Source organism: Centroberyx affinis, unplaced genomic scaffold (assembly GCF_046629955.1).
Source record: "Centroberyx affinis isolate AG114_WGS23_722 - 3 ecotype Tasmania unplaced genomic scaffold, CSIRO-AGI_Caff_v1 ptg000999l_1, whole genome shotgun sequence".
Classification (NCBI taxonomy): domain Eukaryota; kingdom Metazoa; phylum Chordata; class Actinopteri; order Beryciformes; family Berycidae; genus Centroberyx; species Centroberyx affinis.
In genome coordinates, this window is record NW_027279564.1 from 61665 (window position 1) to 124137 (window position 62473).

Consider the following 62473-nt stretch of genomic DNA (forward strand, 5'->3'; position numbering starts at 1 on the left):
AATCAAGCCATTAAAGAGATAGTAACTAAAAGGCCTTTGTTATTAGCTGAGCAGTATAGAAAACCGTATCAGATTGTGTAATCGTGTGAATGGGGCATTATAAATCATTGAGATAAATGTGGTATTAACTGAGTACAGCACTCCGCTGAGAAAATACACCATGTACTGTACCAGCGTGTATTCTGTTATCAGCTACGGTGGATACAAGAGTCAAAGGGGCGAGAGGGTGTGTGGAATTCTGCCCAATCAGCTGTCTCTCTTGTTGGGATTGTGTGTGTGTCTGTGTGTGTGTGTGTCTGTGTGTGTTAGAGCAGGCACACATGCATGTACACGCTCACTCACCCGACATCAGGTTGTGTCTAAGGATGGCCTCTTTGATAAGGTCATAGGTCACCAGCTCTGTGCAGTTGACCAGCGCGTTTCTTGTGATGTTGGGTAGTGTGCCTGAAGAGTTTAAACAGGAAACATAACAATAATTGATATGATACTAATGCCTCTAAATACACCTTTAACGTTGCCACCAATTAGCATGTGAGGGTGTAAAGCTTTGAAAGTTATCACTGAATAGCATCTGCCATATATCAGTTAAAATATACAGTGGCAAAGAACATCATGGGTCTTGTGTTAACTTGAGAGAACATTTTGTTTTTAATGTCTTGCACATGGCTATTAATACCCAGAGAATAGCTTCTTTGGAAACATGCTTCTGATCCAAAACCCATGAGATGCTGCACCTTTCCAGAGTCCGCGTAAGCCCTCGTTCTGGAAGATGTGTTTGTAGGCCTGCATGGTGCCATTATAGCGGCGAGCCACCCCATCCAGGTTCACCTGGGCCTGGAATCGAACCTTGACCACATCAGTGGGTTGAGCGAAGGACACAGCCATGGCCCCCGTGGTGCAGCCAGCCAGGATACGTATAAGTACACCCGCGTCTGAAGGGAGGTGCAGGGGGGGGGAGACAAAGATTAATGAGAATTATGTCCTGTCTGGGTCTCAACACAGGAAACCCTTTCTAAAACTTGAAAAAGACTCTTGCACTCTGTCTTCTTCATTTCCAATTAAATCTCTTAATCATACATCATCTATCTTCATACATGCATCTTAAATCTTAGGGCATATGTTTATGACAGTGGGAACACCAGTACATAATAGTCTATAAAGCTGTCAGTTTTTTCATATGCACCCGTCACCAACAATATTCCAGTGTGCGAAATGCTCCAATTGTTAAGATCTTGTCATGTGCATGTACTGTAAATGCAACCACTTACTCTCTTTGTCACCGGTGTAGAAATTTTTGACGTTGTCGTAGAGGCCGATTCTGATGGAGGCGAAGCACAACTGTCTCTGTAGCCCGGCTATCAGCCCGTTATACAGAGACCTGGGCCCTTCTGTTCGGATCATGGTGCTGATTGTCCCAAACACCCCCCTGTAGCGGATGTTTTTGGTCGCCTCCACCGCCTTCTCTCCCTGAATCTGGGGGTCACAGATTGTAATCAAGGCTAAGAACAACTTTACTAAGTACAGGACAAACATGGAAAACTTTAGGACTAAATGGCACACCATTATCCACCATCAGACAGTGTTCCTAAGTAGTATATATCCAAAGAGTTATAGAGATATATAGAGTATCTACAGAACATCATGACAAAATATTATCAAATGCATTACTGTGAACATGGAGAAAACATGTAGTAAGCAGCCATCAGCCAATAGGTCCTGTGATATCGGAGATTAATGAACAAAGGTTTTCTTCTTCTTTTGTCAGCAGAACTGAACAGATACCTGCAGTCTGACTTTAGCTGTGTCCAGAGGGAATGTGATAAGGTCAGCTATGCAGGCAGCTGCTCCAGCGCTCATCATCTTCACCCCCAGTGGAGGGGGAACGTCCGAGGGTTTAAGTCCCACCATGTTTCCTACTAATTGGGGGGAAAACTATAGACAGACATGCACACACATACACAATCAATATGTGTCACTGTTGTGCTACCTGTTAAAAAAAACTCCATATAAACATTAAACTCATATGTGAAGCTTTCATAAATCTGTATAAATTGAGAGCTGAGTGAATAATAATATCTCTTATCAGCTATATTTGCCTAACAATCAAAGTGTAGATTGATTTATGATTAAAAACATAAAACAGACATGCACTTACATTGTCTAAAATTTAAGATTCCTTTTGATCCAAGCCAGATTGTAATCCATAAAGGGCCCAACTCCAGCGAGAGGAAAGATGCTTCTTCTGCTCTGTATTTATATGATTTCTAGCTGACTTTTTTATGACATCCTCAGAGAGGCGTTACTGTGTACAGGAGCTTGGGTCAAATCAAAGTCCACTGTCTCCCAGAAAGTCAATGTTCAATTTAGCTCACAGTGGACTGCACAACAAACACTTTTGAGAAAAACAACTATTTAACTTCATCATTCTTGAAATGAACATAAGGGCACAAAACCTTTTTTTTGTTTTTCCCCAAATGCAACTTCAATATCTTTTAATCAAAAGTTTGGTACCACCTGTAAAATATCATTGTTTGGAATGTGTTTTTTTCATCCCTTCAAATATAAATCAACATAAGTCCCATATTCACATTCAATTTATTAAGTATGGTTTTGGAAATACCTGTGGGTTTCCCCTGTGCTTTGTGTCTGGCACGGACTTAATAAAGTAATTATTTACTTCATTACACCAACTGTCTGCGCTCAGCAACAGTCATAATACGGTGCCATCAGATAGGTTAGTGGGAGGTTAGTCTTTGCTCTCAGCCAATGACAGTAAGCGTGCGTTAGAGCTGATTGGCTAAGTGACAGGCTCCTGAGTCGTCCTTATAGCCAAACCTCACATCAGGTTGCCCTTTCACCTCTAAACTAGAGCTGTGTTGTATTATCATGTGTGCCCATTTCTTCTTTAGCTACCATCTGTCACTACAGGACACATGGTGGCTAAAATAAGTAGCTGTGATTACTTCACTGCCCCACTGTGCTACATAGTAGATTCCAGCCAATTACAATGTGACTGCTGTTCAGTTATGATTTCTAATTGGCAGCCATCACTTTTCACATACTGTATTTGTGAAAGCGGACACTGGTAAAAGAAAATAGTGGGGGGATAAAGCAGGTGGGAGAGTTGTGACGTGAACTAGTGGCTGAAGTTCATTTCGGAGCAGATAAGAAGAGCCTTGCGTCACAGCGCGCAACAGCTCGGCTGTTTTGGTCCCCCATTGCGTAATACCATTCCCCAATACCCACCCACAGAGCTGAGATACTCAAACAATATGAAAGCCATTACAGTGAGATCTTGTGGTTGAGACAATTAATATTTAATCTACTCAGCACGTGTACATATAGCCTGAGACATGACTTTGAAATCTTCTTAACCTCATCCTGTTTTCCTCTCTACTATTCCAGTCAGTTATAATTAAAAGGACAAAGGGCCGTGTTATAGCCACTTGTGTGAGATATAGTGAAACTTGGCAAGAGAATCAATCATGAAGAATAGGAGGATGCTTTCATCTGCGTGTTATATAATCTGTGGAAAGGTTAAAACACAGTGAGGCTGACGACCTAGTGGACTTGTTAAAATGAGATATCAATACCACTTGATTCATCCTGGTCTATTTAGCACACATTGTTTCTGATAAATTAATCATTGCTAGCTTTGCCATCTGTCTGGAAGGGGATGCTTGCACAGAATCCCTATGTTGAACTGGCAGCAGGGCCAATTCTGAGAGAGAGCTGTGATTGGTCAACCTTGGCCACACCCCCCGGGTGTTTGGCCCACACACACACATAGAGCGAGAGAGAGAGAGAGAAGGAGAGGCACTGTGAGTAACTGTGATTTAACACAGTCATCTGTTAAGTCACACGTTGCTGTGTTAACACTGCCAGCTTCACTAGATTCACACTACACTCTCACTTTGTGAGCTTGGAATTAAGTTTCTATCTGGGTGGAGAGCAGTTCTGAGATACTGAGCATTTAAGACTTGACATACCAGCAGGCAAAACTGTTATGTACTTTCTATCTTTTTAAATATTTAACCCCAAAAGGTTCTTCTCAAAACAAATTTACAAAGTGCTTTACAGAAACAAGGAAGTAAAACAGAGATAATCAGACAAGGAAAAACTAAAAGATAAGACAAAAATAGAACAGAATAAAGCAGAGACAATACAACAGAAAATAAATGAGAGCAATAAAACCACAATATGCCAGTAAAATAAAACAATTATAAAAATGATTTTCTATTAAAGAAGGTTTTAACACCACACAAGCATAAAGCAACATTCAAAGATCATGAAGTCAGATAGAAACCGTATAATTCCAAGCTCACAACTTATTTATGACTCTAGTTGCTGCAGGATAGACCAGGATAGAAACCTCAGTTCCACCTTCTGACACTGTGAATCAAGTCATGACTGCTTCACTCTCAGGCAAGGCTGGGAAAATAATTTTCACACATCATATCTTAACTATAAAACAACTGTAAACAGTGATTTAGCTTTTGGCTCCTAATAGATAACTGCCTTTAAAAAAAAAGGCAATTAATATAACAATGCCATTTCTGCACCCATTTCATCATGGCTGACAGCTAAAATCCTGTAGCTTGGGCATGAATGATTGGTGGCCTAAATGTCTTCCTCCTTTTGCGCTTTGGATAAAAGCGCTATATAAATGCAGTCCATTTTCTCCACCAGGTGGGAGTAAAACTCTACTATAACTGTACTTGGTCAAAGTGGAACTCAGTCTGATCAAAACAATGAAAAAGGCTGGAGGCATTGTACTGTGCAGCATAGAATCAATCATACAGTAATTTTAATTAGATGAGTTGGTACACAATGTGTCTGAATCCAGAGCATGTACATCTGGACACTTAAAATCAAAACCATTCACATAAGAACAACTTAAAAACAGCAATGTAAAAATGTAATGAGCAAAAAATGTAAAAACATGTTTTGTTTAAAACAACAAAAAAAAAAAAAAAAATAGCCAACTTCTGAGTTGGGAGTGCGGATAACACCATTATCGTGGTAGAAGGCAAGCAGAATACATATTAGTGGAACACATATGTTGTAAACGTTTTCCGGATAGTAAAGAAAGTGCAGGTGCTCCATAAAACAGTATTTCTTTTTAGTGTGACATTTTCATTTCTCAGCACACACACCTCCCTTTGACTTCTCGAACATTTATTGGGACTACAGATCTCCGGGGAACCTTATCAGTCCAGGAACTCATATTATGGTATGTGTGTGGAAAAAGAGAATATGTTCTACCAAAGTGAAATATTGCTTTACAGAGATGTTGAGCTGAATAGTCAATTCACACGCTACCACATGAAAACTCAGCGTGGTCTTCCACTGAATTTTCACAGCATCGTTTTGTCTTGTTTTTTCCCCATATTGTCATTCAGTGAGAGAAACAACAAAAATATTTCTTGATTAGCAGCAAATCGAACTGTAAAGTAAGGAAGCAATAGTTAACCAGACATCATGTTAGGTGATCTTAAGTAGACTATCAATATCCCAGTCTGGAACTGTACTGAATCAGTGGACATTTACATCTACATAGCCTAAGTGTACTAGAGATTACAATATTAACACCTATGCATAATGTCTTATAAAGTACAGCTACTACATGTACACATTGATTTCACTTGAGCAAAACCTTTATATTAATTTCCCGTTCCCTCTTGGATGGACAGAATCTAGTGATTCTAATAATAAAAGTCTTTCACATCTGGTAAAATACATTGCTAAGAGCAGTTTTTGTGCACATTCATTCAACTATCATACACATAAGATTTAAATTTTCCAAAGAAGGTCATTCTCTTGTAGAACTCATTGAGACGTTTTTACACCAATGACTGATTGATAATCCTGTTTCCAGTTTGAAACAGCACACTAAGAGAACAGAAGTCTTTGTATGCACAGAATCCCTATGTTGAAGTCTTTGTATGAAGTTTTGTTTGAGGCCTCAGCCAGACAGCGAGATCTCATAGTCACTAGATGACAGTAGAGCGCGCCCTACTTTACGCACATTCTTGGCATTAATGATGCGAGCGGCCACCTCCACCGGCTTCTCAAAGTACTGCACCAGGGCCTGCTCAGTGAGCACGGAGGCCAGGAACTGCTCAAACGTAATGGCCCAGTCCTTATCAATACTGGTGCTGTGAGGGAGCCCGCCTCTGTCATGGGGCCCTCCGCCGTGAGGCCGGGTACTTCTCTCGCCGTTGGACCCGTTGCCGTCGCTGCGCACCAGCACCGTGTCGTCTGCGATGTCCTCGCACTGCAGCTTCTCATCCAGCTCATGGGAGCCTGCGCTGAGCACCGAGTAGGACGACATGGACGTGTCATCTTTGGTTTCGTCGTCCGAAATGAGCATGGCGGACGACGTGCCTGTGTCTTTGGGAGACGAGTCCTCCAGCTTGATGTCTTGCATAGGTGGCAGCTGCTCGCACTCCTCCTCGTCTTTGTCCGTGCCACACGGCCTCGGCTCGCTCTCCTCCAGACCGGCGGGGGCGTAGGCGTCTCCCTGCTCCCTCTGCTGGAACGCCCCTTCAGGCCCGGCCTCCTGGGGGTTTTTGGAATCTGTTGCATCTCTCATACGCATGTGTTGGTTGGGCTCTAATTTACCCTCGTGGTCCTGGTCCTTGCTGCCGGGGCATGAGAACAGCTTGCCCACCTCTCCCATTTCCAGCAGCAAACTGGTGACTGTGGCTGTGGCGTGGTAGAGCTCCTGTTCTGCAACATCTTCGCTGAACATGCTGTAGAGTGTCTTACACAGCTCAATGAACTGGCTCTGAGGGAGAGAGACGTATACAAGGTCACTGGTGCCCATACTCTGTACCCAGTGAGTTTCTTAGAACAGCTATATATAGGCTGGTACAGCAGGCAGAGGCTTACCTGATTCAGTTTGGGAAGGTCTTTTGTGTTTTCTAGCTTAGGCTTGCTCTCCTGGTTCCACAGTTTCAGGTAATGGCGGTAATCAGGCGTGTGCAGTTTCTTCACTGTAATACGTTTACAGTTTTAGTGTTAGTCACAAAGGAGCACTTCAGTCACAAACTCAAATTAATTTAGCTTATGCTTTTTATGCAGCACGAAGACAATCAATTTCTGCTTGTTTTGTATTGTGATTAAAGGAAAGAAATGAGATGATGAAACAGCACTTTATTCTAATATGCAATACTCAGAGCTGAAAATAATTTTTTCCCATTTCAATAGAAAATACAAATCCATAATACTGTACAGTGCAACACATGGATGGTTGAATTTGACGAGATAAATGTCAGTGTTTTGGAAAGTAATTGATAAGGTATATTATATTACACAACAGTATCCTGATAGCATCATGGAGATGAACAAACATGTGGGTTTTCACAGAAATCATTGAGGCAACAAGGTTTCCCTTTATTTATAAGAAGGATCTTTGGTTGAATGGATGACTGAGTTTATAACCAAGAGTGTAAAGTCCATGAAAATCACACCCACGTTTTTACCAACTTAGCATGGTGTGAAGACAAAGAGGATGTTTATTGGCAATTTCACACAAGAAATGTTTTCCAATTAGATGAGCTCAAACATTTTAGGCAGATAAGATACATACTACATATATTGTATAAGAAATCTACATGCAGTTTTATCATAAATGTCACTATTTGTTTCTTACCTTTTTCAGTCTTAAATGTAACTCTGACAAAGCCATCGTCCTTCTCACTTCTGCATTTTGAGTCATGACCTGAGGGGGAAGGAGGAGACCGACAGCCTGTGGTTTCAGTGAGGTTCAGACATGTATGACTACTGCATTCAAATCTGATCCATTTGTCATGCAAATGTAAATTTAAACAGCTGAGTGTTTGATTATCCCCGGTCCTTACCGATAGAGGTTTCTGGGGTGATGTCCTCAAAGAAGTACTGCGTGGCCTCAAAGGCAGAGTCAGGCTCTTCCGCCTCATGAGTGATTTCTGGTAGAAAGGAAAATGGGAGATTGTCATGATTGAACTTGATTCCTAAAGGCTAAGATAATATAAGCCTTTCCTTGCCATCAGCATATTTTATCCAAATATCTCAAATTTAAATGACTTCACCAACTTAGTTTTGGAAAATTTATATTTTGACTTTTGACTTTCTCCGTATCAATTAGATTACCATCACCTTGTACCAAACAAGTACGTTTCTACTCAAGTTGACAATGCCATGAAGTTATGCCAATAGGGTCTCCAGACTATCAAAAAGATAATAAACACTGAACCAAAAAGTTAATTTGATTGAGAATTAAAATAGAGTTTAAATACTAGGTGTATTTTCCATCACCTATCGCTTATAGAAACATGCTGACAAAGGGAATCCTCAGAAGTTAGTGGTAGTGCCGCTGCTCCATTTACCCACCGAAGTGAGACAAAGAGCACAAAGGGAACTCATTCCTCTCTTATTAACACTTTTCGCTGAGCCATCTCTTTTCTTTACAGCTAATAAATCCCTGCTCCACCAAAACCTCTCCCATCTCTCTGTCCATCTCTTTCTCTATCTCTAACACACACGCACACACACTGCAGACTGCTCCTGTCTCTACTTCACTCAAGTGTGGAATACAGGAATGGAATACATTGTTCGCTCTAGTTGACTTTCCATTTCTCTTGCCGACACGGACACCAGCGCCGGTGAACTGCATCCACACACACACACACTCACCAGGTAAAACATGCATCTTGTACAGGAGTTTCAGTTTCTCGGTGAGGTCTCCGTGGCACAGAACACCTACAACACACCAACAGCAGTGATACATCATCGTAGCTGCAATATACTTTAAATTAGGATCATCACAGCATGACAACATTCATTTGTCAACTGAACAGACCATGTTGGCTAAGTTACAAACCACTGCTGCCAAAAAACATATTTACAAGAACGCACAACCCTTTCCTACTTACTCAGGCCACTGATGAATTCGCGGAAGTTGATGAGGGCGTCTCCGTTTTGGTCGAGAAGACGGAAGAAGCGCATGGCCAGCGGGTCCGAGTGTGCTCCGTTGGCCCAGGGGAACAGCAGCACGAACAGGCCCTTGAACTGCTCCACATCGATGCGGTACTGCTCCAAGTAGGGCAGGCTGGGGTCGTGGCGCTCCGTAGGGTTGCTGCTCCCGCCCCAGTAGCAGCTGGTCAGGTGCTCCGCCTGAGGAGGGAAGGGACCAGTGAGAACTGTAGAGGAACCCAAGGATAGAGTTACAGCACTGCCTCTTGCCTAGTTTGACCTCCGGGACAATTTAAAAAGATGGATGTTCATAAGCCCTAACAAGTAAACAATATCCTTTTGCATAGCTGCATTGTGTCATCTATGTAAAGTACATCAACCTCACGATATGCTGTTTGGAAAGCAATTTCACGCTTGAATAATCTGAATCATTATGAACATTGTGCCATCAGTAAAGTGGCAAATTCATCTTTCCCATGTGATAATACAGAGCGCCACAAGAATAGCGTGTGGTAAAGGAGAATAGCTGCAGCACTAATCACAAGGCTTTGGTTTTGTCTCTCTGTAGAGGTCGAATGCCGCTTTGAGTTCCTGTCTTTACTTCAGTTTCACTGTGGCAGCAGGACAGTATGTGGGAGCTGGAAGGATAGAGATCTGCTGCCAGAAGGGAGAGAAGATGCTGATGCAAAGGCCGACAACAACAATGGCTTGGCTGTCACTCACCTTGAAGAGTACATAGAGCTCCTCCAATTCATCAATGCTGAAGGCGGTCTCTGTTACAATAGTTCTGACCTGAGCCACAATAAGATTAAAAACATAAAGTGGTTAACAGAGCGTGAAGGGAAAACAGAATATTGAGCTGAGAGACTTTTAGAGTCTATGCACTGACTGTAAAGTGTTCTGCACAAATTGTTCAGCCCTTTTAAAAAAGCACAAAGAGTAAGTCTGTGATTATAAGACTTGAGAGTAAGACAGCAGTAGGTATTTACCACGTTACGTTTGGTGGTATCCTCGATGGTCTGGATGACCCTCAGTCTCTGTTTGAAACGCATCTGTTCAATCACATCTGCACGGATGGAGCCAAATTTCTGATACAAAGGGAGAGGGAGAAAAATGGGTCAGCAAAACTGTGCTATAAATCATAAAGTTATCACCAGAAACAGCCTACAGACAGCGACGAGGACTCACAGACAAATTACAAAAACATTTACAGTACACAGTGATGTGAGGGTGAGGCTGTGGGGACATTCATCTCAACAGGATAAATTCAAATCTAACAATTCAAATTAACTAAATTAATATTTCATAAATAGTTATTACAATCCCAGTATGACAGTATTCTTCAGAAAATGTAAAAAAAATGGATGACAAATGGACAGATGAATGGGAAGACACACAGACTTATAGGACCACTCATAACTCTTATAAAGTATAAATCTTTCTTAATACCAAACATTCAACGAACACCGCTTTGTCATGCACACTATATATTTTCACATCTTGTCTACAAAATGCCATTAGTAGACACTTCCTGAAATCAGGTTTGCATGTTCTCTAGTCTGTCTCAAGACACAAAACAAGACCAAAACATGGAAGTAGACATGATGTAGTTGTATGAGCACATATACACCTACTGTACCTCATAGGAACTGCGGACTAGCTTGAAGATGTCGACCTCTGGATGGGGTTCCCCATTGTCTGTCAGCAGGGAGTGGAGGTGGGGGATGGGAGGTAGGGTGCTGTCCTTATTGGTCACACTGTCCAAGTACCTACAATACACACAACCAGGAAGCAAAGGGTCACTGAAGATACGGCACCAAAATTAGGCCAAAACTGCAAGAAGATTTTCAGACTGAGAAATATGGTGGGATCGTTTTGGGGTGATGTGTAACATTTGTGATGAAAAAAGGAGGAGAAAGGGACAGACCAAAGAGACTACTTGCCACAGTGAAAGCAAGTTAAACAGCAAAGACAAAAGACGTTGAGTGCCTTTCCCCGCTCCTCACCTGCCCAGGACGGTCATGGCCTCGCCGTCGTCCTTGCAGCCCAGCAGCTGGTGGATGTTGGCGTGCAGCACGGAGAGCGCCAGCTGAAAGATGACCTTGATGCCCTCGTAGAAGAAGCAGTCCACCACCACCACGGCGCTCTCGAAGGGCATGACGGACAGGAATAGGGTGAGGAACCAGGAGAGCGAAATGGTGGAGATGACCCCGAGGTCCTGCATGCAGTCGTACAGCTGGGGGACATATTCCCGCGCCAGCTCCTCGAACACGCCCTGGTCCACCAGCGCTCCTGGGGAGGGGGGAGGAGGATGATGGGGCATAAATATATGAGGAAATATATGAAGATTTGCACGTAGATGGTGTGCGGAAGCCTCATATATTCATCTGGCTCTTTTTTTTCTCCCAGCACCCATGACTGAAATTGTCAGGTGTGCAAACTTTATTTAGAATAAAAATGGCATGAAACCAATGAAATTGCAACCAAACACACGCATATGTACTGACCTACGACCCTGGTGTTGTAGTAATCAGGCAGCATCCTCTCACACAGCGCCACCAGCAACCAAAACGCCTCCTCTTCTTTGGCGTAGAGCAGCAACACCGATGTCACGATATTCATGGCCTGCGGTGGGGCCAGTAGAGCAGACAGCACAAAAAATATGAGCATTGTTTAAAGTTCATCCAAAGGTCAAGACAAGAGTGTGTGTATGCGTGCGTACCTGACAGTATCCGATGTTGGGGTTTCTGAATGCGTAGGCCGTGAGGACCCTGCGGAGGGCGGCGATGCCCATCTCGTTCTGGAAGGCGGGGTGCTCAGGCAGAGAGCGGTGCAGGTCCCTCTCGATTTCCTCTGTGGCCAGGTTGTACTTGCCCATGGACTTCTCCACCAGGTCTTCGTAGTAGCCGGGGTGGGTGGCCATCTCATTGATCGCCCCTGAGGACATCAGCATGTTTAAAGCCACATCTCTATAAGAGCCGCCCAAATCACTACAAGATCTCTGCCGACAGTCTTGGTGATGGTGTGGGTTAAATGCACTAAGACACTTACTATAATACATAGCATGAAACAGCTGACATGAACCACATTAATTTACATAAGATGAAGCGTTCTATTCCAAAAGGCTGTTATGGGATATACAGCCTTTTGCATCTCTAAAATACAGAGGAACAAATGTCTATCAGAGGAACAAACAATTTTATCAGCCAAGGAATTAAGTTACTTCTACTATCCTTTAAAAAGCAATTAAACAGTATTTGTTAGAATTTTGTGCCATCAATCACTTTGTAAGACCATGTGTTAGTTTTTTCAGTTGGTGGTTATTTATTTTGGAAAAAAAAACACTTAATATGGTCTCATCTCATCAAGAACCCATCTACAGCAAGAGTGTGCTTCTCTCCCCACATATGTAATGTGAAACTGGACAAATCACGTTTTAAGAATAATACCAGTGCTTTTTATGTTTGTTTTGTCTAGGTTGCCCCTCTCCTTTAAATTATTCTTGGTGGTGTGTGTGCACACTCAGCATAGCTGGAGATGTCAGGGCTTGTTTTCCCTCCCTTCAGAAGAAGACATGTGCTGCCATTCTTTCTTGTACAGTATGAAAAACAACTTACACAGGCTTGGAAATTTCCCTGAGCTAGATAATCCATCACGGAAAACATGAAGCCTTAATTTGGTTTTGTCAGAGTTTCCATTTTATTGTTATTACATTGTGTATTTCATTCCAAGCTGAGCTCTGCTTCCTGTCACTGACCTGACACCCACAGGACGAAATGGAAGTCTCTGCCTCTCTCTGTCTCTGGAAATAATCCCTTAAAAACATGTCGCCTACAAACTTTATTGACACATCTATGTCTTTTTATTAAGGCCATCTTTGTTAGCCTGGACAGCAGTAAATTTCAAAATAGGTTTGTATTTTAAAAACAAAGAAAAATTTGTTACATACAACATGCATTTCAAAATGATTGTGGGTAATGTAAACTAGATGTAGACAGTAATAAATGGGCTGTAACTGTGACAGATATTCTGACACAGATATTCTGACACCTCCATGCCCCAGGACAGGCGCCTGCTGAACCGGTTTCTACACCCTTTGTTCTAACAGTAGACATGCCTCTTGGACAAAAACAGAATATTTCAAATTAACCTGGTGAATGTGTTTCTTGTTGGAGGTATGAGTGTAAACAAACTCTCACTTCAGAAAGCGCAGGCGAGTGTGGTTCAGGTAAACACCCTGTGACCATGACAACTGGCCGAGGATGACATAAGTGGGTCACTAGGGAGAGTGGGAGGAGCTGTTTATAACCCCGCTCTGCTCAGGTGTACATGAGCATGAGTTGCTGCTGGTGTGCGACACATGGCTGCACAAGTAAACAGGAAGGAGTGGGGTTTGTGTATAACCAGACTATTCAGCATAATGTTACAGAATGAGAGCCTATGGGTCCTCTACATAGTCTCGTAGTACACACATCGTCTTCAACCAAAGTCCTACACCTGTGTGTAGTCTCATACTTCTTGATACAAGTGAAAGCTCAAGGCAAATTTATAGCTATAGTATTAGTGCAGACAGGCACAGTCCAGCTTACCAAGGTCAAACTACTGCACTTATATGGAGATTTTCCATTCAGTTTATACTGCAAAACCATACTAATATTTAGACTCAATATTCATAATTCAATGTTCCAGCACTTATGGAAAACATAGAGTATACAGTATATAATCATGTATTTACTAGTGTTGGAAAATCCATACTAAATGTAACATCAATATTTCATCAATATTTCTGAGTATCAGTGTCCTACCATTTGTTAACCATTAAAAACTCACTGTACTTTTCAACTTTGGTAAAATTACACTACCAGTCAAAAGTTTGGACAAACCACATTTTTTTGTATTCATTCTTTTTCCACATTTTATAATAATACTAAATACATCAAAACTATGAAATAACACAAATGGAATTTTGCAGTGACCAAAAAAGACAAATCAAAACTATCTTATATTTTAGATTCTTTAAAGTAACCTTCCTTTGCCTTGATAGAAAGGCAAAGGTTTTGGAAAGTAATCCATACATAGGCATCAACTTCACCATTTATATTTGTCTAAGAAACAAATTAAATTTCAAGCATTTAAGCATGAGCCTTTAGATCAAAATGGCTTTAAGACAATGAAAAACATAGTACATTCAGTCAGGTGACTCCAGACGTTTGCTTGGTAGTGTACATCTGCATTTACAGTATGAATCGTGTAGTGTTGGGTTTACAGTTTGTGATTGAGTGTGAGCAGGCCCTATATACAGCAGGCTGCATTCTCAATAGGTACACTGTATGGCTGAAACACATGCAGCAGTGTATGTGATGTGAATAAGTGTGCCTATGTTCACTCACCGGAGAAGAGAAGCCACAGCTCTCCTCTCATGTTCTCAGGAATGCCCTTGAGGACCAGCTCCTTGGTCTTCTCGGTGCGGTACATACACACTCCCTGCCCGTACTCGGTGAAGTGGTTCTTCCACGCCTGCTCCTTCAGGAACTCTTTAGCCTGAGTGAGGAGAGAAACATATTCATGAGATAGCTCTGTGTACAAGTAACTCTTTTTTTTTTTGCACACAGATTCCTCCTGCAACTATACCACATTAGCAGCTTGGACCAAGCCACTGAACTCCATTTTCTATGTTCTATTTTTATGCCCTGATTTCTCACACTCCACAGAGCACAGCAGTGTTTTATATGCAGGGTCAGACTCCCACTGAATTGAGGCTGATGACTAATCTGCTGTTAGTTACAGGTTGTCTTGGATGAAATCTCAACAAGTTTTGGCAGCGATAATTCTCTCCATGTAGATTAATTTACATGCGGTGCAATAGGGCCACTTCAAATCATCATCAAAGCACTTGCACATGGATACACCCACACACACACAATATGAAGAATGCTAGAAATGCCAGTAAGCCACTTTGGGGAAACTGAGCAAAAAAATACGCAAGCTTGCCCCACAATGCGACAAGTGCGTGGTGAAGAAAAATAACAAACCAAGACTCAAAATGTCAGGGTTTAACCTTTACGCAGAATAGATCATAACATTATGAGACAAGGCCTCACTTCATGTGCCGTGCCGTGCTTGATGAGGTTAAATGTTAGCGACCACACCGGACAAAGTGCATTTAACTCACCAGTTTGGGGTTGAACTCCTCGGGCGAGCGGCGGCGGTACATGGTCATGAGGGCCTGCGTGGCAGTGGGCACGCTGTTGTCGTTGAGGTTGAACTGACGCTCGCTCTCTGAGCCCAGGCTGCGCTGGGGGCTGCTGGAGAGCAGGGACCCCGGCTGAGAATACACCTGGAGGGGACACAACACCATCTTCATAGGTACCATCACCATACAATTAATTTCTAGACCTTGTACACTGACTCACAATGAATTATGCAATAGAGAAAACCATGCCTTTCCTGAAAACTACGCCTTTTCTACACTAATCTTAGACACGCACTGAACCGGTCTCACCTCATCGTCCGAGCTGTTGAGGCTGCCGGTCAGCTCTCTCTCCAGGTAGATCTTGGAAGTGGTCTGCTGCAGGAAGTCAGAGATCCTCTGGACCAGGAAGTCTCGGTCTTTGAGGTTCGCGAACAGGAAGGTCATGCGGTTCTTGGTGCTTATGGAAAGCGGGCTGGGCAGCACATTGGAGCTGTCGGCCTTCTCCACGATGGTCACCTGGAAGACATTCACAATGTCAGTCACCATAAAGGGATACATAACAAGCAATATCCATCTTCAAATTTTCTTTGTGAATTACACTATAAGTATGTCTATAGTGACTACTCATTTGAAATTCTCATTTATAATGAAGACCATACTAACAGGCTATAATTTCAAACCACCTCTCAGCAGTATGTTTTTGCTAAGCAGCTAAATATAAAAGGAAGACAGAACTATTCCTATTCCAATGACTGAATTTAAGATGGACAAAAGTGTCATAGTGTGTGTGTGTGTGTGTGTGTGTGTGTGTGTGTGTGTGTGTGTGTTTCTAGAGCAGATGGTCAGTGACAATCCCCTACCTGACAACGCAGTTACGCTGCTTCCTAGCTCCTTCAAGTAAAAGCTCACTCTCTCACAAATCCATTTTATTATTATTATTATTATTATTACAGTCTTTCGTCAATGTTAAAGACAGAGGCAAGCCTGCATCTATTTTCTAATCAATACTGAATTATGTTTCAAAACCACTTTCTTGCAAGATGTTAATAGACGGACAGACAGACAGACAGACAGACAGACAGGACAGCCCACCTCACGTAGGGGAATGATGAGGCTACACAGGGTCTCTTCCTTGCTGGTGAAGCAGATGTAGTTGGTGGAAACAAACATCTGTCCCAGGATGTGCATCTTGTTGAAGGGGGTCCACAGGGTGCAGTCCGTGTGCCCGTCCAGTTTCTCATCTTTGGGCAGACGGAACAGCGCCCGGTAGCGCTCACTCTTAGCTCGTGCATCCAGATCCCTGAAACACGTAAAGCACAGAGCGATTTCAGATGCAGACCGTTGGTTAATAAGCAGCAGCAAAAACATGCAAATATACTGCAACAGCTGGGTATGAGACACAAATAGTCACTGTATATTATCATAGATATAACTCTTATAAGGCAAGCATGCTGTTATCCAGAAGAAAACTACAAAATAATACACTGTATAGTAAAGTGGTATGCAGGGGTATGAGTAAATATTATATAACCCTGCAAGGAATGATATAATATTGCAGTGAAGCTAAAACATTTACATAAAATGTGTTGAAGAAACAAAACTGGGATCTCAAGGCCATTTTTATTGGCTTGGCTGACAGCTACTCTGCAGAGTTCAAACAACAGCACCTTTGTATTTAAAAATGTTATTAGGTACAACTGACATGCAATTAAATTGTAAAACCCAAACTTGCGTCACCGTTTTAGACTTTCAACCGAATGTCCTTAAGGTGCAGATTACCAACTACTCAGCCTGCTATTCCATATTAATGTTCAATCTACCGCAGGCCATAAAAAATGCATAAACAGCATTTGTTACTGATGAGTGTTCCCACTTGGTGAAGCATCAATCTTTACCTCTTGAGCGCCGACACCTTCTTGGGCGACTTCCTCTTGAGCTTGGGCAGCGAGCGGTCCTGTTCAAAGCCTTTGTTGTCCAAGAGCTGCCGCATAGCAATGTTGGCCAGCTGCTCTGCCAGCTTGAAGGTCTCGTTGATGTTGAGGAAGACGGAGAAGACGTGCTCGTTGGTGCGCGTGCTCACCTTGATCGCGTCAGGCAGCAGCAGCGTGGCGCTCTTCTCCAGTTGGGTGATATCCGCCCAGCGCACCACCAGTTTGGCTGAGAGACAGACACAGAGAGATTAAGAAAGATTTATCAATAAAAAAGATATATAGATAAATACAGATATCAGGAGGCAGACACACATAGATTTGTATGTGTGTGCAGTGGGATGGGATGATATATCGAAAATGCATTCATTCATCCTCGATGATTTTAATAAACGCATGACTGATGGCTGTGCATTATTTTTGCTTATCAAATAAACAAACAATACGTATCGTGGGGCAGAAAAATGAATTGCAATAATAACTACATTTTATTCTGCTGTAGTAATCACAAATGAGATGGTTTGCCTGTCACAATTTCTACATCGAAATTATATTATTTGCACTTTTTCAACTGTTGTTTACATTCTAGCAAGCCAATGCCATCACTAGAAAGATTTGTGGCTCAGAAATAAACACAACTCTGCACAGTCATACTTCCTTGTCATTGAACTTTTATTTATTACATCTCATTGTGGTTGTATCGAATCGTGAACCACGTATCGTGTATCGAATCGTATCGTGAAAGAAGCACATCGTCCCATCCCTAGTGTGCAGTACATTGAGCGAGTGTGTGTCCTACCCTCTTTCCCCAGCAGGTAGGAGTAGAAGCAGAGGTGGTTGATGCTGAGGTAGAGCCAGCCCTGCCGGGGCACCTTGCCCTTCCAGTAGCTGCAGGAGTAATAGTTGACCAGCTTCTCCTCCTCCGGCATGCCGAACAGCTTGCGGAACTTAGCGATGGCCTCCTTGAACTTGTCCGTGTCGTCGTCCTCTTTGACGTCATGGTTCTTGTTGTATTCTGCGATGATGCCCTGCGGAGGCCAGAGACAGAGACAGAATGAGGGGGTGCATGTACATTTTGACTGACATTTTAAACTAATAGCCACAGTTTGAAACTCCACACTGTAAAATATTCATCTTTAGTATTCTGCTACAATATAAATATTATCTAAATATTTCTTAAAGAAATCAAGGAAACCATTTCAATGTCTGTCTTCCAAGAAATACAAAATCACTACACTAGTCATTTCCATCTGTATATCAAATTAACTGCAATGACCTGACTCGAGCTAGAACTTGGCACAGGAAATTTTCAAAATTTCAAATCCAAACATAAAACTACACTTTTGACTGCAGAGAATGAGCAGTTACCTGGACCTTTCCCTTGACAAAAGTAGTAATGTCATTCTCATTCTCAAAGATGGAGAGAGTCTGCAGCAGGTTATGTTCCAGCCACTCCCAATGCTCTGTGATCTCTTTACGGGACGTTCCTGCAGGAGGAGGAGGAGGCAGAGAGATGGAGAGAGTCAAGAGAGGGCAATCAGGGGATGAAGAAGAACCCTCACACTGGGTTCACAAGGTAATGTTGAAGGAGCATGAAATGTTTTAGGTATAGGCCACATTACAATCATCATCTAGATATTTTATAGAACTATGTGGATAAAAGTGACGATATGTTCGGACAACATATTTTTTCTTAATGAGATATTGAGATATCTCATTTTTCTCATTTTGTTGAATTGTGGGTAGCAGGCTAGCAACATGAGTAGGGAGGACCCAGGATCAAGCTAATGTGATGGCAAAAGCATCTGTTCACTTGAGAAGAAAAAAAGAAAAGAGAAAAAAGGAATCACATCTTTTGCATTGCATGTTCAAATGGTAACACTAAACTGATCATTTTGTTAGTTGTTAGCAGTGAGTGTAGGTGAACACTGGGCAGAACGATTCTGCCACAGGAGAAACCCATTGCAGTAATGGCTTCTGCTGTGAGCCATCATCCTCCAACAATTTCTCCTGCAAACAGCCCTATAGTGCACATCTACTGCATTAGCCATGCCTGCCAGACGACTCCATCTCTCCTGCTATCTCTGGGCTGAGGATGGAAGAACTGGGAGGGGTGGAGAGGGAGGGAGGGAGGGAGGGAGAGAGGGAGTGAGGGAGGGAGGGAAGAAAGGAGCCGTTGCCATTTCAAGGCCAGGCTAGTCTTTTGTGGGCCTCCATTTCAGACAGTGAAAGGCACACAACAAACAATCTTTTTTGTTCATTCGGTAGTCACATTTAGTAGAGAAGCACTGAATTAAATACACAAAACAACACAAATCATCTTTGCCAGTGTCTCAACAATGTCAGGTGTCTCAACAATGTCTCCATTAAAAGAGAAACCGCAGTTGATTACAGCAGTGTGTTTGTTCCCACCATTACTCATTCCATAATCTTATGAAACATCATCCTGAATAAATTATATGCCTTACCAAAACGTGCATGTTGTGTGTGATTGCTCCAGACATCCCACATGCGAGTATCCATATCCATGCAAAATATAGCATGCAAATAACACAGTATATCCTACAAGATAGTGTACATGTCCATTTAAAAACACGTTCAAAAAAACCTACATTTATTGTGATGGAGGTGAGGCACAGTATAGATGAATGTGCAAATAAATTAGCTGCTTCCAATCAGTCTTGAGTTATCTGGCTGTTAATTTGCATAAATTACTGCCACAGACTGTCTACCAACATGTAAGCACTGGAGATAACACAAATGGAGGTTTGCATACGGTCTATAGATAGAATCTGCAGATCACCTTACGGCAGAAAACCAGCAGATGACATGAAATCATAATGGAACCTCTTCACCTAATTAGCTGAAAGACATGACGGCCACTCATATTTGAGCATCGATTCCTGCAACCATTTCTGTAATCTTGCCCTTTAAAAGCATTGGGGCATGATGTAATGCTTGGCATTTGGCAGCTAACATGGGAAAAGGCAGGATGTGAGGTGTTACGTGGTGGGTGGGGGTGGGGGTGGGATTCGCAGGGTGTAAAAAAAAAACAGGGGGGTCCTTTCCTAAAACAAGCCTTATCCCCTATCTCTGAAGACAGCTGTACAGATTTTAAAAGCACTTGAATTGAATCCAGAAAGATTCACAAAGCAGACTACAGTGTATTAGCTAGGTTCTGAGCAGAAGAGAGCCAGATTTTTGAGACAGAACTTGAGTTTAAGTTTACGTACCATGAGCAATGATCCAGTAAACTAAGGAGTCAGGCGTCTGGTACAGGATCCTATATGGGGCCACTCGAGCACTGGAGTCCAGCACCACATCCAGGGTTCCCACCAGCAAACCTGTGGAAAGAACCAATGGTTAAAGAGGTAGACTGGGAACTGGGTAGGAAAAATACTTCATGGAATAAAGAACCAATTGTGCTTGTTCATAAAGAATAAAAAGAGATGCAGCCCAGTCAGCTTGTTGAGGATTATATAAAGCATCTATATCATATATAAAGGATCCTTCTTCCCCCTATTAATTTGTTCAACTGGGAAAACTGACAATAGGAGCTTCTGTCAAAGCCCTTACAACAAACCATCAGTGGCCATGTGAGATGCCATATTAATTTAGTGCATTAATCCTTTTGAGGCCATTTTGTTATGCTTCAGGAAGGGGGAAAACCAATAAGGTCTTACGGTTTAAGATCTGAGTCTGCTATATGAAAAACATCCTGGTGCTTTGCTTTGAGCGCATTTGCTTACTCCTTCAAAGGCTTCTGTGAAAATGATGAGAAATTGGAATGTGCGGCATGTTAGATCGGCGGTCTGGGTGAGATTAATTGAGATTAGATAGGAAATGCGCAGATACTACCTAACTCAGTGCTGTATTGTAGTTTGAAGCCAGTCAATAAGTGGAGACAGACATCCACCGCCGCAGCACTGACTGATGGACTGGGAAGGTGACAGAGGATAAAGTCACCTGAGCAGAGGGTGACTGGGCTAATCTAATGAAATAATGGAGAGACATGATGCATAAAAGGTTTAACAGACGCCAATATTTCTCCCCATCACAGCTGCTTGCCTCACAGCAAAACACATCTTTGCTGTAAACAACAAACGAGGCAGATATTTAATACAGTGGAAAAACAAGCCAGTCAGACCTTTGCTCCTTTAGACTGACATCAGAGTAAAGCTATACTAGGGCTGTGTGATACTGACCAAAAATCATTGGGATTATTTTGTTGAATATTGCAATATTCCTTGAAATAAACGTGGACCCAGCTTTTTCTCCATGACTTCTTTTTAGCACTTTAAATGTGTTCACAAGAAGTCAGTCCAATAACATCCTTGTCTCCGTCTGAAACAGCTTTCCCTCTCAGAATAATTGCAGCCTCTTGCGACTTGGAAATTGCCGCAATCAGTGTGGCAATTGTGATATTTTTTTCCGATCAATCGCGCAGCCCTAAGGTGCACTATAAATAAACCAATTGGTGACAACTACCCTCCACAGCTGTGAATATTCTTCCTGGTTCAGAGAAGGTATACTGAAGGTTAAATTGCCATGGGAGATGGGATATTTTCGTGGGCAGCTCATCAGGGCAAGTCGAGTGTGAGTCACACACAGAGAGAGAGGGAGAGGATGAGGAGGAGGAGGATAGAGAGGTAGAGAGGGAGACCAAGTTAGCAAGTGAAGCCAACAGGGAGACTGTGACAGGGAACATCTTTTTGTCTTAGGAAAGAAAAAGAGATTGAGAGATGTAAATCTGTGGGATCCAGACTGACTGATCTTCCCTCACCTGCTTGTACAACGTTATCTCTGGGACATCTGGGAAGACATCTGAATACAAAGACATATCCTTCGCTTTATTCGTCTGCCTTCTGCCTTCTCGTCATCTCCGTTCCTCCTGTGTGTCCCGCTCTCCCTTCCTCAACATATCTTCTATTTTCCTTCTCTCATTCTTCCTAATCTCTCCCTCTCACCATTTTGTCCTGATGAACGATCAAGACAACACGCACTTACGCTGTCAAGAAAGCAACATTAATAACTGCAATATTGGCCTCACTCTGCTTAGGCGCTAAACCAAGTAGCCAATAAAATGAACATGTACAATTGCATTGTGATTGTTATGTCAAAGGCACTGATTGCCTTTTTGGTGAGCAACTACTGCCCAAATGACAGATCCATGCCATCAGAAACATTATGCAAACAAATACAAGATTCACTTTTTTTGCAAACCTTTTCAAAGGGCTGAAGAAAAAGAAAGAGAACAACTGGAGTTAACTGTCTGTAACGAGATGCATTAGCCCCATTACCATTTACAAGTGTCCCAACACACCGAAGCTAATGAGATAATGCGATCCGGCACTTTCTTATGGTCCCTTTGTGAGAAACAAACAATTGCTTGTGTGAGTGTGAAAACAGCTTCCTCTTTAATGTCAGAAAATCACAAGGTTGAAACAGTCATCCCCGCAGCACAAACACCCCGGGTGGATAACAGTTGCTCACAGCTTGACCACAGTGACTGCAACAATGTGTCAGCCAATTAGTCCTCTTCTCAAAATGTTTAGGAATTACTTATTGGCATACCATTTCTAATGTAACATGGCAAACTGGATGACCTGTTGCAGAAGTTTTGTGGTAAAAATGTATGAAAAAGTGTAAAATTGGATGGGAATGGTACCATCTGTAATAGATGTGTGAGCTGAGGTTTAACACAGGAAACTAGGGGTGAAGAAAGGAGACCACTGGTGGGTGTGATACCACTTAACATCCACTGTTTTTTTTCTTCTTCGCAGACTGATACTATATTGACAACCCAAAACAGAGAGAACGAAAGAAAAACTTGCATTTTGTAGATGTTTTGAATAGAGCTTTGCCATTTGTTTATATGTGAGATTTCTTTTGTTGTCTTTTGAACACGTTATCCCTAACAAAACATAATACTGGGGCCGGTCTCATGAATCAAGTTCAACATAGGCAGGGTATATTTTTGCGATAGTTGGCTTCCCAAAACCAAAATGTCAATCCTGGCTAACTGGTCTCATGAAGCTGGTTATCAACTGGCTCTATCAACCCAGAATTTTACAATCCAGTTATGAGTGTGTTCTCATAAAAAGGGGCGAACACATGCAACATGGACAGATCCAGAGCAGCAGATTTAAGATAAGATTAGACTATTGATCAGTGCGGGGGAATTACGTCGCTGCAGTAGGAAAAAGTAATATGATTCAGCTGGGAAAAGGAAATAGAATATAAGCACACCACTAGAATATAAAAAGAAGCAATAAAAATGGTTGTAAACATACAGTATATGTATATACTGTATATGGGAAAAATATGGGAAATGGATTACTAACATTTGTGCTCTTCTCTCAAGAGCAAACTATTATAATGAATACATATGAGTAATACAAAACCATTATAACAGTGAAAAATAGGCCTAACACTTTCTTTCTGCCGCCAAGGCCGGAGAGGATGACTGGAAGTAAATGGCAGATAGTTTGAATGCGTGAGTAAAATGGCTTATCGCTGCCCCGTCACAGTGTTCATACTTTTCTTTGATGCAGTATTGTGACACATTGAGGCTGTGAAAAGATTTCCTATTCATAGAGTCGGCCTCAGGTTCCCCGGGGCAGCGGTGAATGGGGGTAAAGGTGCAATATATATATATTGCATCAATCAGTCTCGGGAATCATAGGTAAGAATTTCAGTGTACTTAAAGGACCGCTTCACTGATTTTCAACCTTATCTCCATTACACTTGTCAATACGTTCTGTACCTTGTAGAACGGCTCTATTCACCACCCCACATCCTACACCTGATGATGCAGCCACCGGCCAAACAGAAACAGCAAGCAACTCTATAGCTTTAGTTTTCCTGGTTTCAAAGTCTCATAGTTTTAAACAGGAAAAAAGGGAGAATTGTGCACTCTTACTTGTATATTAAAAATGCCTTTATTATCTTGGCATGCCCAATAAGGAGAGTAAAAACATACAAAAGGAGATGCGGCTTCATCCTTCATCAGGGTTTCTCACAGTTTCATCTGGTAAAGAGAATGATTTGAGGTCTTGGGGCCAAAATGAATTTTTCTTGCTACTGCTCTGCCTCTGCTGCATCGGGGATGGGGGGATGAATAGAGCCTTCCTACAAGATACAGAGTATAGACAAGTCTAATGGTGTATAAAAGGCATGTCATAGTATGACAATTACATAGAGATAAGGTTGAAAATCAGCCAAGTGGTCCTTTAATATGCAACAGTTAATCTCATTCATTATTCATACTGATACAGTCAACTAATGTAAGCTACCTCCTATTTGATAGAAGCCCTCTTTTATAACCGGAGTGGGAAAAGGAAACGCTACAAACATTTATTATATCTCTGATCTAATCAGGAAAATAAAAAAGCTTCCTTCATAGTCCAACGATCGTCTAGGAGTGGTGATGCCATTTTTCCAGAGAGCTGTTTGGTGAGGAGGCAGGGTTTTATTTATATGTTTGGATCCGATAGCCTGAACATAACCTGCTGCAGCCTAAGTTACCATGGTGATCTACCCCACTGAGAAGGGAACCACCATGGTGAGACCAAAAAACCAGGGATAAACCCAAAATTAGCTCGCTAACACACTAATCTGGCTTGGAGAGACAGACTCCTGGGTTGAACATGAGCTTTGTTGTTTATGTGCAAATGCTCCAGAGGGGGCAGCCCCAGACTCGACACGACACGCATGACCTCCATAAGCCATAGTGTTAACTCATCACACTTCATTCCATGTGACTGCGTGTTCCTATACACTCATTTGAACTTACTTTGACCAATTCCTTCAACAGACTGTAAGAGTGAGGTGCACAACCTCCAAAACAAACCAAGAAAACACACGGGCCCAGAAACCAAGTTGCTGTAATGAGAAATGGTTTCATTTATTGTGGGTGGGTGGGTAGCAGAGAGGAGAAAACCTCAGCAGCAAACAATCTCTATCCAAAAAGAACAAGCTATAATATCATGTGATGCTTTGTGCTTCCTTAAAATCTGAGAAACTAGGCCAGAGTCAGAGCTCCCTGTTGTTATTGTAAAGCAACAAACTGCCTGCTCCGAAGCGTTAGTGTTTTTCATTGTGAAGACAGGAAAGAAACCCAACAGCATATGAGAACGATGTAACTAATTTTCTCTTGTTTATATCCTCTTTACTGCTTGTGGGACGGTCACTGGTGTGAGATGTTTCCACTGAGCACACAAAGGACCATAATCTTCCCCAGACTTAAAAATCAATAACGTTTCAGATAACAGAAACCTGATCCAAGCTCGGATCATCATCATGTGTTGTTTGGTTCATGTTTCACTGCATCCATAAATGGAGCATTTTGCTGCTTTCCCATCAATGCTCAAATTGTCTAGGTCAACTAACATCAAACGCAAGTCATAAAAGTAGAAAATAACTGTGCAGCCTACAATGAGGACGCTGCACAGTTATTTTCTACTTTATGACTTGTGCTTCATATCAATTGACCTAGAAACGGGGTCAAGTCAGTATGTATGTGCCTGCATCCATTATGAAAAAAAATGTAGTCCAGTTGTGAAATGTCATATTACACAATGACTCCAACAAAGGTGTAATGTTGTGGGCACAATTGTTTTAAGAGGTGTCATAAAAAATTCCACGATGGGCCTGATGGAAAGAGCTTTTGTTGAGTACTGTCATTTATTTTGCTTCCTCTCTAAAATCCAAGACCTTGATGCCTATTCAGGTCCGCTTTAAGACAACAATGGACACCAGGACCAACAGCTGTATTTTTATCTGTGCAAATAGCGAAAGATAAGACTATAACTGCCATTGTCCTCTACAGATGCAGGTAGCTTATCAGGTTCAGTACTTCAGGTAATGCAAATGACAGCACAGTGCATACAACTGAACAGGAACAGCATCCTAGGCTGCAGGTCTATTTGCAGCTTGCTTAAGTCTAAACAGTATTGTTATAGATCTGTTTTAAATTAATCAGACTGTCAGTTACACAACTGCTCTTTGAAAGCGTAACAGTTTTACACCGATATAGAGCTGCAACGATTAATCGATTAGTTGTCAACTATTAAATTAATTGCCAACTATTTTGATGATCGATTAATCGGTCTGAGTAGTTTTTTAAGAAAAATAAGTCAAAATTCTCTGATTCCAGCTTCTTAAATGTGAATATTTTCTAGTTTCTTTACTCTATGACAGTAAACTGAATATCTTTGGGTTGTGGACAAAACAAGACATTTGAGGACGTCATCTTGGGCTTTGGGAAACACTGATCGACATTTTTCACCATTTTTTGACATTTTATAGACCAAACAACTAATCGATTAATTGAGAAAATAATCAACAGATTAATTGACAATGAAAATAATCGTTAGTTGCAGCCCTACACCGATATGCTCTGCCATTCATGAGCACCTACAGCAACATTTATAATGTCAGCCTGAAAGCTGTTAAGTCTCAAAGGAAAACTAGATTCTTCTTTGAGATGACCAGGCCCTTCTCACAGGTGAATCTGCTATAGGTTTCGTTCAGATGAATGAGGCTACAAAATCAGAGGTAGCAGAAGAGTGATGTGGAAGAGGCGGTTTCTGTATGAGTTTGTTATGGGCGGACACACTGCCTCCATTTATGAAAACTGTGTGGGTGGCACATCACATCCTTCAGCCTTTCCAAACGTGATCATTTCTCAGCTTCTCTCTAGCAGCATAACAAAAATTTTTGCAGCTGTCCATCTGTGTTCAAGCAGCCTCTGATGGTAGTAAGTAACCACTCGAGAAATACAAATAGAGAAAAGTTGCGCTCTGGTGGAGCTGTGTGCCAGCAATGCAAACATACATTTACCATTTTTTTCACCCCACCTCATGGACTCTCTACTAGCTTAATTGTACAGCTTGAGCCCCAGTGAGTGAAATATGCTAATTTGAGCTTGGCCCCATTAAATGCCCTCCTATAAACCCCCGTGCTGGTACTGCTGCTCCGCTGGAAGAACTGCTTCTGGACAGTGCCAGTGTCCCCAGGTTCCCGGTGCCAACTGGCACACGGCACAAGACCGCTCAGCATTTACATAACAATGACATCATCCCCTAGCACCACTCAGCACACTTTGTGTCGCTACAGTCACATCCTCAGAGACGCTGACTGAGAAACAAAGGCTGTGGAGCTAATGTTCAGTTGTTGGTATCAAGAAGGACCAAATAATCAATAAACTACAGTATAGATACAGTATATTTGCAACCAGTATAGAAACATTATAAGCTTGCTAATCCCTCCAGTCTAAAATCTCCTGTTTTAACACCAAAACCATAATGCAACCTTAATTCCTTTATTAGTCAATCAGACGGGTCCTAAATGACAGGGACTGAAAACTCGTGTCATAGTTATTGGTGGCTAAAGCCAATGATCAGTGAAGTTGATTGACACTCAGTGAGGAATACTCAGCAGGGAACAGAGACATTGCTGAACTCCCACTCATAACTCACTGATAGATGGATCATGCTCAGTGAACATCAAACAGTGGAAATTACTGTGAATCAAAAAACAAAAAAGATTAAGGATTATGATGTTTGTCTGCATGTAGTGCATGCTAAACATGAGCGGCCGTGCCAGGTATAAGTGTCATAATCAAGACCCAAACAATCACAACTGTTGAGGTTTTCATGGATATGTTTGCCGTCTACAAGCATGAATCCTTTATTTCCTCAAAGCTTTTCAACACAGCATCTTATCTGTTAAACTTGAGGAAGTGTCACATTGCAGTTGTCCAGACCTGTTTTTCGATATTTTAAAACACTGGCAGACTGAATCCAGGTCAAGACTTATGAAACAAACCTCACTGACAATTCCGAGCGAAAATATAACAGTAGGCTCCAACTGTAATCCTGAGCCATTGATTTCCCTAACCTGCACCTCCTGCTGCTTGACCCATTTTGGATGCAATAAGCAAGAAGAGGGAGGAGAGGAGGAGAGTAAGACAGGAAGAGGAATGATTCAGCATGAGCAAGCAACAGACCGCGGGTCCCTCCTAGATGGATATGCATCGTTGTTGAGACTCAATTCCACAACCATTAGCAGCTGCACATGTACTACAGCTGCTGTTGTTTTGTTTTAATGTTTTAGTGCCCCTCGGTTACCTTGCAGGCAGGAGTTAGCCTCGTCTTTCTGCAGAATGCAAGCCAGCTTATCATGTTTTATGTGGGAATCCAATAGTATGGCCTAATCTCTGGAGGAATTCTGCAAACAGGCTGTAGATATGTAATGCTGATTTGATTATGTGAAGTTTGGATCAATTGGGATATCCATCAATCATTTCCACTGTAAGTACTTTTGTGGCTGGGTCAGCAATCCTGGTCAAAGGTTTACCCTGCCTTAAACCAGGCTCACAAGACTGTGAATGAATCAATACAAGCAGCAAACAAAATAACTTTAAGAGGACTTCACCTAAAGGCACATTCAGACAAAAGGCCACCTGAATCAGCCAAAGTGATCGCTGATTCATCATGTAGCCCTCGCACTATTCTCCCATGTGTTTTCTGATGGTCACTATCCCATGTGCCATCATCTTGACATAATGTCACTCAACCCCCTGTCAGTATCCATCTCCCTCCGCCGCCTCATCATCATCACTCATCTTTGAATCTAAATCACCTCGACTGTGGAGGGAGACGACCTGAGCTGCGTATGGCAGCATTATACTGTATATCCATCCATGCCGCCATGCAGTAGACGGTGGGACTCACCCGCTAGTCCTCCGCCTCCATCCCCGTGGCCCTTCCGTTTCTGGAGGATGAAATAGGGATTCGCTCTCTCTGTTATCCATAACGCACCGGCCAGCAACACATCTTCGGGATTGACCCACATATTCTCGTCAATTTGTTTAAGGGCGCATTGAATACGCACGACAGTTGACGGCGACCATCAAACGAGTCCAGCTGGAATGTGTGACTGTGTTCAGCAGGGAGCGCGAGTTAAAACACACGCTGTGCGCTACGGGCCTATTATTGTAGCGCCGATGGAGGCCTGATATGTTCCTGGACGATTCTCGTCCCTTAATTACTGTACACTATGATGTCCAAGCGAAAAAGACGACGCGCAAGTGGATGTTGCTAAAATTAAACGGTCCAACCTGCCAAGCGCGGATCGGCCTGCGAAGGTTGTCAAACACCAAACATGCGCACATAAACCTGCTACGCACCAGCCTCTTATTTGTAGCGAAGGCTTTCAAATGAATCAGTTTATTTGGGTTCGCAGGTAGGCAGCCCGGGTCGGTGTCCTGCTGCACAGCGCAACGGGATCAGTCTTTGTTGTCCATGATCCGTGGCAGGTGCGATTCAATACCGAGACGTTTGTTTGTGTAACGAAAAAGCCACGCTACAGCCGATATAAGTCAACCGTACCGATCTATATGCTCTCCCGGTTACGTCGTCCGTATGTTCAGTTGAGCATACAACACTACTTTAACCCGAAACAAACCCCGATCACACAATAGTAACCAAACAAGCTGTGTGTCCTCCGCCGTAGCTCCGCTGCCGCACAGTCGCGCAAATTAAGCGAGCGCGTCACGGACTGGCCACATGTCTACGTCAGCTGGCAGGAGGTGGAGGCATCATGATGAAGCTTTAAAGAAAGCATGAATGAAACGTTTTAAAGCGTGTGGTGGGGGGCAAACCCACCTAAACTCACCCCCACCTTTTATTTGAGTTTATCCGCTTTAGTAGACTGCATTATAGTGTATCAAACTGATGTTAATTTATCTTATCTGAAGATAAGGGGGGAAGCGTAAATAAAGGATTTTTTGATAGGCAGGTAGCCTACAATTTATTTTTGTACATGCTTATGTAACCCTGTGCAAGATGGAAACGTTGTGAGTTGGTGCGACTGATGATGCAAAATAGCCTACATATTTATTTTCCATCGAGTCTTTCAAATGAGCACGATCAAGTTTGATCAAAATGATCAAACCCATTTCTTTATCCTGCCTGTTTCCATGATGAAAGGAACTATAGTCATTCTGCAATATTTTTATTGGATTATACAAATATCACAGCAAAACTATAGACTATATATAGATCTAATATCCTGTAGAAGTAGGCTATTACAAGAATATTATAGTGATACCATAGGAGATAGCAAATACCACAAAGGTCTAATGAGTACGGACACCAAAAGTCCCTATTGGAATATTATAGAAATATTAAAAGTATAAAGTGTAACATTTTGAAGCAGTGCAGGCTGGAGGAAGGGGAGGGGGAGTTGTTTGTTCATTTTGGTTACCGCAGCTACAATGACAACGCTCGAGCTTTCGTGTGGTTGTTTACAAACTTTCCCCTCCAGTGAACCACACGGAGTGAAGAGGTTTCACACCTGCAGGGCTGACACCTACACGTCTCCCTCCACAGCGGCTGTCGGTGTGTTGTTGTCGTACAGACGGTGCTGCTGCTGGTGGAGGGTCGCATGTGAGTAGTGAAGTCTTACAGTGCGCTCCACCTTCTCATACAGTCCGAATATGGATTCCACAAATTAATCGTGTGTGTGTGTGTGTGTGTCTGTCCCTAATGTCAAAATGTCAACCTGTACAAACAAGTACTCATCACACAGAGGCTAGGGGGGGGGGGGGGTTACACAACATAAAAATCTCATCTCTCTCTCTCTCTCTCTCTCTCTCTCTCTCTCTCTCCAGGCCTATTTCAAACTTTCCCCTTACAAAAGAGAACTACAGTAAAGCTGCAATAACTTTTAGAAGGATACAAACAAAAACCACAAGTCCCTACCTACAGGGATATTATAGTTATAGTGATTTGTTAGGGTTTTTGGGATTTTCATCCCCCTTTGTATAAAACAAGATCTTGCTCTACTTGTAAACTGTATTTTATTATATCTTCTTCCTTGGTATCCGGGATGGAAGATTTCATGCTTTTCCATCTACTCTGTGTTGGAAGCTCTGAGCATGCTGCCATCTGATATGGTGATAACTAATAATAATACTACAACAGTCTTATTTAACTAGGCAAGGGTGCTACCGTTCCCTCTCCTCCCTCCCTGGCTGAGACCAGCAGCCTCCCATGTCTAGAACAGTCTGTTCCATTACTTAGTTCCTGAATCACATCCCCATTTTACACGCAGTTCTGCCTTTAAAAAAGGGAAGAAGAACTGTGGGTTGTTGTTTTTCATTTTATGGAATTGTGTTTTTCTCCTCCTGAAGGCAAAACACACACAGCTTGTTCTAAGACTAAGATGATGTGAGTTTCTTTTCTCAGAAATGTTTTGCTCTGAAAAAGATATTTGATTTGCTTTTTTTTTTTTTTTTTTGAGAAAGATAAGCGGCCTCATTAGCAACCATGAATGAAAGCTGAGACAGAAATATGTTCCATGACTGTGGCCTTTAAAGCTGAGTTAGATGTTTGTTCCATAAAGGCGACCTTTAAAAATCTACACAGCATAGAATGCACACAGCGCTATTTTCTTGGACCAACAGATTGCTAATAACATGAACAAGCAATCATTTGTAAACACAGATCCTTTATTCAGAACTGTCGAACATGAAAAGCTTCTCATACAGCACATAGCTCTTGAAATAGGCTGTTTGCTAGGTTCACACCAAATTAAAAAGCATAGGCCTACCTACAGGTATTCAGCAGCAGGATTGTTGATGAGAACATTGGTGGGTTAAATCAATTCAAATCCAACTCTCTGGAGGTTACATGTTTGCTGAGATGTATCACACTGACTCATTTCCATTTGCCAACATCTCAGTAACCTTTAGTTGACACTTAGACTGCAGCAGCTCAGAGTGCCACCATGCTACAACAAGTAATTGACCTAGTTGGGGGCTTGGGCTTATGCTATTGCTCAGTTACAAGGTCAATTAGGTTTAAAAAAAAAAAAAGATAATGTTTTTAAATGTCCTATACTGCCAAAAGAAAGTAAAACATTCAGTGTACCTGTGTTTTCAAAGGAACTGTAGAAGTACTTCTGTATTGTTGAGTTTCATAGACTTTTGGCTAGAAATGAGTAAGAGCTGTGACATGACATCATATGCACAGCACTGGTATTTACAAAATTTTCCCAAATGGTATTGTTTCTAAGTGTTTCCCTTTTATTTTACCATGCTGTCTATGACTGTGTGTTGTGTGTTCACATTTCTTGTTTTTTTTTAAAATTATAATTATTATTATTATTAGTTTTACCAAATAATCCTTTCTCCCCAGCCAACATTTCTGATCGTCACACAAAGAGTGTCTAATTATTCACACTTGTGTTTAGTATTCCAACTTGTGTTTAGAACACATTTTGCACAGTGCTATCAGGTCATGTCATGGAAAAGGTATTAATTAAGTCCATACTGGCCTACTGACTATTTATAGTTGAACATTAGGGTTTAGTATTATGGTACAAGTGGGTGATATCCGTTTGTCAGAAACACAGGATCTATTCATAGCTTGCCTGCTTTGCTCTGCTGCTTAGACACTTCTGCATCACTGCCACACCACAAAATGACATGAACTTAGACAGACAGACAGACAGACAGACAGAGGAGATAGTCCCCACAAAATCGGCCAAGTATTTTCTAACAATAAGCCCTGGATCACAAAAGCTCTGAAAGTCACACTCAACGAAAAGAAAATAGCATTTATCTCAGGAAACAGAACTGAGTCCAAACTCATTCAGAACAAGTTGAAAAAAACAAATAAAAGAGGCCAAGAGAGTGTACAAGGAGAAAGTTGAGAAGCTCTACCGGGAAGGCAAAGCCAGGGATGCCTGGCGAGGCGTTAAAACACTGGCTGGCCTCCCTAATAATCTAACCATACCCAGATCTGAGGCAAAGGACTGTGTCAACATGGCAAAGGACTTGAACAACTTCTACTGCAGGTTTGACCAGCACAACTTCACACTGGAGGGAGGAGCTAATATCTGACCTGGCTACCATGTCATTCACCACTGCAAACCTGGAACTGCAGCCTGGGGAGGTAGAACTCACCCTGAAGAGGATAAACCCAAACAAAGCACCTGGGCCTGACCAGATCTGTGGCCACCTGCTGAAGGCCTGCTGCAGTCAACTGTCCGGTGTTTTCTGCAAGCTCTTCTGGCAGAACACTCAATCCCTACAATATGGAAATCCTCTATTATTTGTCCAGTACCCAAGAAAAACAACCCCACCTGTGATAATGACCACTGACCCGTAGCCTTAACATCCCTGGTAATGAAAAGCTTTGAGAGGCTTGTTCTTTCCCAGTTACAGAGGGAAGTAGGCGTGCACACTGACCCTCTCCAGTTTGCATATAAACAACATAGGGGGTTGATAATGCTGTTCTGACACTGCTGCACGGTGCTTATACCCACCTTGAGAAGCCCAAGGCATATGTCAGAATGGTCCTTGTGGACTTCTCAAGCACCTTTAACACAGTGCAACCCCACCTGATGGGACAAAAACTGCTCCAAATGGATGTCAATTCACATCTGATCCTCTGGGTCCTTTCATTTCTGACAGGGAGACACCAAGTGGTCAGAATCAACGGTCAGCTCAGCTCTACTCGAACCATCTCCACTGGAGCCCCACAGGGCTCTGTAATTTCACCTGTGCTCTTCACTCTGTACACTGATAACTGCAGGAGCTCAGACCCAGAAATAATCTACTTCAAATACTCTGATGACTCAGTCATTGTGGATACCACTAAGTCTGAAGAGCAGCTCCAAACTGAGATGGACACATTCTCAGAGTGGTGTAAGGGGAATTGCCTTGACCTCAATGCCTCCAAGACCAAGGAGCTGGTCATTGATTTCCGTCATGGACAGTCCACCATCCCTACACTGGAGGTCAATGGCCAGGCCATAGAGAGAGTGGAGGCATACAAATACCTCGGCACCACAACTGACCACAAACTCACCTTCAAACCTAACAGTGAAATCATCTTCTCCAAATGTCAGCACCGCCTCTTCTTTCTGAGGAAACTCCGTAAACTCCAGGTCCAGTGATCAGTTCTACTAGGTTTCTACAGGTGCTTCATTGAATCCATCATCACCTTCAACATAACAGCCTGGTTTGGTGCTTTGAGTAACATCCACCGTAATCCTCTCAATAAAATCATCAGAATGATCAGCAAAATCATTGGACTGGACCAAGTACCACTAAGCAGCATCTACAGCAGACGGTCTAAAATGAAAGGACTACAAATAGCCTCGGATATCACACACACACTACACAACCAATACAGCCACCTACCCTCAGGCCGCAGATACAGGTCACTCCCATTCAAGACCAAACGGGCCATGTCAAGCTTTGTGCCTACTTCCATTAGACTCATTAATGCCTGAGCTAGCTTGGGTGCTTTATTACTATTTATCTATGGACATTGTTAAGCACACTTAACCCTATGGCGGACATCTTAACTGTTTTAAGCTGCACTTGTATGTTGTCTACTCTGTGTTTGTCGTTTGTCTGGATATGTGTTGTGTATGCACTGACGCTTTTACACAAATGAAGTTCCTAACGGTTAAATAAAGTTATTTTGAATTTTTTTGAATTGAACAGACAGGGACACAGAAACATTTCAATCTCTTGTAACATGAACTTGTTTAAATCACATTTTAGATTTGATAGAAATGCATATTGCATAACACTTCTCTGAGTTTTATCATTCATACTGCAGTGCTCTCTTTTGGCCAAATACAGAACTACAAGTTGTTCATAATAAAGATGGAACAGTAATGTTAATATCTTCCCAATAGAGGGCAATGTACACTTAACATTCATTCCCCTAACTTAGGAATGTAATAGATGACTTTATCAGAGCCTGATCTTCTTAACTCTAAGATGTTTTGACAAGAATCAGAGTCTTAATCCTTATTGCATAGATGCTACTGATTTCTGATAAAGACATAAGCAAATTCATTGCCATGGCATACCATCCGCAACTGACTGAAGCTCATTTACTCTTGTCTAGTGTAGAAAACCAAGTAAAATTACCCAGTTAGGAAATACCCTACAGTACTTCTAATTATTTCCACATGGTAGCAACATGCTCTATTGTTATGGCAATGTAGTCCCATTCTTTCCATGGGAAAATTACTCTGGTACCCACGGGAACCTTAAAATAAGTCCAAATCCTAACAAGGCCCAGTCCTCGTTCACAAAGTGCCAGCAGCATAATGTATCTATCTTACTTCACAAAAAGTCCATACAAGAGGGTGAGTCGACCCTGTTTTCCCGTGTGAAAATAAATAAAGTGGCATGAGTACCTATTTTGTGACAGATGACTGAAATATATGGCTTAAGAATGGGATATAACGGCACACCCTATGTACATCATCAGCTGCCCTGCAGGTAGGGTGGGTCTTTAACGATGTAAAGTCAGCCTTGATGACACATGGAGCGCAGGCTGTTAGTGAGGACTGTGGTTTTCTCTGCACCTGGTCTGCCTCCTCCACTCCCTGTACTGGCTGGGGAAAACGTGGGAAAAGCCTAATAAACTATGAGGTCAAAACTATGTGCAGCTGATGGGGGGAATGCTTCTCTGCTTCCTGAATAGATTTCATGACTTGCTCTGGTTCCCTTGATAGAGACGCAATGAGTCATACTCAAAAATCATGATGATGCTATGATAACGCTCTTTCCCAGTGTCCTCTATGTGGTGCAAAACACTTTTTAATGAGCTTAAGCAAACCCAACAGCTTTATCAAAGTTGGAAAAACCTGAATAAAATTTATTGTACCTCACAATCATAGACACTCTTACACGTGCAACATGGTACAGGAAAATTACAGTATATCAACACCGTTTAACATATTTACACTTTTTTTCTATATTACAAAATAGCAATGCTGTTAACTCTGCTGGGTATAGTATACAACATATTGGTAAAATACCCCCCTTCCAATGTTATAGATAAGAGATCACATTATACATTAAGCAACAATTAAGTCATGTGCCATGTTCAATACTGTAGCCCTCTTTCTGTAAAGCTGTACATAAATGACTTTCTCAAGTCATTCAGTATAGCCGTTCCCCAATCCCTGGAGTGATAAAGTGCTTTCTAGGAAGGCTTGTACAACCAGATGAAGAAAATATGACAAGACAGAACGAAAAGAAATGACATGAAAAGGAGGATAGCCTCTATTACCTACCTATAATAAAACAATATTGCAAGTACACTAGGACAACAATCTGATGTAACATTGACTGTCATTACATTAAGTACACTCAAGTCACTTGTATGATTAAAATATTTTGAATTCTGTTTTAGCCTGTATATTTCATTTCTACAAGAGAGTTGTTACTGTTGGACCCACGCACTGTAAACAGACAGAACTGAGAAGACGACCCTTCAGGAGGTGAAGTCAATATTTAAAAGTTGCTGTGTAACAGGAAGGCCTTGATCCAACTTCACACACGTTCCATTATGCAGTACAGCCAGAATTTAATGATCAGGGTATGAGAAAAGATGCTTCGGTTTATCTTGTCGCTATGCCAACCAAACAAATGGTCAGATGGAGACAGAGTGTGTATAAATGAAAGAGGGAAACAAGATGACAGAAGAAAGACCAACAAATTCAGAGTATGGGAGAAAGAGAACAAGTAAGAGAGATGAGGAGAGTGAGATAAATCAATGTTGTTAGATGTTTCTGGGGATCTTAAGTGCTGTCCAATTATAGCTGTGAGCTGCTGTAACATCTGTGGGACTGAAAATCATGAGATCCGGCCGGCTGATACTTCTAATGTATCTCCATCTAAAACGGACGGGCAAGAATCACATTCTTACTCCACCTCCATATCAACCGCACAAAGGACTTACAGCTAGAGGTAAACCATGCTAGGAAAAGAGTAGGCGCTTTATATAGCATCTTCGAACCAAACACAACCGTCACATAGGCTAATAGATATATGACATGTACATTCATGAATTCTTCCATAATGCTACCACACATTTCAGCAATAGCACCTGTCACAAACGGTAGCTTACATGTACAAGTGGTCAATATATATAGTAATAGTTAAATGCATGTGTGTGAAAATTGTTGTGTTTGCAGCAGTCAAGCCTTTTCCGGGGCAAATTAACTGCAGATAGTGCATCACAGTGAAACACCCCAGTCAAAAACTAAGACATTAAAACGTCTTACTTTATAAACACAATAATGCATAGAATGTAGTGTGGATGACGATCTAGCTGCTACAGCCAAAACATATTCTCACAACACACTATGAGGATTAAGGAATACAATGTACCATACCTAATAGCAACGCTTTGGTAAAACATTGTAGCATTTGCCCATACATTCTGTAATCCCTCATTGATTGACCAAGGAAGGGGAGCAGGGACATGTGCGTGTTACATAACGGAGTCCCAGGTGGCTGCATGGTGACATAAGGGAAACAATGATTGGAAGAGAAAACCACCAGTGAAATTCCACTGGCAGCTTGGTGACACGCTGGTTCAGTGGGTCTGTGCTTCTTGTGTCTTTGAAACATAATCTGTTAAAGGAAATCTGAGTGGAAGTAGATCCAATCATGTATTTACACATTACTGAACATGTCAACATGCTGTGAGGAGTAATTAAGAGAATCAATTAGGAGATAACTGACAGGACTGCAACAGAACAACAAAACGAGAAGTAACAGGATTCATTCTACCAAGAAATGTAATGGATGACTGAATGAACGAACAGTCAGCATCATCACCATGGTACTCAACCACTGTAAACATGTATGCCTTTTTTCATTTTCTTACAAAAATAAACTTTTCATACTAATATAAATGCCATTCCTTGGGCATCAAATCACTCAAAAGAAAAGACCAATTCCAATGCATCTCATTTGCCAGGCAATGCATAACAGAGTTCAACTTTCAACTGGGGTATGCCGTCCAATTCTATGACCCTTGACCCCTTGTATTTCTTAGGTTTCATTTCATGCACAGATTCACTATTACAGTTCCTTTGAATTTCAATAACTCACAACTTGAGTGCCTTACTGGCTATCGATCTATGCGTGTGTGTGACACACATGCGGCCTCGGCATGTGTGTTAACAGTCAGTTATCACTGGCCAACCCAGTCTGTTCCACAGCCAGGTGAATTAGCTTAAACAACAAACAATGAAAATGATGGTTATAAATACAGTAATATACAACTGAAAATCTTGGCACAGAGACTTGTTGACACATTAGTGACAGACCTTCTCACCCTATGACACTGGCTGGCTTGATAAGTGGAAGTGTGAATTTTCCCATCATCACAGCAGTGAGCAATCATTACCGCCATGTGTTGTGATACTTGTACAGGTCATTCAGCAGCAGTTTAAAAAAGGGCAGTGGGTGACATCACTTCAAAACTGCATTACAGTGGGAAGCTATGATTGTCAACATGTGAGGATAGAATTATCTAGCTTGTTTTTGGTTATATCCTCCCCACACAACACAAGTTACAGAACTTCAGAAGTACGGGAACGGGAAGTTACGATTAGACATTCAGAAATCATCAACATAAGGTGTGCATACATATTCCAAAGCCCCAGTGTGAGAAACAACTTGAAAATAAATTGTGTAAAAACCAAAGCTTCAAGTTTTCAAGGGGTAATAACATGTACCCAAGTCTGGAGTTGAAAGATTGCTGGTGGGAATACACACCAACTGTTTGACACTCTGTTTATCATATATTCATATCATATATCTAGGTGTAAAACCGTAATTCTGGATTATCTTGGCAGTGATCTCGTACAAAGAAATCAAATAATCAGTCACATAATGCTAAAAAATTAAAGCTGCAATCTGGATTCGGGAAACCCTGCTACTCTTGTGCCCAAGTTGTGACCAGCAGCGAGGTTTGTGTTGCCAGATTAGGGGAAAACAAATTGTTTTTGCCATCTCGATACCTTGAAGTACCCCTAACCAGCCACAGTAGTTGTGCTTATTCCAGATGCTAGCTTTAAGAAAGTGAAATTTCTTTCACTTTATGGGGACAAAAACTGGAGGCTTGATATTGGGCCATCAGAATATGATTGGCTGTCTGGTTGCCATGGCAGTCAAATCAACAGGATAGTGAGGCGTGACTGCAGTAAGACAATTAGCAAGCAATATGTCCACAGATGCAGGAAAGAATCTTTTTTGAGCCAGTACAGACAGAACGGGATGTTGTTGTGCTGCTATGGGTTGTATTGCTTGGTTGCCCCTCTTCTGTGAAGCCACTTCCATCAGGAGCCAAAGACATGGAGAGTCTCTGGGTCTCCTGATCATTCGGTCCCGTCCCGATCCTCCTCTCTATGGTGATTCATGCTTTTCGTTTGGCTGTGATCGGCTCAGGATTTGACCTCGTCACCTTCCTGCTCCGTGGACGGGTCTACCTCGGACATGCCGACCTCCACCGCCATGATGACAGAGGTGTCCGAGTCGCTGCTCAGTGGAGGCTGGTGCTCACCTGGGGGAGAGAGAAGTGGCCATTTTGAGCGGTTACCATCATTGTTTGAAAGGTCACTGTAAAATATAGTATACCACTCCTTCCTCCCTTCCTGGGAATCGTCTCTGACCTGATGTATTACGGACTGGGGCAATATTGTGTAGTCAAGTCCTGTGGAGAGGGTTGAATTCTTTGGGTAAAGGCTAGGGCTGGGCAATATATCGATATTATATCGATATCGTGATATGAGACTAGATATCGTCTTAGATTTTGGATATCGTAATATCGTGATATGGCATAAGTGTTGTCTTTTCCTGATTTTAAAGGCTGCATTACAGTAAAGTGATGTAATTTTCTGAACTTACCAGACTGTTCTAGCTGTTCTATTATTTGCCTTTACCCACTTAGTCATTATATCCACATTACTGATGATTATTTATCAAAAATCTCATTGTGTAAATATTTTGTGAAAGCACCAATAGTTCAGTACAATATTGTCACAATATTGATATCGAGGTATTTGGTCAAAAATATTGTGATATTTGATTTTGTCCATATCGCCCAGCCCTACTTACAACTGAACATTTAGCCCACTTCGTAGAAAATACCGAGATATATATCGTGTATCGTCATTCAGCCTAAAAATACCAAGATATGATTTTTGGTCCATATCGCCCAGCCCTAGTAAAGGCCATCATCACTTCATGTTCATTAGAGACCTGCCTGTCAACACTCCCAACAGGAAAACAATTCAACAGACAGCAACAAGCTGGTCCCACATTGCAGCAACAAATCAGCTCTTGGCAGGGCCTCGACTGTAGCACACACCCACTATTTGCATGACTCCAGAATGAATGACAGCTGCAATATCCTTGGCGACAGCGCTCATTCTTCAGGCTGAAGATGCAATACCACTGACACCCTCTCACTGCCAACCCATAGTGACAGAAATCCCGACAGATCGGCTTGTTCGTCTCATGCTAATTGTCAGTCAGTGACACCGTAGCTGTTAGCTTATTAGCATTGCGATGAACGACAGATCCCCCCTTATCTACAGTCTAATTAATCTCAGGAACAACACATGATTATACCAAGTTGATCTCCTGGTTGTCAAGCACACCTGAGTAAAAATAATGGTAACACTCTGTGTTAGCAGCAGGCGACTACTTTGTAGCAGAGTACCTGTACGGTAAATTGGAAAGTACTAGATCAGAATGAGCAGAATCCACACAATACAGTGAACCTACAATTGAGCAAAAGCACATCACAATACATCACTGCTTTCACTATCTTTTTGTTTTTAAGATTATTTTTGGCATTTTTATGCTTTATTGGACAGATATAGTGAGAGAGACAGGAAGGTATGGGAGAGAGAGTGAGGGGAGGACATGCAGCAAAGGACCGCGGGCCGTTTTGAACCCGGGTCGCTGCGGGAAAGACTGAGCCTTATGGTACGCACTCTACTCAGTGAGCCACTGGGGCGCCCCTGCTTTCACTTTCTAACTGAATAGTAAACTGCCCTATTACACAATGGCAAAATAAACACTAGACTTCTTTCTTGCAAGTAGTCCAAAAATTAGTCCACTCCTGTATTTTGGAAGCAGCGGGAAAGGAATGATGTCCTAGCTGGAGCCTCCTCCTGTCACCCTTAGGTTACAAAAACAAAAAAAGAGGATATGGAAGGGAGCAAGAGAAAGGGTCTGCTAATAGAATAAGTAGAGGGAGAGCAGGGCTGGATACAAGTGATGGAGGCTGCCATTCACAAACAGTGGGAGCTGATGAAGTAGACTGAGGAACCATGATAAGAGAGGTGAGCAATGGTGTTCGATACAAACAGTTAAAATCCTACTGTGCGTTTGAGCGTGACATAAAGAAAGATGACAGAATTAAGAGAAAGACACAGTCAGTGAGCAAAAGAAAAAAATGTTTGTGTGTGAAAGGCCTTTAATTATGACAATCCATACAGATGGTGCTATTGACTGCCGCCCAGTGTGGGTCTGACATGACTGCATGTGTGTGTGGATACAGTATGTGCCCGCACGCAGTGTACAACTAGTGGAGCCAGTCTGCCGTGCTGAGCAGCAGGATTTTGGCACAAGTTGCTCACAAGTTGCTCCAGGCCTTAGAGCATGATATAAAAGAGTTATATAAATCCTAGGCTGACAATAACCAGACCTCTGGCTGCAAGAGGCTGATCAGGGAACAGCATGAACAATAATAAAATTACATCAAGCTGGATAGACCAGAGGTAATTTGTATAATTCCACAACTGAGGGGCATTATATGCCTGCATGATCCACAAAAATTGCCTGCTGAATTTCAGAACAGAAAATGGCATGGTTTTGAATGTGTTGCAGATATTTACCCAGGTTAAGGATGTGTGAAACAGCAGGTTAGTTAAGTGTGAAAGTGATGCAAATATTGAAAGTGGATAGTTGTGTAAAGTTGAAAAAACTGTCTATTTAAAATGGAAGTAGAAAGGTGAGCAGTATGAAACACGTGGGCAACAAGAAGTAACTAGTGTAATGAGAGAAAGGGATATTAAAAACACCGTCAGGGCACTATCATCTGTGGTTTCAAATGTTTTGAAGAGATTCGGTCGGATTACAAAGGCAGTATTTTGTTTCTGGACACTAAACTAAAATGTTTCGGTTCACAGCTCCGCCAGCTGTGGCTGGAATTTTAGCTGGGCAGACAGAAAATGGGTTGCACCGGTGGAAACACACTCCTGGGACACTCATGAGGCTTGGGAGGCGAAGGGGCCAACACCACACACGTGTGTGTGCATGTGCGCACACACACGAGCACAAACACACATGCTATAAACTGCTGATACATACCAGGTGTTAAACAGCTGTTAGGAAAAGGCACAGTGCTTAGCTGCTTGCATAAGGTACCAATATCTAATATACCATAGCATACTGTGTACTTTATAATCTATGTCATGGTATTTGGGTTAGCTTGTGACTTTCTGGAAAGGGTACACTATTCTTTCTCTCCTGCATCACCCAGGAGGATCTGAACTGGGGAACACTCAAGCAGGTGACTGCTGGCCTAGTTTAGACCTTGGGCCAAACCAGTCAGGCCCGGGTCGACCGAGTCACAGTGACCTCTTTTGGCGAAGACAGAAGAGCTAGTGTGTTCCTTTTCTCTACACAGCGCTGTACTATATCCCAGTATAGAATATTTTCAAGCACAGGATCCACTGCTGATGTGGTAGAGGTCAGGGGATATGGCTTCACTGAAGTCAAGAAGAGGGGAAGAGGGAGGGAGAGAGAGACAAAGAGCATGTGGTCTTGTCCTAATTTTGTTTGAATACATGTGAATTAACAGTGAACTAAGGATGTTTGTACTTAACTGTTTCTATATGTTCTCTCCTCACTGGCTGATGCCAAGTCAATGCATTGATTTTATGTTCAATATGTAGTGAATTATGCCTGCGTAAACGGCCATTCTCCCATACTTACTGCTGGCAATGTTGTGGCTCTCCCCTGCCTGCGGGACCGTGTCTGCATCATGGTAGAGCTCCTGCAGGTCTATCGTCCTCCCTGATGGGTTCAGCACCACCGAGCTCTCGTTCACCGTGATCTCGCTAGCTCCAGTGATGGGGTTGGTAGGTGGACCCCCAACGGACGCCTCATAGTCTGGTGGAATATCATCTGAACAGTCTGCGTTGAGCTGGATTAATACACCATAGATATCTTTAGAGGCTTCCTCAAACATGCCTTAAACTTCCATTACGTTTACGTTATGCTCTTTAGAAATAGATTTGTCTTTATATGAGTAATGGGAGCAGTGAGTTAAACAGTAATTCTGACTATGGGTGTATGAGATGGCACAAATAATGAGAATAAGTCAAAAGGGCCTTACTGGTATACCCAAGGCTTTGAGGATGTTCACTTTACACATGGGACATGTCCGGTGGTCTTGTAGCCATGGGTCTACACAGTGCTTATGGAAGACATGCCTGACCAACAAGAACCCAACACACAAACAAGGTAATATTGACCATCCATCTTGAACAATAATGATTCATTGTCAGAATGTACAGTAGTTGTACACAATAAAACGGTATAGAATACGCATAGTTATAGGTAGTACTGTGCTCACTTCATACATTCAGCTAATAAGATAATGAAGATTTTTGCCATTACACCTACTTCTGTGAACTTATATAATATAGTGATGGTTTTATCAAACAAGCCATGTTTTACCTGCATGGTAATATCCTTACAACATCATTAGGCTTATAACCTTCAATGCACACTGCACAGTTGTCAAAGTCTGACTCAGTTTCCTAGAAGACAAGACAAAGGTGAGACGAGAATCGCCTCTGTTAATGTTCTCACAGAATAAAAGCATGACAAATTAATGAGTTGCTTAACGGTCAAGTTAACTTTAAAACACAGTCGTAGTAAAAGGCGTGGGCAAATAAAAAGACACAACTTTGTGAGTGATGCCAGCACAGCCTCATTGAAATTACGCTCCTATAAGCAGTCTTTCATTTCAAGGACTGTGCAGTACTGAAGTCATTGTGATGAATGTGAGTCACTGGTGAGTGTGAATAGTGAATGTTTCCTACATCTTCTCCAAACAAACCTTGAACAACCAATATGGCGGAAAGACTAACTTAATCAGGATAAGTGACAAACTGAGACAGGCGGTTCTGCAGTGTGGGATGCAGCATGGGAAGTGTTGAACCCTAATCTAAATTTGAGAAACAGGAGAATATAGGCTACTAGACCCAGACAGAAGAAAATAAAATTCACACATACTTCAGAATATGTTTACAGATAAATTTCATAATAAGGACATACATAATAATTGGGCCACTTAAAATATATTTCAAATAAATGTCATGTACACATATAAATATATATTTTTTTGTATATAGTGAAACATATCTCTAAACATATTTTGGAGTATATGTGAAATGTTATTGTTATTGTATTATTATTAATGTATTGTTTGAAGAATGAGGATTCAAATGAATGTTACCTTGTCTCCTTTCTTGATGGTCCGTACTTGGAGCTTGCTGATGGCCTTCTTGGCAGCATCTCCCAGACGTCTCTGTAAGACATCAAATAAAAGAGAAACTTCAGGATACGACATAAACTGGACTGGCCAAAAGAAATGTTAACATCAGTTGAATCCTGGAAACTGACGAGAGAATATGTTAGAAAACCAGTGAACCACAGTGATGAGAAATTAAGGTATTAGAATTCAAAAAGGTTCAGGAGACAAAAGAACAATAATCAGTCACTTGGTACTTTTGATACAGTGTGATTTTTAAAATATTTTTAAAAAGGGACATACATGACAACATATTTTCATACCATATTTGACTGCCTCCTTACATTAATACATATTGCATACAATGTTAGCCCATTTACTAGGACTCATGTGTACATCACAGCTCCCAGTAACTGCAAAAGAGTTCAAAGGTGACCCTAAAACACTGTTAAGAAAAGTTTCATTATTGCAAATATTCTTGTCATTTGTATTTTTCAGCATTGTTCCTCAGATTGTTTTCACAGAAGAAATAGATTGTTTTGGAAGGGGCGGGGCTACCAGCAGGTAAAGCTGCAGTTCATACACTTTCAAGCAATGAAATATTGATAAATGATTGACAAATGAAGCTCTGCTGTTAAAATCCACTCACCACTGCTTTGCCTCACCAAAGTACTTTCAAAGTCTGATGTCTTGGTTGAATACCATAAATCTGACTAAGAGGTACACAGAGGTAATCACGAACACACCTTACCCTGCTTGTTTAGAATACATTGTCATCGTAAAACCACGTATTTCAAGGAATCTGGATATTTATTTTCATGCATCATTTAGCCAAAAGATGTACAGTCGGTGTACAGATGTACCGCCGTTTCAGAGCCGAACTGTTCTACATTTGATGCTTTGTGTTACACAGAAAAGAATAAACTGATCACATCTCAGAATATGGGGAAGTTTTAAGTGTTTTTGGGGCACTGTATGTGACAATGTTATGATCATTTCAGAAGAGTGAAAACAAACCAAATTTTTCAATTTAATAGTATGAAACAGTAAGAGTAAAAAAACAAAACAAAACAAAAACCATGGGAAACATGGGAAGAACAAATACCAGGAAGATGAAGAGAGATTAACAGAACTGACTAGTGGAGACACTGAGAGAGCGTTTTCACTGATAGTTTCACTGATCAAGCAAACCACATCAAGTCATAACTGTTCTAATCTTCTAATCTATTTTAGTAGGAGGGCTGTATTAGAGATGAATTCAAAGCAGAATTGCTGCTCAATATGGATGAATTCTTGGTAGAACATAAATCCACATAATACAAACTGAAAATTCAAACAATGGTCCCCATGGCACCCGTCCCTATCATAACCTTCATGGTGATGTATCGTCATTACAGACGTCACAAGAACGTCAGAGGTGGCCATCCATAATATTTGTGTTAACAGCAACCACAGTGATGGCAAGCGCAAGTATTTGCACTGTAGGCTCAAAGTGCCAGAATGCAGCCTTGGTTGATGGTTCACTGGTTTGCCGTGTTTCCGTTCGTCCAGCTGTCAGGCTAATTTTGGCCTCTCCCGCTTTACAGGACCAACACCAGATGGAAAAAGGCACGGACTGATGTCAAGACGGAGACCACGGCACCATTGCACTCTCAGTGTCCCTTTTAAACAGGTATGTAAACATATCAACTCGACGGGTGATACTTTGATTAAACAAAAGAGCGTGTAGTCGTACCTGGTTGCGGTCTCGTGCATTAGCGTAGCGGAACCTCTGGATATAGTAGAAGACAAGCCAGGCGAGGGAGATGATCATGAGAACGATGAAGGAGATGGAGACAAACACTACCGACGTTCTGCTCACGTACTTCTGCAGGTTCCGGGTTCCTATGGTGATGTGCAACATGACCGCGATGTTCCGCTCCAGCAGGGCCACAATCTCCCGACCTTTAGGCTCTGGGATCATGATGGCCACAATATCGCCCGTACCTGGGGGTTCATGCACAACACACAACACAGGGAGTTTACAAGTCCATTTTGAATCTTCATATTTTTCGTACATATGAAACTGAGCATCCCATGAACACAAACCTCAGTTCTTTTGTAATGACAAGACTCTAATAAAGCTCAATTAGATTTAGTAATCTGATCTACCCTTTAAAAGTAAGTAACCAGACTTCCACTGCGCAATAACCCTGGTATATAAAAAATTGTGCTTTGATTTGCAAAATGAAGGCTTTGGCATTACATAGTTACCATATACTGTACATTTCTACACCTGCACTGATATGTCAGATGTGGTGAACATCACAGCCTGTCTGTAAAACAATTTTTTTTTTTTTGTGTCTCACACTCTCCTCCTGGCTTTCCTCATACCTGCGATCAGTTCAGTTTCCTAACATTACAGCTAAGCCTTGCCCTCTCCCTCTGGAGCGACCAGACACCCAAATCTTCATACAAATGTTACTGCAGCTTCTAAATCTCTTTCTCTTTTGGAGGTATAAAAATCAAATATTCACCGCAGATTACGTTAAGTATAAACTTGTGCTCACAAACATAAAAACTGGTTACGTTAAGTATAAACTTGTGCTCACAAACATAAAAACTGGTTTCCAATCACAGGAAGTTAAAAGAAAGGCTCAGCTACATGTTGTATATGTACAGCTATGCTCTGTGTAGTTCATTTCAAGCAGTGAGTGAGGTTTGTCCGTGACGAGTGAATGACACACTGGACATATTGCCTATGATTAAAGAGTGGTTTCAAATTCAACGCACCGTGGGGAGATAAAATGGCTCTCCTTTCTCAGCCACACAGAGGTAGGTTGATGTTTACTAGAGCTGCGTCAACAGCCTGAGAACAGAGTTACATCCATCTCTATGGTTACATCATATCCCCTCTGCTGCCTGTTTATGGTTGTGGCTGTGTGGAGTCAGACTGGATCCCCATGGCGCCTCACTCCCTCTAACAAATCACTCCAAGCACTGGCTTATTCAACTTGCCATCGCCAACAGTGCCTCCCATGCAGCCGGTGATATGTGGCCCTGTGTCATATCCTCATGCCCCACACTCTGGACAGAGCTACAGCCATTATAACACCACACCCTGGGGTGAACCTGCTGCAGAGATATTGAGATTGAGAGAGAATGGAAGCGAGGGTGTTGCGTGTTTTCCAGATGAGGCTCAGGCTCTACATCCAGCACGTATATTTTGATGAAACAGGTGCAATGCATTACTGCTGTCATGCTCATGAAACCCTTTATGTAACAGATGTGTTGTAAAAGCTGCACAAATACAATTACATGACAATGGTAAATCTATCAGTTAAATTAAAATTCATGTCTTTTAATCGGTTTTATATTTCTATGCTTAGGCAAGAATGTGTACAACTATGAGTTTAATTTAACCAGCTAAAAATTCACAACTCAAGATTCAGTCTAGACTACTAGGAGTCAAGCAAATGGCCTCAATATTTGTGTCAGAAGACATAAATAGAGCAAATATTTGGGGAAAAGCAACACTCTAATGGAGGCCAGATGGACACAGCACATCCTACCAAACAATTAAGACTAACTATGCACTGTAGGTAAGAGTGTGCAAGGTATGAAGCATTGCATGCATACCATCCTCCCCAGCAACCCTACCCACACACAGAGTAATCCAGTTGGTAATATCTCCATGGTTAGCACAGGGATTTATCCTTGCATAATGGTGGCTGCTCCTTTCAACTGTGTGTATGTTAGAGCCTCTAATGTGGTCGCCGGTGCAGCCGCTGACAGAAACAAAAAGAGCGTGTGTGCACAGTAAATGGATACTACAGATAGTAATACTATTACACTGCTGCTACAGTACACAACAGTATATATAGACTCTACAAATTTCAACAACATCTGAAAAACATCAGACCACAAGCTGTCAAACCTCTTTGTTCAAGTTTAGAACTACATATGCCTCATAGCACATCTGATGTGCTATGAAAATGTAAAAAAAAAAAAAAACTGGAAGCATTTGGTTGGGAGACTATTTGCAATAGCTTGAGAGTTTATAATGCAAGTGTTTGAAAACAGGTGGATACAAAAAGGCTCACCCCTCTTCCCCAACATCATAAGACTTAAGTCAACCCATGGTATTAGTAACATGACACTCTTAAATCTTCAATAATGTGAACGTATGGATGGTTGCCATTTTGTAAGCCTCTTTTACATGTCAGTAGCCCTAAGTGCACGATCCTGAACAATTCAGATTCATGGTTTTATGAGGCATGGCCATATGGTTTAGGCTTTGGGGGAATTACTGTCATGTAAGAACATGCAAGATAAAACTGCACTGTCTCATGAGAAAAGTCAAACCCTACAAGAAAATGCGAAACTCTACATATCTGGAATTAGGTTGCTGTATCTAGACGTTATAGATTTCATAAAATTGCCCATGTATAGTTGAGTTCATTGCTGATAGCAAAAAGGAAACAGATAAAAAGGTATTTAAGATATCCCTAAGCCTAAACTCTTAACTCCTATCTCTTTCGTCTGTTCACTGTGACGCAGTCAGCGGACAAAAATAGCTGCTTCTAAAATAGGAGGGTAATATCAATCCTGGCAGACTGGGGCTGAACTTGTAAAAAGATCTCTATATTTCAGACACACTTGGCCAAAATGTGCAAGCCAGGGGGAATGAAGACTGTGAAGGAGTGGGTGAATTTAGAGGGCACTAACCTGTTCAGTGCTGAGCACTTCATTTTGCCAGCAGGCTCCAGGTCTACTGCAGAGTCTACTGCAGAGTGGATAACAGTGAGGCACAGATTACCACAGAATTAACTGGCTACCTCTTCAACAACCATGTACTAACTAAATATAGAAACCAAGAGTTGTGCCAAGTAGGCTACACTGTGGCGTAATCATGCATGCTGTACATATCAATAAACAGCTTCAGAGCTTTTGATTAATTCTGTACAATTCATCTAGGAGACTAAATCTGAACTGACAGGAAAAGGGCGCAAAAGACTAACAGAGCCATGTCACACTGTCTCTGATTAATATGAGCTTTCCGAAACATTTTCCACGCTCTCTCCAAAAACTAGACTAGACTCCAAAAGTCAAGCCTGTCATTAAGATCAGCTCTGACCCATATGTGACTCGTCCACACAGAGCTTTGTGTGTTCCAATACAAGAGAGGCTTGTATGCTTTGTAGCAGATGGGGTCAAATTAAGACAGACATGAGAGGTTTTTGGCTCTGGCAGCTCCGGCCCATACAGCCCAGCTGTGGTGGCTCTGGAGTGAAGTGCTCTCTTCTTTCTTTCCTCTCATGAGGTGTGACCTTTCCGACCTTTCGCTTTGTCGCTGCAGTATTTTCTGCTAATCACGCATGTCAGTCACCACCACCACGTGTTTTGTTACGGCGTATTTATCCTTTTGCAAGTGTCTCTGATTCCTTTCTCTTCAAGCTTTGTCATCATTACCTCTTCTGACTGCCTTGTTTGTCTCTTCACGGTGTCTCTTCATTTCATGGTTTATATTGGAGTCATGGCTGCAGGCGGGGCAGAAGCCCTTAAAATAGCACTGTGCCTTTCATCTTTTGCAGTAGGTAACCCAAGGATGTGCACTATTGCTCTTGTTTGCTTCTTACAAGAACAGAGGGGAAGGAGCTGTTTACTTGGCCAGATGCCTATCCTTGACGGAAAAGGGCATGGTAGAAATCACACACACACAAACACACACACACAAACACACACACACACACACACACACACACACACAATAAGCATCTATCTATGGCAGTGGTTCCCAACTCCGGTCTTATTGTACTGCTGGTTTTCTATCCTACCAGGTAATTAATTGCGTTCACCTGGTGTCCCACGTCTAAATCCAGGGTTCCTACACCTTTTCCAAAGTCAAATTCAAGCACTTTTCAAGCACTTTCAAGGTGCATTTTCAAGCTTTTCCAGCACCTTACAGCTGTGGTAAATTACATATTTATATACATAGCCTATATATACTCAAAATTATTATTTCACTTCTTCATCACATTAAATCAGATGTTATTGTGCTATGAACAACCCAACAACAGCAATGCTGTAACGATTATGTGGCGACCATTAATACCAGAGATAGTATTAGTGGAAATAAACGGGATGTTTTTCTTAACAAGTATTGCTACTCCCCTGGCTCTTGCATAAATTTAGAATGATATATTTGGGTTATCAGGTTCTTCTTAAGTTTGTAACGCTCTTTTGTGAAGGTGCGTTTCTTATAGGAATATAATATCTGATTTAAAGGTTTGGAGCTGTAACCAATCAGTTGGTGAAAATAAGTCTCATGAAATAAAATAAGTGCTAATATGATGATTGGGGTGATCTCAGGTTGGGCTGGAGCTGCGATACGAACGAGGGGAGAGGGATTTAAAAAGAAGTGGGCATTTAGGAGGCAGGAGGGTCTACTGAAAGATAATATGGAGCAATATGGAGTACAACACCATCACTAACTATGACCTCAATCATGGATGCAAACTCATGGAGAGTGAAAAAGGTGACAGGTACTCAGAAATCATTCACCTTAAGTGCCCTATTTTGGGATCAAAAATGCAACTGTCACCTAAAGGTGACTAGTTTGCATCCCTGCTCAATGCTAAACATATAATTGAATTAACACCTCTATGACAGTGTCAAAAAACTGAACATTATATGAACATTACAGGCATCATAAAAGTAAACTGTATGGCAGAACAGTTGTATTGGATTGTAGTATAGTAGTAAGAGATGATAACAGGACAACAAAGGGGGAAATGAAGCAATGAGTGTGTAACTTATACTGAACAAAAATATAAACGCAACACTTTTGTTTTTGCTCCCGTTTTTCATGAGTTGAAATAAAAGATCTAAGACTTTTTCTATGCACACAAAAGGCTTCTTTCTCCCAAATTTTTCACTTTTCAAACCTTGAAAACACCACATTAAAATTCAAGTGTTTTCAAGGATTTCCAGCACCCGTAGGAACCCTGTAAATCAGTCCCCATTAGACAGCTAGAATGAAAACCAACAGTACTCTGGGTCCCAAGAACTAGAGTTGGGAACCACTGATCTAGAACGTCTGTCGGAGCCATTTCTCTCCACTTCTCAGGCACCTGCCTGCCGAACTCTTTAACACTGTGACATTTAAAAGTTGCAACTTCCAAGTTTGGTCCGAAGTGTCAGACAATCGCTGAATTTGAGTAAAAGCTTCAGAAAATTTGCATAGAATTTAAATGATCTGCTTACATAGACTAGTGCCCCTGAGCCTGATGTGCAAATGGACCTGGCCTCTCCACACCTTTTGGTAAAAACTCCCCTCAGTCAGGTGTTGTGTGATAGATATACACTGCTGTGATGTCAAGAGGTGTGCTTTTTATTAGTGTATTGTTGCAGTGCAAACCCTGGGCCTAGAAGACCACAGTGTCAGTACGTGTAGGCTAGTTTAAAAACGCTGTTTATGAGGATGCTGAAGAGGTGATAACACAGAGACTGCCTGTCAGCTGTTTGTGAGAAGAGTGACAAATTCAACAGCTACGCCCTGAAGTGAGCGTCTAACAAGGGATTTATATTCATGACTTTTTTTCTGTTCTGATAGCAATAAGGTAATGGTTTCTACATGTGCTTTTTGTTTGTACATCATTTTTGCAGCTGCCTCACGCAGGTGTGGATGTCAGCCCCACCCTTATGAAAATAAAGGCCAAGTGTAAATTTCCAATGGAAATTCTTGTTACGTGGAGAACTAAGGCTCTGTTCACAGCTAGTAGGCCTCATTTATCCTTACAAGTGATGGGTTTAGGCAGTATCAACACATTAGAAAGAGTGGGTATTAGAAAGAATATGAGGGATAAAGCATCAAGAGATAAAGCATTCAAATATGCTAATTAAGTGGGTGACAAAGAGAAATGTAAAGGAAGTGGAGTACTGGTTTGCATGTTTACTCCCCTACAAGCTTGGGATAGAAAGGTCAGTCCCAGCTCTGTGCCAGTTGTAGGCCTATCACAAAAATATTATTATTATAATTAAAGACAGAAGTAGGGTTAGAACAAACATTTTTAGAACAAGGTGGCACAGTTAGCCTGTTATGAGAATGATGTTGTTGATGGTAGTAAAAAGTGGAAAGTGGCATTTTTTTTGTCTTTTTGTCTAACACCCTCAACACCTTGGACCTATACAGCCGTTTTACTTCTGCCGCCCCTACAATTTGTTTGTGGATGAATCTCCCTTGTGACTTACGCTGTCTTTATGAATAGTCTATTCATGGCTTTCTAGCTAAAATAAAACCCACTCCATCTGTGACTCCTGTATTACACAGAAGAATTTGTGATGACAGGAAAATTAAAATAAGGTTTCTAGACTGGGCACATAAAATCATGACCATGGTTTTGTTTGTACCTTGCGAATTTTAGCTACAACTCCAAATGAACAGGATATTGTCAGTAAACAGGTAGCAAGTGAATTGGCCTACTCTGTGCTGTTTGAGTAGTGTTTGTCTGATTATCTGATGCATCAGCCTGCACTGCCTCTGTCAAGAAGGTAGGAAATGTGACTTCCTCTTCAGGAACCTGATGGCTAAATCTGGGACTCTCTACTTTCACGCCATTTCACTCAGATTATGACAAAGGGAGCATCTGTGATATGATTTTTATTGTGTTTGCTTCCCCACTCAGTTCCTAAATGGTTGATTTGAGGATACACTGCAGCATACTGACAGTGCTAAAAGTCAATAGACTCAACTTTTTTTCTTTTTCTTTTTTAGCTGTGAGTCTTAAATACTGAGCCACAGATCTGTGAGTCTGAGCTCTGTGACTGATGTGGGACTTGTTTCTTCCAACCGATACCATAATCCACTTTGCTTGAACATGAACAACTAGGATGTGTTTACATTATGATATATAGGGGATCCTACCATGTTTTCAATGACAACAAAAAAAATAAACTTGTGCTTAATGTGAGCGTGAAACACTTTCTCAAACACACATGTAGACTACACTCAACACAAAGTATGACCACATACACACTGCATTGAATATTACACATGGAAACAAGTGAAAACAAGCTTAGTGCTGGTTACATGCTTGCCATTTGTGGGTTTCTTGGCAAATAATCTAACGAGCCTAAGTGTTTTCCTATGACTGTCTTGGATACAGGCAACACCTCTATTTTTTTAGCAACATCACTTATTGAGACAACAAAGTATTTGGAGTAGAAAGACGTTACAAGTCATTTGTTTACAGTGCTACTGAATGACGAGATCAACAGGTTTGCCATAGAGAGCAACAAAATGTATTGATAATCTCATTTATTATATTGCAGTAGAAATGTAATGACTGTAATCATTGTAAATAATTTTAGCATTTTGCGTGGATCAATCCTCATAAATGAAATATTATATATATTATGGTGTGAACAGTTTGTGATTTTTATTTATTCATTTTTTGAATAGCACAACATTATATAGCCTATTTTATTTCAAATTCTGTGCTGTTTTCTTCATGTTTGACTTTTTGAGTTTGTATTTTTCTTACTCTTTCAGGATTTCATCATAAACAAAGTATTATTTTGATGTATCAATCATCTGTTTGGTGAGGAGTTATTCATTGTATGTACTGACTGTAACTGTGGTAGTAGTCCATTAAACTTTTGTGGGATCAGGGCCAGCTTACTCCATGAGGTTACATAAGTCTACAAACTTACTGAAGTTCAAGCATGGAAATTGAAATAAGCCAAGTAGTTACAGTAATTTTCAATACAAGCTAGTTAGTTTTATGTGTTGAGTGATACTTTTGAATGGGTATTAGTCTTATTACATTGTGTTTGTCACGCAATGTTGTGTCTTAAAGTGTGATCTTAGATAAGCCTCATCAGGTGGCTATAAAGGTTACTACCACAGACGTACACAGGTCAACAAGGATCCAATTAAAATCCTACAGTTAATTAGCCATTTCAGCAGATCTAGAGCAGTGGATCTCAGTCCTGGGTACTGCTAGTTCTCTACATTACCAAGTAGTTAACTGCATTCACTCTGCATCTGTAGGAGTAAATCAGTCCTTGATTAGATTGAAAACCAGCAGGGCTCTGGGCTATATGTGCTATTGGATATATAGGGAAACCTACTTTCCTACTTGGAAATTTCACCTTAACACCCTCCAAAGTCGGATTATTAAGCCAGAAACTCTTTTGTGTCAGTGAACAGTAAGAAAACACATAGGCTACAGATGCACCTTGTTGTTAACCAGACTAATCTAATATTTGGTTGAATGGAGTTGATCAAATTAGCTTGTTAAGCTGCAACTTTTAGCTCCAACTCCACTCTTGCACAGCTGATTCAATTAAGGGCCACAAATTCTCATGACACCTTAATTAAATCAGATGTGGAAGACTGAGTACAGTTGGAGCTAAAAGTTGCAGGAGAAGGGGGCATTTGAGGTCTGGGTTGAGAAATTCCCTGCTTATAACCATAAAGCCAGATAGTAAACAGTGAAACTTTGTCAACACAATGGGACGTGTCAGCGCAGGAAGGGTGCAGCAACAATGGGAAAGACAAACGATGCACAACAAAAGGCTTGTGGACAGAAAGCCGTACCTTGGTGGGGCATTGTTATGGTCTCGTTGGTATTGCTGGAGCCCACATTGTAAACGACAACTGCAGAGGCGTTGTGGCTCGCGGCGTTACGGATTTTCTCTCGAAACGTACAATTCCCCGCAGCGACCAATGCCACCCAAGCGCTGCTCTGGGTGACGAGTGGGAACTTGACGTTTGCGTCGCAAGCCTGTCTGTCCTGCACGAGAGTCGGCACGATCACAAGTCCCCTGGCTTCCTTCTTCGGCGACTGCTCGCCATATCGACCGCACTCGGTTTTCTCTGTTTTGATTTCCGAGGTGACGGGGTCCAGATACGTGATGTTGACGAACGCGGTGTACCACTCCTCCTTCTCCGCGACCGTGAAGTCCAGGCAGAGCAGATGGACGAAACAAAACGACAGCAGCCACGTCGAGAGAGCGAGACTGCGGCAAGCTCGGATGAGGGACACTGCCATTGTGCGACTGGGGGATGACGAGGAGGGCTGCTCCTGCTCCTGTCTCCTCCAGTGAGCCAGGCGATGGGAAACCTCTCAGTTACAGGTTAATGCGTCCGGCAGCCTCGCGCATTAAATTTAAAAAATGTGTTTGTAAGTCTCATAGCTAGCAGACACAGGTACCGACCTTCAGAGACTAGGTGTCCAAAGAGTTGGACATGTAGGCTCCTACACCACCTGCAGGAAAAGGCGACGGTGTCTGTTGTTGCTGCTCACTGTCAGCTGTTTCCCATCCGGGCTCAGGATTGGTTCACCGGGCATAACCATGTGACCTGGGCGTAGGTAGACCACCTATGATATCAGAAACTGGAGTAGCTACCTCAAGTTTTTTCTAAAATCACCCATAGGCCTATCTAATATCCTGCCAACCAGTGTTTCTTAAGGAATATATATGAATATAAACTGTAGCCTATCTTTTGCAACGTTCACCCAGAAACAGCATTGCGTTTATTTTTGGGACTGCTCACATGCTGAGACATTTTTGAAAGAAAAAAAAGATTTATAGCCTGGTTTCTTTGAGTATAGCCTAATAGAAGCAAGGATAAATAAGTGTAGTCTATTTAATTATTTTCATATTCATAAATGTAAGTTTGTGGGGGAAAAACCCCTACTCTTAATATTTTATAAGCTAAAGCAATGCAATTTATGCTCCTTTATGGTCTTATTGTTATGTACCTCTGGTTACTGTGAATGTATTCTATGTATACTTATGTTTTGTATTTTCTTTTTCTAATAAAAAAAAAAGGTCCTGACCCACCAACACCCACTTTGATTCCAAGTGCCAACTTGTGGATCAATAGTATAAAGCTGAGCTCGACCTTCCTTTACAGCAATACACTTGAAACCAGCAGTTGGAAACAGTCCAGTGAAGACCAGAGTGTATTAAAAGACCATTTTCTATTTCAAAGTGGCCTGTGATGTTTGTTTGGACACTGAAGAGAGCCTGTTTTCAGTGTGATGCACCGTCACTATTATAAACGATTACATTTTCAAATACACTGAGGGAGAATGCCTGCCTACGGGTCCACCTGAGGGCAGTGATTTGACTTTTGTTTTTGCATGGTTTAAATGTATGCACAGTTATAGGGTGGTTTCGCCCGGTGTCAAGGAGTAGACTAATAAGATCACTACTTATGTCTGCTGGTTAACTGGGCCAAATGCACCGTTAAATATCGCATAATGTCATAAAATTAGAAACAATTCTCAATACACACATCTGAAGTAAGTATGATTTAGAGAGACACGACATTGCACAACTGTCCAGATAATGGAAATCATGTTTTTGTATTTAGGAAAAAGGAACTTAAAAGTAGGAACGAATGTGTTCTTAATACGTTTCACCCGGAACACATTTCCACGCCGTACCCGGCAGCAATTACAGTGTGGAAAGGTAAAGATTTGACAAAACAGGTGATAAATTATGAACGACATTCGCAGGCCATCTCCGGGACCATAAATATCGTTGCTAACCAGCTTATATTTGCGTTAAGGCGGTTATCGGTAAAGTTTGTGTCATTTAGTTACTAAGTGACTCTTCATTTCAGCCCAACAGCACTCTGAGCTGGCTGGTGTAGCTAGTAACATCGTTAGCTGATGAAAAATGTTTTGGCTAATGCGTGTTTTAGACATGTCAGTGATCAGTCTTGTTGTTTAGCCTTCGTGTTTTTCATGGTATCTGTTTAGACACAACACAGAAGACAGATAGCCTACTTAAAGTTAGTTAGGAGTTATCCTCAGTTAGCTAGCTTGCTCGCTAACTTGCCTAATCCACAGCACTTGTTCCTCCTTGTTGGCAGGTAAAAGTAAAGCCGGCGTTACATTTGACCCGCGGGTAGCCTGTTGCACTCAAAATGCCCAAAAAGAAAACCGGAGCCCGGAAAAAGGCTGAGAGTCGCAAGGAACGAGAGAAACAGAGTCGAGCCAACCGGGACCATGTTGATGTGGCCAAACACCCATGCAATTCTTCCATGGTATGTAGCTAATCCAGAATGGTTGTTATAATGTAATGCTATATAATTAAACCCACATGATGCGTGTCAGTTAGTAAGAAGTAGCACTTATAATTCAAGATGTCTCCCTTCTAATTGCATCTTCACTGCTGTTCATAGTTTGTTACCCCAACTTTGCATTGATTCTAACTTAATCATTGCTTTCATCCTCCTAATTGCCACTTTACTGTATTTTGTTTTGTAGGAATGTGACAAATGTCAGAGGTAAGTAAATTCACCTAATTACATAACACTTCAAGTGGACAATGTTGGGCAACCAGTTTACAAACAAATTCATTTTTGTTTCCCTGTATCGCTGCCCGGTAGGAGACAGAAGAACAGGGCTTTCTGCTACTTCTGTTCCTGGGTGCAGAAGCTGCCCATGTGTGCTCAGTGTGGTGAGTGATCAGCATCAAAAAGTGACCGGGCTGTTTGCCTGCCAGTAGATGGAGATTTACTGTATTTTTCAAACATTTGGAAACTCTCTCTCACAATCCCGAATTCACTCAGGTCAACTCATACAATGGGTTTATCAAGAATTAAAGATATCAAGAACAAATATTTAACTCTGACACTTTGATAATTTGAAATTGTTCTACTGTTCCTGTTGAAAGGCAAAACCAAATGCATGAAGTCATCAGATTGTGTCATCAAACATCCTGGGATCCACAGCACTGGAATGGCCATGGTGGTAAGATAGCAATCTTTTTGGACTGATACACTCATGTGGCAAGAATGAGTAGCACCTATTCTGCACCGTGTTCGGTGTTTGTTTCTCTACTTACCTCTGCTGTCTGTGCTCATAATCCAACAAATGAAAGAGCATGTAGCTGGGTTTAAAAGGATCTCCAGACCAGTGCTTTTTTTAAAACTCAATATATTGTTTGCTTGTGAAAAATACATTTTTAGACAGCAAGGCCCAGGCTGTTCTGTTTCTTTATGATTCTCTTCTTGATCACAAGGGGGCAGTGTGTGACTTCTGTGAGGCTTGGGTGTGCCATGGCAGGAAATGTCTGAGTACCCATGCCTGTCTGTGTCCTCTGACTGATGCAGACTGCATTGAGTGTGAACGCTGTGTCTGGGACCACGGTAAGACCCCGTAATTAATTGAAATGCATCAGATTCATCAGATCAGTTTCACATCAAAGATCACTGTTGCCGTTTTATATTTCCCTCAACAGGAGGGCGAATCTTCCGCTGCTCCTTCTGTCAAAACTTCTTGTGTGAGGATGATCAGTTTGAGCACCAAGCGAGCTGCCAAGTCCTTGAGGCGGAAACATACAAATGTGAGTCATCTCTTTGTTCTTTTACTCTCACTCATCCGCATTTTATGGTTAATGGGAAAAGTTGCAGTATATTTCAGCCTTCCTAGAGAATTATGTCCAGAGGGTATAAGTTTGGCAGGGAGTATCTGAATTCTTTCACATTTTTAGTTGCATTTTCTTATATTCCATTTTAGGTGTTTCCTGCAACAGACTGGGGCAACACTCCTGCCTGCGTTGTAAGGTGAGGGGAACAGATATCCTTACCTCAAACATGATTGAGGTAGCTGCTTGTGTGAAAAGGCAGTTATTACCAGCATGTTTATCTGCATTTCAAGCTACGCTAGGGAAGATTTTTATGTAAAACTACACTCATCTAAAAGATCACGAATCATATGCCATAGATTTGGCTCATTTGCCCAAATGAAATTCTGGCGTCTGGTGTGTTCTCTGCCGGGAAATCTTCTCGGCATGCAGGAAGTAACAAATCAAAACTAAACCATGAAATACAAAACATGCATCTGAACAGCAGAAAGGGAGCGTTCCATTCAGAGAAAATTGGACTCCCCAATGATTGCTGAACCTTCTGCCAAAAGATTTTTTTCAACCATCTCCACCTCTATAAGAATAAACAAATAAGTTAGCTATGCAGTTTACTGATGTCACATTACATGTTTCCTGGGTAGTGAAGTCCTTCAAACTTTCATAAATTGAAACGTTATCACACTGCAATTTGAGACTACCATCGTGCAAAGTTGCCTAGTGCAGCTTTAACTAGCGAGTGCCTAAGTGGTTGAAATAAGGACTAGTAGTAGTAATAAAAATAATAGACTGCATTTACATAGCACTATTCACACCAAAGTTACGAAGAACTGTAAAATAAAAGAAAACACATTTACAATTCACTATAATAATGAGAAGACCTCCACTGCTGACTCCATTAAAGCCCATAGCTTGTTGAGGTCCAGTCAGGAAAATCCAAAAACCATATTGGACCCCCAACAATCAAACAAAACTAGTACAGTACAATGAGAGCAATAACATTTGGGTCTTAAAAGAACACAGTTTGGAGATCAACTTTGGGTGCATTCCAATACCCATACTTCCATACTATTTAGTATGCCAGAAAAAGATTTAGCATGTCCCAATTCATGCATGTCAATGCAGTATGCCAGAAAATACCCGGATGCCCTACTACATCCGGTCGAATTTTGCAGTATGCAGGCCAGCATGCTTTTTTGGCTATTCTGACCCACAATCCTCTGCGCAGCGGAAGACACGTCACTTCGACTGAGCCGCATGCTGAGCCGCCAGAGAGAGAAAAAAACAAAACAAACAAACTGCAACCGTATTACTGCGACGGATATATAAGCAAGAGGGTTAAAGTTCAAGACGCAATGTGATGACGAAATAGTATGTCCCAATTGTCTGCCTACTACATGCACAGTACATACTTTCTAAGGGCAGATGTAGTACATAGTGTAGTAAAAAGAAAAAGTATGCGATTTGGAACGCAGGGTTTGTCTTCAATCTAGACCTGAGGAAAATGGTCAGATGAGCTTTATCAGACTGTAAATAGAGTGGAAAGCTAAGTCAAGTCAAGTTTATTTATATAGCACAATTCGTACACAGGGCAACTCAAAGTGCTTTACATGATTAAAAGAGAGAGATAAAAGCAGAGATGGTTAAGATAAAAGTAAGAAAATTAAAAACAAGAAAATAGTTTCTGAACACTGAAAGTTGGAGTCAAGGGCAACATTATAAAATCAGTAAGAATGTTACAGTATAAAAATCTAAGTTCTGTCGATACAAATAAATACATACATAAACCGCACGCACATATTTACACATATTTGGAGTTAAAGTGCTAAGAGTTTAATTATAGGCAATGGAAAACCTAAAAAGAAATGATATAAGCTGGGGCCAAGTCATTTAATCAACAAAATCTGAAAATGAATTCTAAATTCAATGATCTCTCTTCTTTGTTATGATTAAAAGCCTAGATGGTGAACAAGTTAGTAAGTAAGTTTATTAACAGGATAAACCCCTTGAGATGTATCATCTCGTTTTCGAGGGGGTCCTACAGCAAAACAGAATACCAAACAATGACCACAGCAAAGACTAACACACAGAATAGTTTCCTTCTAGCTGCATATACACATATAAGTAATCCAATCAAGTAAATCAAATTTCAATGTGTATACATATCATTGAATAATCCAAATATCAGGCAACACAATGACAAAAAAGGACAGAAGAAAAAGAAAGGGGGATCAATCAAAGTGAGAAGCATGAGCAGTCAGTTTTAAGATAGGGAAAAAGTAGATTCTTAAGCTAAATGTTGATGATGGTCCATTGATCGTAAAGAGTCTGGTAACTTATTCCAATCAGAAAGAGCCTTAAAAACAAAAGCTCTTTTCCCAATTTCTTTAGAGACGGTAGGAACTGAAAAGAAAAACTGAAAAGAAAAATGTCTAAGTGAATATTATGGCCTGTATAGCCTGAAAGCTGCTTTAAGTAGTGGGGATAATTAAAGTGAATACATCAACCAGTGAAATGTCTTCTTATATATAAAGATGTCCAATTAAGAGCATCAAACATTATACCATGGTGAGTATGAAATGGACAACTTAGAATAAATCTGCAAAGTCTATTGTAGACAACATTAAGAGATTGTAAATGTGTTTTTGATATACTTAATAGATAATAAAGAATGAATAAATAATATCAGTGTAATCAATAATAAGCAATAGTAGTTGTGTAACAAATTTTTTTCTAACATTCCTTGTAAAATAGCGTTTCGACTGATACAAAGCACCAAGACTTATATTTATTTTCTTTAGAATATAGTCAATATGGGGTTTAAATAAAAGTTCTGGGTCAACCCATAAACCTAAATATTTCAAGGCATTAACTCTTTCAAGTGGAAAGCCATCATCACATGTAATTTCAAGAGGATGTGAATTTGATTTAAGACTCCTTCTAACACCAAAGAGCTTGACATGGGATTTCCTTTTACTGAGGAGTAACTTGTTCCTGAAAAAACAATTTTGTATATTACTGAAATCTGACTGGAGTTTAATTAGAATTTGTTATAAGTGTGACTCAGACATGTAAATAATCGTGTCATCTGCAGATAAATGCACACTGCAGTTAGAACAAATTAATGTAAGGTCATTAATAAAAATAGAAAATAATAGTGGACCCAGAGTTGACCCTTGAGGTACCCCTCGTTCCTGTGTTGCAAATTCAGACTGATTCCCTTGTATAGAAATACACTGTTTTCTGTTGTGAAGATAAGAGTTATAAATAATGAACTTTGAGAGAAACCACTCGCATGAAGTTTATCAAGCAACAGATAATGGTCAACTGAATCAAAAGCCTTTGTCAAATCAATAAAAGTTGCTCCTGTGAGTTTACCACTGTCAACAGAGGATAAAACATCATTAGTAAACTATATAAAGAATGATTTGGTCTGAATCCGGATTGATATGGTGACATTATATTAAAATCGTAAATATATCCTGATAATTGATTGTAAATTAGTTATATATTATTATAAACTAGTTATTTAGATCAAACATGTCACCTCCTATGCAATTGTGTTACTCTACCCATTTAAGTAGTTAGGGATAGATTTTTTATATATGTGTGTGTGTGTGTATGTATATGTG

General features: G+C 41.3%; 4 protein-coding genes across 12 annotated transcripts in view; 1 reads left to right on the forward strand and 3 right to left on the reverse strand.

Annotated features, from left to right (window-relative positions):
• The window catches only part of ucp1 (uncoupling protein 1), a 2546-nt gene extending 638 nt beyond the window's left edge, over positions 1-1908 (reverse strand). The window contains exons 1-4 of one of the 3 annotated variants that reach the window (XM_071522533.1): positions 1783-1908; positions 1269-1473; positions 735-932; positions 343-444 (exon numbers count right to left, since the gene is read on the reverse strand). In XM_071522533.1, coding sequence (XP_071378634.1) covers positions 343-444; positions 735-932; positions 1269-1473; positions 1783-1908 — 631 coding nt within the window. The remainder of the gene's footprint in view (positions 1-342; positions 445-734; positions 933-1268; positions 1474-1782) is intronic. The other 2 variants (XM_071522535.1, XM_071522534.1) reach the window with 2 other exon arrangements.
• A 2903-nt stretch (positions 1909-4811) lies between these two features.
• tbc1d9 (TBC1 domain family, member 9 (with GRAM domain)) lies at positions 4812-29463 on the reverse strand. Of its 7 annotated transcripts, none has more exons than XM_071522530.1 (22): positions 28818-29463; positions 20313-20423; positions 18448-18566; positions 17879-18107; positions 17047-17308; positions 16244-16451; positions 15461-15667; positions 15131-15295; positions 14349-14499; positions 11681-11895; positions 11466-11583; positions 10965-11250; positions 10598-10727; positions 9948-10046; positions 9682-9750; positions 8919-9159; positions 8680-8745; positions 7866-7952; positions 6895-6998; positions 6512-6790; positions 6244-6439; positions 4812-6189 (listed from the first exon to the last, which is right to left on the reverse strand). In XM_071522530.1, exons 1-22 carry the CDS (start codon positions 28936-28938, stop codon positions 5966-5968), a joined length of 3687 nt encoding a protein of 1228 aa, XP_071378631.1. In that variant the 5' UTR covers positions 28939-29463; the 3' UTR covers positions 4812-5965. The 7 variants fall into 7 exon arrangements, with proteins under 7 accessions (XP_071378631.1, XP_071378629.1, XP_071378626.1 ...); XM_071522528.1 differs by adding an exon at positions 7658-7726 and having other exon boundaries at positions 4812-6519; positions 6625-6790; XM_071522525.1 differs by adding an exon at positions 7658-7726 and having other exon boundaries at positions 4812-6588; positions 6625-6790.
• A 6309-nt stretch (positions 29464-35772) lies between these two features.
• Positions 35773-55510, reverse strand: rnf150a (ring finger protein 150a). Its single transcript, XM_071522532.1, has 7 exons — positions 55057-55510; positions 46210-46460; positions 44460-44531; positions 43676-43758; positions 43332-43428; positions 42929-43139; positions 35773-39482 (listed from the first exon to the last, which is right to left on the reverse strand). Exons 1-7 carry the CDS (start codon positions 55508-55510, stop codon positions 39364-39366), a joined length of 1287 nt encoding a protein of 428 aa, XP_071378633.1. The 3' UTR covers positions 35773-39363.
• Positions 55511-56896: 1386 nt separating this feature from the next.
• On the forward strand, positions 56897-59082 carry znf330 (zinc finger protein 330; the record flags this gene model as incomplete). Its single annotated transcript, XM_071522538.1, has 8 exons — positions 56897-56939; positions 57346-57519; positions 57743-57762; positions 57865-57935; positions 58152-58228; positions 58500-58626; positions 58719-58823; positions 58997-59082. Coding segments are annotated over exons 2-8 (606 nt in total), but the record flags the coding sequence as incomplete, so codon positions are not given.
• Positions 59083-62473: the final 3391 nt, after the last annotated feature.

What these genes read in the sequence shown, in the direction of transcription:
- tbc1d9 (XM_071522524.1), bottom strand. Translation starts at nt 28,938, where the DNA reads ATGTGGGTCAATCCCGAAGATGTGTTGCTGGCCGGTGCGTTATGGATA. An exon ending in TTACTGGATCATTGCTCATG is followed by an intron (nt 18,567 to 20,312) that starts GTACGTAAACTT and finishes CTCCTCCTGCAG; the next exon opens with GAACGTCCCGTAAAGAGATC. An exon ending in AGCTCTATGTACTCTTCAAG is followed by an intron (nt 9,160 to 9,681) that starts GTGAGTGACAGC and finishes TTCCCTCCTCAG; the next exon opens with GCGGAGCACCTGACCAGCTG.
- rnf150a (XM_071522532.1), bottom strand. Translation starts at nt 55,510, where the DNA reads ATGGCAGTGTCCCTCATCCGAGCTTGCCGCAGTCTCGCTCTCTCGACG. An exon ending in GTAAGGATATTACCATGCAG is followed by an intron (nt 43,429 to 43,675) that starts GTAAAACATGGC and finishes CTTGTTGGTCAG; the next exon opens with GCATGTCTTCCATAAGCACT. An exon ending in GAGCCACAACATTGCCAGCA is followed by an intron (nt 39,483 to 42,928) that starts GTAAGTATGGGA and finishes TCTCTCCCCCAG; the next exon opens with GTGAGCACCAGCCTCCACTG.